Below are 72,089 nucleotides of genomic sequence, written 5' to 3'. Positions count from 1 at the left end.
TGAAGGGTTCCGTATTTAGGCGATTTATGACGTATAAAAAAAAACTACTTACTAGATCTCGTTCACACCAATTTTCGGTGGAAGTTTACATGGTAATGTACATCATATATATTTTTTAGTATTATCATTCTCTTATTTTAGAAGTTACAGGGGGGGGACACACATTTTACCACTTTGGAAGTGTCTCTCGCGCAAACTATTCAGTTTAGAAATCCATAGATACCCCACACGTATGGGTTTTATGAAAAAAAAAATTTTTGAGTTTCAGTTCGAAGTATGGGGAACCCCAAAAATTTATTGTTTTTTTCTATTTTTGTGTGAAAATCTTAATGAGGTTCACAGAATACATCTACTTACCAAGTTTCAACAGTATAGTTCTTATAGTTTCGGAGAAAAGTGGCTGTGACATACGGACGGACAGACAGACAGACATGACGAATCTATAAGGGTTCCGTTTTTTGCCATTTGGCTACGGAACCCTAAAAATCGGCTCCCAGTAAGGATGCAGCATAAAAATTTGCTTTAGATAGTTTAGATTCCCTTAACTTTGCGATTTCTACAGGAATGACGAGAACGAGTTCATAATAGGTACTAAAGATAAGTAGGTATGACGCTAAAATACCCTGTCTACTGCCGGTAAAATGTTCAGTAATTTAGAGCTCTAATTTAAATATATTAGCTGCGTTAGGTACTGAGTTTAAACCTGTGATTCCATTGAACCTGTGTTGACTTTCCAATCAATTCTTTCATATTTTTGTTGTCACCATGTGAGGATCTGATGATGTGATTCCGGAGAAATTCAGGCAGTTCTTAAAATATTATAGGCACAACTGTGGCGATGTTGGTTTTTTTTATAGCTTACTAAAAGATACCGCTACAAAAAAAAATACTGTCGTATACGTAATTAGCAAATTAACGGTATTCAATTGTGTCTCTGGTAACAATTGCATCCATGTCCGCCCGGCTTCCGCATCCCCATGCGCTAAGCTACTATTAACACAATTTTGCCGTATCATTGTCACAAGAAATTTTATTAGGTTTTCGCATCCCATATATCTATGATTATATGTCTATAATTTTCATCGTTAGCTTATATGAGTTAATTACTACCTATTAAAAAAAAATGGTATATAATATATAGGTACCATTTTCGCATACCTGCGGAATGGTATCATCATCATCATCATCATCTCATCTACTAGTCGTTTTCGGCCACAGCGACTGCTTTCTACCGCTGAGAGCGTCGCTGTTGCGCTCTCAGGTGACTGACATAGCCAATCTATTCAGCAAATGTGCGACCACACTCGCTGGATTGGGATGGCGTATGAGCGCCAAACTATCTCGACGGAAATGGGCGCCGTTCATCCCTTGTACTATTTACAATTTTTTTCATTGATAAAATTTATTAACGATCTATTAACTAGGTTGCACCATGCATTGGGATAGCTTCGAAAGCGTCGTAATTTTGAAAATTGACAATATCTACTTAACTTAGAAGCACTACCTACCGTAGTAACAATAGGTAAGTAAAATGTCTTGGTAAGCGTTGCAGTTGCATATGTTGCCAAGGTATGATTAAGTAGTTTACTGGTTTTCAAAATTACCCCGCCTTCTAAGTTAACCCAAAGCACCTTATGTTGAAGATGGTACTTAACAGCGACACTCTTGGCTGACCATTCGTGGACCCTGTATCTCCGCAATAAAGTGTATGAATTGTCAATGAACAGTCTGGACGATGGTAGGTACATTGTTGAAGAAAGACCTATAGCTCACACAAGCGAGTCGAGTTCCAGAAAAACCAGACCAGTGTAACCAGACCTCGAGATCCGTAAGAAGAACACCAACTCCAAGAGCGCATTTATACTGGGTCCCTTGAACTTTCGACTCGCCCTTAGAATTCTCGTCTTGGACTCGCTGAATGCCACCTTTAGTTGTGGTACTTGTGATGCTTACAGCTGAGTCACTCATCTCTGGATATATAAGACCTCGTGTACGGATCACTGCACAGTACCTCAACTGTTGACACAATGAATACGGTGAGTACTTAGGTCTTCGATTCTTGTATTGATTTGTTTAAATAAATGTTGGTGGAAAAAAGCCATTGGCCTAATCGCGACGTTAGTTGCGGGCGGTGGGTAAAATATTGGGGTGATAATGATAAAATATGATGCGAATGTTTATTTTTGTATCTTTGTCTAATGTCAAATATTCCATAGTTGTTAGTGTTTGTCATTAAACTGTTAAACGCATAATAAATACTTAATGTCAACTTATTTTTGGGCCATCCTGTATGTTAAATTTCATGTTATAATTTTATTGTTATCAGTGTTATCACGCAAATATAATTGCTTTCCTAATGTACACACTTAATAATATAAAATAATAACTTTTGCCATCTTCTCATAACGCTAGAGCAAGATTGTGCACCACTAAAAAGTTTTTTTGTCTTTCTAAAAATGTAAAAAAAATAAGTTAAAGTGATTTTTAATTGACCACAGTAGTGTAAATATTATTATGAATTGGTTAATACAATGTTACTTTCGTTTTTTTTACTCACAAGTTGTAATTCTTTTAAGAACTTTAAAATTCTCATAATTTAACAGGCAAGGAAAATTTGTGAATTTGTAATAAAAAGAACTGGGGGCCGATTTTTGAACTTCTATCGCTCGATTTCGTCACTCGAAAATCGGTGGAAAACGGCGAAATGCTGATTTTTGAAATACGAGCGATAGAAATTTGGAATCTAGTGGTACTGACCACTCGATTTCAATTCTATTAGTATAATTTAAATGCCTAGTAATGGAGATATTATTTATTGAATAAAATACACGAAATCGAGTGGTCGAAATTCAAAAATCGGCCCCCTGGCACGAAATTAAACATTCACGCTATAACAGGGACGTAGGTGATTTAATTCTCTTTGTAGCAGGGTACAACATACTGAGCGGCACGTCGCATTTTACCGTCAGAGCGTGCGAGTGTTAAAAATTAAACACAAATAATGTTTAAATATTCTCATTGCAGATCCTTTGCTTCGGACTCGTGCTTTGCGCTACATTAGCGCTAACATCGGCCTATCCTGCCGAAAAGGCCCCCGAGGCCCCTAAAACTCCCGCGCTAGGGCAGGAGGCCGCTCCCGCGGTCGAAGCGGCAGAAGAGCTACAGCCCGAAGAGACCCGCTGGGGGCACGGTGGCGGCGGCGGGGGCCACGGCGGCGGCGGCTGGGGACGAGGAGGTGGATGGGGCCACGGAGGAGGATGGGGCGGCGGCGGGGGCTTCGGAGGGGGCCACGGAGGATGGGGGCGCGGCGGGGGCCACGGGCATGGAGGGTGGGGCCGTTAATACCTATAAACTAGACCTATAATCGATACCCGTTAAGAATTTGCATTTTTGGATGATTTTTTAAGATAAGATTAAACCAAGTGATTTTTACGACTGTTATGTGAAAAATAATACAAGTACTAATTTTGTAAACATAATTTTATTTAATACCTAACAGTAACTTACTATAGCAATTACAGTTTGCTGTCGGAAAGCAACGTTTGATGTACCCTACTTAGTGGAACCGCTGAAAAAAAAACTATGATTACCTAAATATATTTTTTTCAGCAGCTGAAAAAAGCTTTTTTTTGGCCAACTAAACATAGGCGGCGCGCGAACTCGTATACGATTTGAGTTACATTGCGGACTATTGAGGTTACGTCAATTCAGCCGACCGATCAAATGACGCAATGTAATGAAACTTGCATGCGAGTTCTCGCACCGTCTAAATGAGCCCTAACGCGATTATACAACTGCCCCAATATTAATGGGTAGTTCCGGATTGCGATAGGTATAGTACATCAAGATTAGAATCTGCAAGCCTGAGGGGCTACCGGGAAAACCGAAATTCACAAATTGCGGGGATCTTTCTCTTTTACTCCAATGAAGGCGTAATAAGAGTGACAGAGAAAAATGCCCGCAATTTGCGAACTTCGATTTTCGCGGTTATAGCCCTGGCCGCCGTGGTGTTTGGGAAGTCGCGGGTGACGTAATTGGGACGCTGGTATTTATGTAAATTTTGTTTATTAGGACGCGTTGCCGACTTAGATATAGCGAAATTATAAGTAATCAGTATTTTGACTGAACTAAGTCTGCTATGGACGGACAACGTTGTACCGGATGAAGTTTATATCAGGTAAATTTGGCTTACATATTCGCTACGTGCACGACTGGTGCTGCCCTCATTTTGTCGGACTTTTTATGTTAAATCTTATGGAGTAAAATTAGTTCAAGCGGCTGCCGCTAGTACTAATATCGGACATTCCATAAAATTACCTGTGTTTGTGACGATCAGCGCCACTTCCCCCTCCACCGACTTTTACCTGACAAGCCAAATTTACCTGAATAGTAGAATAATGAAGAATAGTCTTATCTTTATTCTTCTTATTCTTATCTCTCTCTTATTGTACCACTAAAATACTTTCATATTTCGGGAGAAGACTCATTTGCATTCATAACTTCTCTTACATGAATTATTCGATAAATATTGATAAATATAAATTTTTTCGTGATTTTCTTTAACAGCGGAATGCTATTTTGGTGTCACATAGACGCAGAACAGATGACAAATTTATAGACTAAAAAGGAGAAAATACAATAATCTAGGCCTTTATAATTTAAACATGAGAATTCCGACTAAATAACATATAGTAATAACGTTATCAGGAGCTCAAAACATTAGTAAAGAGTGTGTTGAACACCACATGGTGTTAATTGATATATTAATGTACAATAGGTATTTCAAAAACAAAATATACTAAACAAAGTAATTTTTTGTATAAGTAGCTTGCCAACAAACTGTCGTGCAGTTTGGCGAAAAAATATGTGTACCTAATGAATATTGCTGTGTGCATTTTAATAACAAAACTTCCGTGAGACAAAGACATGTTACATATATTAGAAAAAAAATACGTGAGTGACCCGTTTTCGTGTGCATTATATTGATTAAATAAAAAAAAAACAATGGCACATTAATAAACTGTATGAAGATGGGATACTGGTTGGTATTTTGATTGCGAAGAGGTCAAATCCACAATCCACATAAGACGCTCTATATAAGACCTCCTCCACTGACCACGGTGCACTTGTCATCTGTTGAGGACATCATGAACTCGGTGAGTGCTAAGGAATTCATTATAATTTTTAATATTGTCACAATGGGGTTGGCAACTGTCCAAGGTATAGACTCGATAAAGTGATTTTTGTGGCAAAATCGTGAATTTTAGTAGGTACAATATTCAAAATTGAACGATTTTGCGATGGAAATATTTACCTCACAATACCCCTATTGTAATTGGAATTAGATGGCCTGGATGCCAGCCCTGTAAGCCAAATCTCATAGCACAAAACTAGAGAAAGGGGCAAGTTATGATGACACCATCTATGCAAACCTTTGACAGTTGCCAACCCAACCCCATTTGAAAAGTATCGTAGTTCCGATTCTTTCTTGTGAGTTGGCAACATCGATGATTTTTAATGTGGGTAGGGTCACTTGTCGAACATTGAAACAATCGTACACAGTGAAACTTTGCGATATCTCGGAAACTAGGTGTTATCAGCTAGTGCCGTCTGTCAAGCAAGGGCAGGCTCAGGGACCCCCAGCACCTCCCCAATATGCGAGCGCGCCTCGGAGAAGGAGCACGTTGCTACGAGCGTTATTGTGAATTCGTGCGACAAAAGTAATATTTTTCATTTATGTTTCGCAATTTTTTACCAAGATATAGAGTCTAGTTTGGCGTTATTTAATTTTTTGTTGTGTTCTATGTGTATTAAAGTTACTTTGGAGCTAAATATTTTTAAATTTCTTTCACTCTTTGGTGCAGTTTTTTTTAATTGATTCAAAAAACACCCCTAGTCTCACAATGAAACATTTTTATGTAGTAAACAATGAAACTTGATATTCACTGAACACCAGTATTAGTACACAATGAAACAAACTCATTATTTTTTTAATTAATTAAAGACTATGTCCGAAATTTGTGAAACTAAAATACTATGAAAATTGATAATAATTTGTCTATCATATGACAAAATATAAGATACTTAACTTTAGAAATGGCTGAGATAGGATAGTTTATATGTTGAATGTTTCATTGATGGCAAGGTTAAGGTCACATGTCTAACATTGAAACAGTCGTTTATAAACACTATGTCGCAAGAAAGTGTATGATATCGAGCATGGAGATGCTTAAAACCCTCCCGCGTCCACCTAGTTGGCAATCATGCTCCGTGGACATAAAAGGCGCCTTTCTCGCAGCATGCCGTAAGTGCCGACCAGATTTTCGATTCACAATGAAACTTAGGTGTGCGTACAATGAAACAAGTCTTTCGCTTTTAGATATTTCAGCAATCTTATAACGATTCCATATTTCGGAAATCTTTTAAATAACAAATTTCATCCTACCACTATATTCTCCTTTCCTTTCTCATTAATTGATTGAAAGGATGTATGTATTAATGTAACTTATTTATTACAACGTTTCAATGTTTATTAAGGATGTTTCATGGTAGACTGTATATATTACATCTGTTTCACTGTAAAAATTAGAGTGTTTCATTGAAAACATGCACAAGTACACAATGAAACAAAACTAATTTTTCAAAAAAAGGTTTACAATACATAAACTGTTAAAGATAAGTAGAAAGGGCTCGCGGTCGAGTCCGTGTTTCGTTTACACGTTTCGAATACCCGTTTCCGAATAACACGTACACGGTTTTCTGGCCCGTTCCGCACGTTTAATTAAGAAACGTGTAATTAAGATCCGTTCCCACGGATAAACGGGTATTCGAAGGAACGGATCTTATTTACCCGTGGCTCCGGAGACGTCCTTGACGAGTAGCGAAGGAACGAACCGGCGTAGGTACTTAAGAGCTACAAATGAATAGACAAAAGATTCATGAGGAGTTTCTGTCATATTTAACCTTATTTCGTGGTTCATAGAGTCGAAATTCAATAAACGGTTTACAAAACCTTTTTCTGAGCAGGTACCTAGTTTTTGTTTGCAATGTTGCAATACGAGTAGAAAATTAGAAATACAGTAGGTATACCTACATGCTACATAATAGTATTTTATATAAGACTTCAAATACTAATACTTTATGGTTTATTATATAACTTGATAGCAATAAATATAAAGTGTTAGTAATAAAAAATAAAAGCAATAAAGAGTATAAAGAGAAGACTGTACGATAAAAACTGGCCATGCATGATCTGGTAATACATACAATATTCTTACCAATTGCACATTATTAAACAGTTCTAATAATCTGTAGATATAAGTCCTATAAGTATAATTATAATTAAAATTCAATCAATTGTCAATCATATTACTGATATTACCTACAATGTATGTGTGAGTTTTCTCGAATAGGTATATTTTATCGAATAAATATTCTGTCAATAAGAAATGTATATTTTTAATCGTATTATTTTTTAACTTACGTAAGCCAGGCATCTAGGTATTAAGTATTATAGTAAACCATGTAAAAATTGATAAATAAACATGACTGTGTATCTGCCGCTGCATTTGTTACAATTTCTTGTGTAGACGTGTTCACCTTATTACACCGACATAAAGCTTATAATTGGTTGTGGCAGTTCTGATAATGGTTTGGGAACCTACTTGTTTTCGGCGATATCAGACAAAAGGGTATTGGAAAACAACACGTTCTAATGAATGGAACACCAGCGGCCGGCATTTATTACCTGAACACTCGTGTGAAAGTGACCCAAGTGAACATGAATGATTACCAATTTTGAGATCTATCTTAATGTTCTTAACAATATAATCGCTAGGTAACCAAGGTAGCATGGGTTTCTTATTAAGGTTCTCGCGTGAAATCCTGCGTTTCGAATGCCGCTTGTGTGTACTTTTTTTTGCGTCGTTGGCAGATTTGCTCTTTTCGCTCAGCAGTAAATTGATAATAATAAGATTTGGTGCCCTCGGGAGGGTGCCCAGTACGCAGGCAGCGTTCCCGCGCTGGATTGTGATTGCAATTCTCTGCACGAGAAAGCTGCCCGCGCGGGGGTCGCCCGTTGCAAGAAGAAATAACCACGAAGTAATTCATACTTATTTTCTTAACTGTTATTTTTAACTAATATAGGTAGTATTTGTCTGCACATCTATTCTTCACGAAACTATATTACTTACACAAGTATACATGTATAAAATGTATTTCTTTGATTGAAATATAATAGGCTACATGACTAATTTTTTTTATGGTATCAATCTATCGGGTTTGTTTTTAGGATCAAATGTATATATGGGACCCATTGCATTAAAGTAACACAAAAGTCAGAAATTGTAGTCAAAGTCCGACAGTCGCAGTTCACTCGCGAAATGCCCTAAACAAAACGGCCAGAGGCCGTGACGTCATCGCCCATCTTGTAGTATGGACAAAACAAGAAAATTGCGTTTTTGTCGGTGAAATATTGCGTTTATGTATATAGTTGCTATACAATATTTTTTTGGATGAAATGTAAGGAATCTAATGGTACCCTTACTTTTATCGTTTTTGGAAGTTAAAAAAACTTAAATTTTGAAATTTTCAGGTCCTGTAATTTTGTAATTTTTCAATATTTTATTTTAATATCCACATTATTGTGATAAATTGCTCGTTTGCTATCTATTTTACTAGATTTTGTTATAAAATTCAACATGTGTCATCATCCCTATTATATTAATTATGTAATTAATAATGAATATGTTAGCTTAAAAGCAATAATAGTAAAAAAATTAAGGTTTTAATTTAAACTAGGGACGAGTAGGTTTAAAATTAAAAATAGTAGACAATATAGGATAGGGACACCTACTTCGGTTAATATATTGTATAGTTAGCTAAATATGTTATATCAACACAGTTATAAATAAATTTAAAAAAATCGTACGCCAAACGAGTTCATCTGAAGTCAACATTCAATATTAGACCTTACATACCCAGACCTAGAGCATTGATTGGGTCAACCTGTTTCGGATCCGTTCGGGCCGGTGTTAAGTACCCGTGTAAACGGAGATACGTATCTGAGAAACGTGTCTTGGGAACGTTTATTGGATACGTATCCGGATCCCGGCGGTTCTGTGTAAACCGTGTTCTTAGCACCGCCGGGCTTAAGAACACGGGTATTCGTTTCGGCGTGTAACACGGATACCGGGAGCCCTTAGAAACCTTGAATGCCATACGATAGCCAACTAAATTGTTTATCTTCATGCGAAGTGTCATACTCGTAAGTTTAAAAACACCAGAGATAGAAAGGCTTGAACTTTTAGTGTTTCATTGATCAACAACTAACCCTATACAATTTCATTCTAGTGCATTTTGAAAATCATAATTTTATTTTTAAAAGTTTAAGAAACAAAGGTTAACCCGAAGAGATCCCTCAATGGGATAAGTTCGCCTTTGTACTTCTTCCTAATTGTATATTATTTTTGTTATTGTACAGTCAGCAGCAGAAGTTGCTAAGCGGGCGAGGTGTCCAAAATTACCTTGACGCGCTCTTATTCTCTTAACAATAAAGTCGCGTCAAGATCATTTTGAACACCTCGGCCGCTTAGCAACTATTGCTGCTGACTGTATGTGTGTCCAATACTAGTACTACTGAACTAAAGAAATCCTAATACGGTTAAGTGTGAGTGTTTGATCATAATATAAGGTGACTTGTCAAACCGGTCAGTGGGAATAACAAAACCAAGACAAAACTAATAGCTATATAGGTTTAATATTATTAAAATAATTTTCACCACACCAGCTCGGAAAGGCTTACTTTGCACTTCAAAAACTGATAGCAAAGTTGCATTTTATTCACATGTGAGGCAAAGTAATCAAATGCAAATTTTGAGTTGTTTTCTTATGTTTTCTGGTAGAATTGACTTTTAAATGATGATTTTGGATGATAAATATCCAATAACATGCATTTGGATTTAATTTGGTTTGATTTTGTTTGATATTTTACATTTAATATTTGCTTCGGGTTGGTGTGGTGAAAAATTTTGTGTTTCATTCGGGGGCAAATTTTGTTTAACCCTCGTGCTTTGAAACCCTCGCAACGCTCAAGATTCCATTCATCGAACCACTCGCTACGCTCGTGGTTCAATTTTGGAATCTTTCCCTTGCTCAGGTATCAATATTAGCACGAGCGGTTAAACAACAACTTTGCCCCCTTGTAAAACAAATAACTAACGTGTGGCTTTGAGGAATGTCTAGTCAGGTTTTAATTTAATAGAATGTCAAAATATTGATTAGAAACCACATCAATAATGTTGATGCTTTAATACCAGCATTGAGCAAAATTAAAATCCTTACAAGTTGCGGGCACCACTACAATTATTATTTATTATTATTGGGGTGTTGTGGACCTTTGAGTGCCCCGTTGACCAAGCAGTGATCTAATATTGTTACGGCCTTTTAAAGTTCACCACTAATGGTCGTTGAATCCATGAAATTCCATATTCTTTGGGCCGTAATGCTCTACAATAACTACCTCGTGTACTTAGAAGGATTTTCAAATTGTATTAACATTTCGGACATGACTTAACCCTTTAATGCTCAAAAAATTTTTTTATTTTTTTTCTAGTTTCGAGCACTTAAATGAGTTCCAAGGGGTAATATAAACTACAGAAAAATACTAAAAAAAATATTTTGTATACGATGTTCTAGAAAACATATGCTAAGAATACTTGACATTGCCCAACTTTCAACATTTGACCATTGGCAACCAATGTCCAGTATTCTTGACATTGCGCATGGCTTAGAGAAATAAATTAATAACAAATTTTTAGTTTTTATATAAAAAGTTATTATTGAGCAACGTCAAAAGATTTTATTATTGCTACTAGGCAAGGCATTCATCTCAATTTGCATTGATGAGCACTCCATGTTCATGTTTCCTTTTTTTGTAATACCTACATCGTCCGTATGAGGTGTACACTGGCAAGTGTCCTGTTATTTATACTGAACTACAGGTGGAGGTCTTGGAACTACTGTTGCTTTTCTGACCACCAACATATCAGCTAAATTAATACCTTCTAATATGAGCGTTGTATAATGTTTTACGGTCTGAGGGTAGTCGACGTTGATCCGGGCTCTTTCAACTTGTGAAGTCCCACGCGAAGCCTTATAGCTTGTTCTACGAAAATCTGGATATCCAAAGAAGTTCGTAAACCTCATTCGTCAATTTCACGATTGTATGAAAGCGTAGGTTCAGCATGAAAACGAACCCTCTGAGGTGATCCAGGTTACAAGCGGAGTGAAGCAGGAATGTATCACGGCAACCACACTCTTTGCCATATACTTCTCAGTGGTGATGAGAGAAGCTTTAAAGTGTTGTGGAAATCAAAAAACCACTAAATGTGAGTACTGAGAAAGGTGTCTTTGACATATCAAGGTTCAAGGCGAAGTCTAAAGTGTGACGAGTCTCCATATTAGAGATACTCTACCTGCGCTGACGACGTATGCCTATGTCTGATAGTATGCCAACAATATAAGTGCTTCCAATACGCAAATCCTCAAACAACCACCCCGGGGAGTTGAATCTGATTCAACACCACTTCAACCGCTGAATTTAGATGGGAAACCAATAGATGAAGTCTGTCATTTTAAATATCTTGGGAGCACTATACGACATGACAATACTCTAGCTTCAGAAATACCATCTCGCATTGCCAACACTACTGACAGTTTCGGGCGACTCACTGACCGTGTGTGGAGGTCCCATGATATCAATCTTAAGACTAAAGGGGCACAGATTACCAGTTCGTCGGACGATATCAGCCTGTCAGTTAAACGCAAAAGGTGATAGTTCCGAACAACTGACAGGCTGATATCGTCCGACGAACTGGTAATCTGTGGGACCCTTTGGATAAACGTCCATAAGGCCCTAATAATCCCAGTCCATCTGTATGGCGCAGAGAGATGGTGCCTGATGTGCAAGCCAGATAACAAAAGACTAGACACCTGCCACCTAAGATGTATACTTAGGATTAAATAGCAGGATCGTATTCCAAACTCCGCGTTCCGCGGTTCTGCGTCGTTCCGGGATGTACGGCATGGAGGCACTATTGATGCAGCGTCTGCTCAGGTGGTGTGGGCATGTTCTCCGAATGGACAATCGCCGCTTGCCTAAAGCTATATTCTACTCAGAATTAGCAGAGGGTAAGCACGGCGGCCAATACCTCCGATATAAGGACGTGCTCAAGCGTCACCTAAACGCGTGTGCTATCGATCCTGCACGTTTGGGAAGAGCTCGCTGCGAAACGGTCATCTTGGTGGTCTACCACCTTTGAATTCATCAAGTCGTGTATGTTGCATCTTTTCTCATATTATACTTTATCTTCGCAATGTTAAAAATACTTAACAGCCCAACAAGAATGTACTTTATTCAGAGTCGCGCAATGCTAAGAATGCTTAACATGCGTTACACTAAGTATATTTCTAAGAATCTCGCGAAGCTAAGCATTCTTAACACGCATAATGGTAGCCCAGTCCTGTGTTAGTTAGGCTTCCATATTATTAGAAATACATGAAAACACAAAACACACACCCTCAAGAATACATTGTAATAGTATTTCAATAAATATTATAGGTATAAATATTTTTAAATATTTTATAATTACCTTACGTCCTACGGTCGATTGCTGTCGCGGCACCATCTTGCCCCTAATTGTCTAAATACGTGCCCCTGAGCAATGCCCTCACTCGTCGAAGATAAGTTAGGTTTCAAACTATCATTATATTTAAAAAAGAATTGAGTTTAAGTGAAAATTAAGTTACAATATTTTTTTGAACCTGGTGTAAAGTATTCTTGACATTGCGAATTAAAGCAATGTGTTTCCTTTACAGATACTCTGCTTCGCTCTCGCGATCTGCGCCAGCATGGCGCTTGCTTCGGCTTACCCTGCCGCCGAACCAGCCCAGGCCATCCCCTACATAGGCCTGCAACAAACAGCTCCCGTTCAACCAGCGGCTGATGAGGAAACCCTGCAGCCCGAAGAATCACGCTATAAGCGCCACCACGGGCACCACGGTTGGGGGCATGGGGGCTATGGGAATCAGGGCTATGGACAAGGCGGATGGGGCAACGGGGGCTATGGGGGCGGCTACGGGGGCGGTTATGGGGGCAGTTATGGGGGCGGCTATGGGGGCGGTTACGGCAATGGTGGAGGATGGGGAGGTGGTTGGTAAGGCCGCTAATATAACTGGACTAACATCTCTCAAAAGTTTGTGAAATACTCTATAAGCTTTAGTCACGTCGATATAAAGTTGTGTAAAATGTGAATACATGTACTGATAAGATCTAAGAATACTGTGATGTAAAAATTAATAAAGAAGATGTGAGAGTGTGATTTAACCTTTTATTTTGTTTGTACTTTAATTATAGAGACCACTCAGGCAGATCCTACGATAAAGAGTATTTTTTTTTGACATTTTACTTTAAAAGTAAAACATAACGTTTTATTCATTTCAACATCATTTTTACCTTATACTTATGGCTTTAAGGTAAAAATTATGTTGAAGCGTAGATAGATAGGTAAAATCTTTACATTCTTTGTGACACAAACAATAACAAAAGACAAAAATAAATTTGACAAGAGACAGAAAAGAAAAGGTAACATACAATTTAACACTCTAGCAGCAGTGACTAGTGGGTAATATCGATGTACATAATTATTTTTGAAGTGAAAACTTCTTTAGCGGCGCTGTGCACTTTTATGTGATGGGGAAAAATGTTAAAACTCGCGAGAGCGTAAGACGTAAGATATCATTGAGTTTTCACTTCTGTCGGCACTCCGGGAGTGCAACTCGTTGTTTTTTAAATTAATAGAGGGTCATGTACCTATTGTGGTAAAGAATAGTCGCTGACTCAGCGTAAATGCTGCGGATACCGAAGCGCTGATCTTCCATCAGTACCTTAAATAAAACCTACACTAATGAACGACCGGCTATAGGAATAAGAGTGTTCCTGGATTGCGTACCAAATACCTACGTTGGAGTATACTTGAAGTTCAAACGTCACATCGCCAAAAAAACAGCAGATTAAATTACTCCTAGTAACCGCATCAATCTGGTAACCGCCTGAGAGTGATACTAATCAATGTGTGCTGGGCCGCGCTATATGGAGACCGATTCAGATTGAACAACTTGTTAAGGTTATGAACTGGTTTTGATACATACGGTCTTGGTGATTGGACCATTGGGGTGCATCTCACGCATTGCGAGCGATCTTCAAGATTGTATCAAAATAGGATTAAAACCGTAACAATTTGTTAAATCTGAATAGGGCTCCCGCGTGGTAAATCCCTGGGTGGAGTGCAATGTGCTCCACAGGGTCCGGCACACGTACGGGCAGACCATAATAACGGTAAGCTCTAGCATAGTCACTTACTGGGATGTAGAAATTCAAGTTGAAGGATTGCCAACAGGATATGGGGGATTTTTACCCACCGTCCTGATTTTTATTTAGTTGTTTTGTTTTGGTAAAGGATACAATTTGGCTGGTTTAAAGAGCTCCTCATTATGGGTGGAATAATTATTATACAAAATGTCAATATCGGAAAAAAATTGTACGTAACTTTTCGTTTAGTATTTGCTTCGAGTTGTTGTGTACCTATTTGCTCTCGGAAAGCAATTTTTTTTAGAAGAACAACAGAGTAAAATGTAGGTACAACTTACATAAGATTCGATTAAAAACTAACTTACATACTAAAACATGCATTTTCCTCCCCAGCAGTTCTCATCGAGATACACCATTTGATACTTATATTAGGTAGTGGAACCGCTAAAAAACATGATGACATTGTAAACTGTTTTGGGTAGTTAGTCATTTATTTTTTGTTAAAGTTATTAGCCAACTAAATAACTTGAGTAGGTAGGTATACAACTGCCCCAATATTTATGAAATTTGATAGTTCCGGATTGCGGTAGTATCAAGCATGTATCAAGATTAGAATCTGCAAGCCTGACACCGCCGTGGTCTTTGGGAAGTCGCTTGATGTTTAATGATACGCTGTTATTTATGCAAATTGTGTTTATTTGGACGTGTTGGCGGCACAGCGAAATTATAATCCGTATTTAGACTTTACTAAATCTATAAGGTTGGGACGGGCAACGTTGCACCGAATAAAGTTTGATTTCAGGTAGGTAAAGGGTATAGCCGGGTAAGCATGGCCAAACTGCCCTTAGCGAAAAAAACAATTTCATTTTACTGGATTATTAACATATATATAAGTAGTGCTTTCACCAAATATTAAGCCTCAAATGCTTCAGATTTAAAGAAAAAATGCAAAAAAAGAAAAATTTTTATTTTATTACAGCCAAAGTACTAATCCGGTTTCTTTGTAATTTGGGTATGTTGTATATACAATTAAGGTCGCCTTCTGAAAAAAGTAATATTGAATTATCTCTTAAAATAATAGTAAAAAATTGAGCTGAAAATTTTCAGAAAATTAAAAAAAATACATGCGAGATAGCGACAGTTATAAAATTTACATATTTCATGTAGAATTTAATAATGTTTAACATATATTTTTTTCAAAAATTAAAATGGGGATTAACAGTGTGAAAAACTCGAATTTGTAACATCCCATAATACTCTCTCTTCATACAAGCAAAGCTAAGTAGTCATAAACGAATGAAGTATATTGTGAACGCAGTCTTTACGAATTTGTATTTTATTCATCAAAGGAACAGACATTTTTCAATCGTTAACGCTCTGTATAAAATTCGTGCCTATTTTCCTGTTCCCGCGCTTTTTTTTAAATCTCTGAATGCCGTTCGCCCTAGCCGCATACAGCCACGGAGTTTAAGGTCCGCGCTCAGCAATATAAGTCGCGTTCTAAATTCAAATTGCGTTGGGAATATAACTTTCTAGTATAACGTACAAGTTATTTTGTATGAAGAGAAGGTATTATGGGATGTTACAAATTCGAGTTTTTAACACTGTTAATCCCGATTTTAATTTTTGAAAAAAATATATGTTAAACATTATTAAATTCTACATGAAATATGTAAATTTGATAACTGTCGCTATCTCGCATGTATTTTTTTATTTTTCTGAAAATTTTCATCTCAATTTTTTACTATTATTTTAAGAGATCATTCAATACTAATTTTTTCAGAAAACGACCTTAATTGTATTTACAACATACCCAAATTACAAAGAAATCGGATTAGTACTTTGGCTGTAATAAAATAAAAATGATTTTTCTTTTTTTTGCATTTTTTCTTTAAATCTGAAGCATTTGAGGCTTAATATTTGGTGAAAGCACTACTTATATATAGGTTAATAATCCAGTAAAAGGAAATTGTTTTTTTCGCTAAGGGCAGTTTGGCCATGCTTACCCGGCTATACCCTTTGGCTTACGCCTGTATCCTCTTATTCAATTCAATTCAATTTATTTATTTTGCTTGAACATACACAGTTGTCATGGTTACATGTCATTGGGGTGTTATAGGTACATATTGTAGGTAACTATTGTGTACATGCATGTATGATCTACCACAATATCGCATGCACACTAACTAAAATACACTTTCATATTTCAGGAGAAGATTCATGTAGTGTAGGGGTTTTCCTTCTGTTACATTACATGACACTGACTGACTGACCTTAAATGGGGAAAAAAATCTCGGCTTTCATAATTTAAATGTGAGAATTCTGTAATTTTAATACCATATCGCGCGTTTATGGATCAAGTTCTGCAGCTGCTAAAGTGCATATCCACTTTATCATCTCGTGGAGCTCGCTGTACAGTAGGTAGGTACATCAAATCTATCTTAAAAAGCAAAATTTGCTGATTAAGTAAATTTATTATAAGTAGTTTGCTAAGAGGGTGTGGCATCCTTGTATATAGTCGAGATACTGCTCGTTATTTTGATTGCAAAGAGGTCAAATCCACGGTGCGTTTGCGACGCACTGAGTCACTCATCTCTGGATAGGTATATAAGAGCTGCTCCACTGACCACGGCACACTTGTCATCTGTTGAGGACACCATGAACTCGGTGAGTGCTAAGGTCTTCAATAAACTCATTTTTAATATTGTTACAATTGCAGAAATGTGAATTTTGTGGAAAAAAAGTCGTGATTTTGTAAGGATTTTACGAAGGAATAAATTTCACAATTAGAAAAGTCTTATTAGGCAACATTGATGGTTTTGAAAGTGCGATTTATTTATTATTTAAACTTTATTGCACAAAATTACACAAAAAGAGTACAAATGGCGGACTTAACGCCTTGAGGCATTTTCTACCAGTCAACCATTGAGCTAAACAGAGACTTTTTTGGTGCAGGTTTCATTGTAGTGCACTTTTTAAATCATAATTGAATTTAGTTTCATTTAGGAAACTAAACGAGAGAAATCCTAATACAGTTATGTTATGGTATTAACAGAGTGTTTGATATATCATACAGAGTGACTTGTAAAATCGGTCAGTGGAAATGACAAAGCCAAACTTTGTACCTAGGTAATAATAAATTAATAAGAGTGGCTCTTGGGAATGTCTAGTCAGGTTTTAATTTTGTAGTTAGAATGTTGAATGGAAACCATATCAAATATGTTGACGCTTTAATACCAATTTTGGGTAAAATTAAAATCCCTTTAACTTTCGGATCTACAATATATACCGCATTTAGGTACTTAGAAGGATTTTTAAATTGTATTTACATTTCGGACATGACCTAATAATGTGTTTCCTTTACAGATACTCTGCTTCGCTCTCGCGATCTGCGCCAGCATGGCGCTTACATCGGCTTACCCCGCCGCCGAATCAGCCCAGGACATCCCCTACATAGGCCTGCAAGAAACAGCTCCCGTCCTAGCAGCGGCTGATGAGGAAACCCTGCAGCCCGAAGAATCACGCTATAAGCGCCACGGCTGGGGTGGCGGTTGGGGGCGTAGGGGCTGGGGGCACGGGGGATATGGGCACGGCGGCTATGGACACGGCGGCTGGGGCCGCGGATGGGGGTACGGAGGCGGGTACGGCTACGGGGGCTATAGGGGCGGCTACGGCTACGGCGGAGGGTGGGGAGGCGGTTGGTACGGCCGCTAATATATGGTTGGACTAAACCCTCTTAGCAGTTAGTGAAATACTCGATAAGCTTTAGTCACGTAGATATAAAGTTGTCTGTGCAAAATGTGAATGTAGTGAATAAAAGATAAAGTCATGTTTAAGAAAACTGTGATGTACCTAAAAACTAATAAAAAATATTTAAGATGACTAATTGACTATGTTAATTTATGATCCAACCCTTTATTATCTTGGTAACAAGAACATGTAGTGTTATTATACATACATTTGATTTACCAACCTATACGATATTATATAAGCACATTATTTACACCTTACACCACTGGTATCATAATACATGGACTCTAAGATACGAGTATATAAAAAGCCTTATACATGTTTTAGACGTTTTACTTTTAAATTAAAACGGAATATATTATCATCAAACGTCCCGTCGTTTTCGCCAGAAGGCTGACGACGTTGACGAGTATCTAGTCACATTTTTATGAAACATAAAACGTCTTTAACAATACAATATATATTGTGCGATCATACAGTATTAAAAAAGCATGAAACGTCAACAGTCTGAAGTTTTTGTGCTTAAACACCCATATGCACAGAGCGCCTGCAGTAACTCATTTTTCTAAAAAGTCATCGTAATCTTCTTGTGGGCTGTCATAACACACGATCCGACCATCTTTCTCGACGCAATATTCCCCATCGTCGATATATGGAACAGGAGTTGTAGTCGTAGTAGTAGTAGATGTAGTAGTAGTAGTAGTAGTAGTAGGAGGCGTAAATGAAGTTGTCGTAGAAACGATACTATTAACAGTAAAATTAGTAAGAGTAACAGTACTGGCTAAAGAGATAGAGTTATCGTTAGATTTTCTGATTGTTAAATTAAGAATTTCAGCAGGTTCTTTTTTTAGCGTAGAAAGGGTAGAAGGTTGATTACCGGCAACGATAGGATAAGAAATATTAAAAGTCTTAATGGTATCAGCTGATGCAAGTAGTTTTTCGACACGGCCAATCAATTCCATAATTTTTAAACTGGCAAATTCTGGTTTTATAATGGAACTAGAAGTAGACACATTTGATATAGTCATGGATTCATTTTCATTAGTAGACACTGAAGATGTAGCAATAGTGGTAGTGCTAGTATTTGCACTGGTTATAACAGAAGCAATACTTTTTTCAACATCTTCTAATAACTCCTGTGTTTCAAATTTGGATGACTCGGGCTGATCTTCGATGTTACCAGTAGAAGTATGATTAGTCGTTATAGTATTGTTGGTTAGAGGAAGTGGGTGAATAGTTTTAATGGTGGTATTTGTATAGGAAGTAACAGTAATATTTGTGGTTAGATAGTCAGTCACGTTTGTGATTTTAGATCCAGTTTTTACGTCTTTATTTTCTTTATTATTGCGTCTGTTATCAGTCCTGCGGTTGACATAGCCACATTCAATCCTGTCTCCGCGGGGAATGCAATCTTTGTCTGCCGATTGGGGCTCAGTAGTTTCCAATTCCTTATTGTTATAGCCACATAGAACTCGATCGCCCCTCATTTGACAATTATTTCCATTAAAAGCATAGCCATTTGATTGTAGCATTGCGCCATCTCGACGACTTTTCATCATATCAGATTTTCTCTGGCTTTCATTATCTTTCACTGTTGTTTTGTTTACATCCCATTTTATCTTTTCTTTTTCCACATGCTTTAGAGTTTTACCATCATTAGGCTTTTCTGGTTTAGATGAATGATAAGTTGTGTTTATTTTGACAGTAGTTGATGGTGCCGTAGACGTAAATGTTGACGGAAAACTGGTGGTAAGTTTATTTGTTGTGATTCTTGTAAAATTATTAAAATCAGAATTATTGGAAATTGTATTAACATTATTTTCGAGATGTTTTAATTCTTTATTTTTGTGCCTTGATCTTGAAATATCTGAGTTAATTATTGAATTACCAGTTAATTTGGCATACAGCGATGTACTATTTTTAATGTTTGTTTGGTAAACTGGTACTCGTACTGTGAATTCCCGTTTGAAGTTAGCATTAGTATTATTTTCGTCGTGCATAAAAGTTTCAAGAAATAACTGTTCAAAAAGTATACCTCCAAGTTTAGGTGCACATTGTCTTCCACTTATGTATAAAAGTATTTGAATTAACGGCAGTAATCTCTGCAATAGAAATATGTATTTAGTTCACTAAATAAATATAAGTATTGTTTACAAGCAGTACGACAAGCTGATTTATCTTATCATATTTCAAAACTTAAGAGTAACGTTGCGTAGGCACTATATTTAGCTTCGATATTTGCTTTTTCATTTTTTTTAATATGTGTCATATAAATTTCAATTCATTTACATACATAAACTTCTTGGAGGAGCGATGAGCACATTTTTAAATGAAACGCTGCAAACAATCAATCTACGGCTTAGCATCTACTATAGACATTGTCCAATAGCCGTTACATAGTGTACTCGTACTCGTACCTACGTGACAAGAAACGGCGATAACATGTTTATGTGTTTTGTTTTACTGTTATATTCAACCTTTACCCTTAGATTTTAAATATAATTATAATGTTGCATTCTTTAACAAGCATTTTTTTTTCATTTTTTTCTTCAGACGCGGTACACACAAACTATAAATAGTTTCTAAAGCGAAATAATTTTACCTATCTAAATTAATTATATTTACTCACAGTAAACATTTTATTCTATTTGAATATTTTTAATATTTAGGAGCCTCGTTATCTCTAATCTCCATAAATTTAACGTTCTTTATGTTCAAACTTAAGGTTAGAAATCGTAACAAACGATCCTATCTCCAATTTCCACACAATTTTCCAATTTTAATGTAGCCCTCTGGCTTCTTGTTTTACAACTTTTTTTCGACGTAACATCGGTAATCACTTCTACTGTAGAAGCAGTGTTAGTTGATATTGTACTTATTGTAGTAGTCGTAGTAGTAGTAGTGGTAGTAGTAGTAGGGGCAGTTTCTACGTCGGGAGTAGAGGTACCATTAGCAGTTACCGGCACTCCAGTAATTACCTTCACTGTGTCATAGTAAGATAGTAATAGCAAACTTATCTGTAATAGAAATAATGTTTCGTAATTATTCTTGGTCTATAACTGAACATACTTAAAAACAATTCGTTTTCCTATTTCCGATTTATGTCGGACGATAGAGGTTAGAATAAGCGAAGCAAATAGGATTAATTTAATTATAATTTGAGGGATCAATTCCTAGGCTTTTAATAATTTTGATTTGGTTTAAAATTATTTTTTAATTAAGTACGGACTTACGGAGTCAACGTACCGTTAAAGTATTAAAATTGTGAAACATTATGGTTATGATTTCTAAAATTATTTGGCGTGTATAAATTGTGTATGGTAAGCAAATTGTGCCTTTTTATTTTTATTGAACACATGGGTAGCGTTATTAAATATAGGTAGTAGGAAAAAGATAATTGTTTAAGTGCTTATGTGTCAAGGTAACTATACTTATAGGTATCTAAACATATCTATAAGTACGAATTATTGTAAATATTTATTTAGGCAGATACATAAAACTTCCGAACTTATCCTTATATTAATATTGTACGACAGTATATTCGCCCGTCTTTCTCTACGCACTTCTTCTCGCTCTTTTTTTCAAAATGCATAGGGGTTGTAACCTTTGTAGGACAATAAATTCGCCCGTCTTTCTCTACACATTTTTTCTCGCTCTTTTTTTCAAAATGCTTAGGAGTTGTGACCTCAGTGTCAGTCATAAGATGTGAAAGCTTTAGTTTAGAAGTAGTCCCGCTACTTAATTTTAATATTTCAGATAAACTTAAATATGGTTCTGGCCTTAAATTGGCCAGTTCTGTGGTAGAAGCAGCAGTACTTGTAGAAGTAGGAATAGGATAAGGAGTGGTACTAGGAGCACTATCAGTTACAGAATGAATGTTAGTATTTCCGGGAAGTGCAGCAACTAGTTTAGAAATTTCAACTCTCAATTTTACTATTTCGTCTTGTAATGAATTTGGACCATTTCCCATTCGAAGTGCCTCGCTGTAATCATAATTTGTATCATTGATATGAAGATTACCACCAGATCGTGCTATATTATTATAATAATTAGCCAAATTTATTTTAGCAATCTTGTCCTTTTCCGGGTCCGGATTATAAGGATCTGGGTAAGGACCAGTCACATAGCCACATTCAATTCTGTCTCCATGTTTTCTGCAAATATCATCTAAATCAATTATTTCTTTTTTCCTCGGTTCTTCTGGATTTTTATCATAGCCACATAGAACCCGATCATCTACATATTGGCAATGATTAAGGTCATAAACGTATCCCTCCGGTTGAAGCTCTGACTGACTTGGTGGATTTTTATCTTTGGCACGACGATAACTTATTTTTTTTCCAGGTGGTTTGGTTTTGTATAATAATTTAAGATTTCTACGTTGCGTTAAATCGAAACGCTCCGTAGTGTTATCGTTGCTTCTTGAGGTTGAAACATTTATAGCATACTGAAATACTTGCATATTTTTAATAGTTAGTTCAGGGCTTGATTGCGATGTAGAATTAGATAGAGCAGGAGTTCCACTCTTGGCGTGCTGAATTACAGTATTTATAGTATTAAGTTTGTTGGTGGGTGCTGGGTTTGGTCCTGCGATTTCATAACTTCGAAGTGAGTTTGCGTCAGAAGTATTTTTAGTAATTGAAGCTTCTTCAAGTGTCTTGCAGGGTACTTCTTGTGTAATTAATAGTATGTAGGTTAAGAATAATGATGGCTGCAATTAAAAAAATATATTCTGATCTAAGGCATCGTCGGGCAAACCAAAACCGTAATGTAACAACATGAAATAGGTTTAACAATTCATAGAATTAACATGATACTACTTATAAGAGAGATAGATTTTGCAAATTTAACGCACCCGCAATCGCCTTGTCATTGTTGTACCTACTTCACATCGATAAAACTGATTGAAATTTCTAGTTGTAGGATCGACTGTCCTTGTTAGGCGTAGAAGTACCCATCAGCTGAATGCATGATCTTAGCATTAACTAGGTACTCACCTGTTAGCTCCATTCCTTATTAGATTATCATCAAAAGTACATGTTTCCTTAATGCGAAACAAATCAGCGTTGAAGCAGTATTTAAGATAGTGTGTATTATTGCGACTCGCAGAAATATGACAGACTGTCATACAGGTTATACAGTAGTATCATTTTATTTAGAATCTGTTCGGAAAGAGAAGAGTCGTGGAATGTACTGGTCTTAAATATTAAAACAAAAAGTTTATCTGCGAATCATGTCTGCGATCCTTAGCTGTATGGAGAAATACTACCATCTATGATCTATGGTATGGAAGGTTGAGCTGACATTACGTGACACTGACAATGCATGCCGAGATGTGTCTTGTTTAGTGCATCAAAACAGAACGTTGAAAAAATGTAGCCTTTTTAACAAATAAGTTTATCAAGCGAGAAAGTGGTTTTACAAAATGCATTCCAGCAGGATTCCTATTGACAAAATAAAAACATTGAAAAACGATGCCCACTGAAAGGAACTAATGGATTAAATTACATAGAACTATCTAACCAAGATTACAATATTAATTCATAAAACATAATCAGCGATATCATGTATGGAACTAATGGAACAGATTACAATGCATAAGTTGCGGAAGAAGGTAGTATGTATCTTATCTTAGAAAAATAGTATTCAGAAAAACATGTCATAATTACCATAAGAATCAGACAGCGGTAACAAAATAATCCCGAATAAAATACTTAAACTTTACCTATTTGTTCTGCAATTCTTCCAAAACCTTCTTGAAAATGAAGTTTGTTCGAGAATCGCGTCTCAAAAAGAATAAAGGGTAAGTATTTACAAGTACTTACATACCTCAAGCAAAAAGCCTAGCAAGTAAAAGTGAGAGTAATTTATTCTCTATATTCAATGTTTTTGGCTGCAAAAGGCTGACTGTAGAAAAAGCAAAATCTGATTTAGATATAGTCAAAATGGAAAGTTCAGAAAAGGATCGAACAGTATACTTTTTGGACACCCCACGAGCGGAAAGACCTCGTACACCTATAGTCTATGATAACAGAATTACACAATTAGCAACACTTAGGGTAAAAATTTTCGCACCCCTGGAAAGATTATTAGAAAAATTTAAGTTATTTTTATTTAGACGCAGAAAAAACGCTCGTATGAATACTGATAAATATTGGTTCAAGAACACAGGGGAGTTTAAAGAATCGTACAAGAAGGCCACAGCGAGTAAAACATTTGTTTTAAAGGGTCTACCCAGGAAGGTTACCTTCCCGAACCCCGTTCCAAAGGTGGTGTTATTCAGCTTACGATATCCTTCTCCATATCCGTATATTTATCACAGGGTATTTTATAAATATGTTAAAGCTAAAAAAGAAAAAGAGAAGGTAAAAAAGAAGGTGAAGGTGAAAGATAAAAATGAAAAAAGGTAAAAAAGACGGTGAAGGATAAAGAATAATCAGAGGAATAAGACGTCCAGTGATAAGGCAAGTTTTGTTATTCAGTTATTTCCATAAGTCATGCTATGGTTGGTATGCGGGCTTTACAAGAAAAAAATAGAAGTTGTCCTAAAAGTAAACCACTTTCTTTTGAACAGGAAATATGTTCTTAATATAGGCATTTGTCAGATCATTTAATAAAGTCCTTTCATAATATAAACATTTTTTTATTTAGCAATAATGAGCTAATGTTCGGTACATTGTCAAACAGGTAAGACAGTACGTGCAATATCATCGGCCGGCTTAGTAACAGCGAGTTGTTTCACTTAACAAAGTTTCTATTAAAAGTATTATGTATAAGTAACACATTTGTCATACTGGGTCTTTCAAGACACGCACTCAAGAAAAAATAATGCCTGTAGTTTTTTATGAGCAATTCCGTCAAGCTGGAGATTTATACTGATTGCAATAACAGGTTATGGTGGACGTATCTTCAACCAGAAACGGTACTTTGGACACTCTCAGATCATATCCATAATAAATTCAGATCAAATTCGTAACCTGTTATGACAACCAGAATACGCATCTTTGGCATTTGCCGATCAATCAGATATTAAAATGAAACTATATACCTAGTTTATAGAAAACTATTTCTTTGATGTTTTCTGTTGATCTTACTAGTTAGTCTCCAGTAACTTGATAACTTTAATTGGAATTGTCGTAAAAATGCAATCATAATAATGAAAAACCGAAATATGAACGTACGGTTAAGTAATATAGGAAATATTAATTACTTTCCCTATTGAAAAAGAGAAAGAAATACATTTATAATAAATTTACGTCACACCAAATCATTTTGTTAATTCTCAATGCAAAATAAATCTTGAGATATGAATGGCAGTCATATCAGCGTATTTATGGTGAGTGTATCTATTATTTATTACCTACCTACTTGTTTGGTTATCCATAATATAGATTTTTTCCAAGTAAATAGTCAATAAAAGTATTTGTTTTAGATGAGCGTAGCACTAACTTACAGCGCCCCTCAAAGAAAATGCATCTCTCGAAGACCGGGCTCATACACCGATGACTCCGGTAGAATAGTTCTAAAAAATAATAAAAATACAAATAACATTGGAAATAACCGGAATATCAATAATCAAGGGTACTCGTATAACAAAAATCGTGGCAATAACAATGGGCATAACAATTACCTGACTCTTAATAGGATATCACAGTTACAAAGTTCAACCATTCGTCCAAGAAAAAGGTGTTGCCCTTATGATTTTGACAGCGAAAAGTGTATTTTCGTAAATGACAGGAAGGTGTGTGGGTACGATTTGAACAGCGGAGGTCCAGAGGCGAACCCTGCCGAACTGACCCTGGATGTGGGCAACGGTTGTTTGTTTCGCCGCGGGCGACTCGAGTGTGGGTACATGGAGGCACCCTTTGAAGGTAAATTGTTTTTGTTTAGTTGCACTTTGTATTTTTTTTTAAACCCTTAATAGCCACACGAACCCGTCGCCAAAAAGCCTCTCCCATACACTGCTCTCATTTTAAAACGACATGCCTTGGCATGAACATTTACGTATCTTACCTATAGGTTAGTTTTCATTGCAAAACAATGTTATACAAAGAAAATAAAGCGAGTAGAAATGTTGTATGTAACACTACTGGCCCTAATATGTTCGTGTGACTCAACCCGACATCATCTAGTACTCATTACAATCAGGTATTGAGTTCCAGGAGATTGGAACATACGATCTCAATACTTTGTGTTGATATTTAGCCCGTTTCTACACTTGTAAGTTTTACTTACGTAAGTAGGGACACAGCTATACTAGAGAGTGAGAGATGAATATCGTTATCTCATTCTAACAAATGGCTTTGTCCCTACTTACGTAAGTAAAACTTACAAGTGTAGAAACGGGCTAAGGGTTAAGGTATATATATGTATTTTTGGTGACCATACGTTGACTTTACTTGCTCCTCCTTGTATACTGTAGGTGAGGTAATCGCGCGATGTCACTATAAAGAAATCTGGCAAATTTAAAAATTGGAGACGGGGCAGGTTGAAATTTTTGATTTCGTACCTCTTTTTAGTGACAGTAAACGATTTGACAGACTATGGAGGATTGGTTGACTATGGAGGGTTGGAGGGATGGGTTGGATTTAGAATATAATCGTTTTTTTTTATTCGTAAACACACAGACAATCAATATATTATGAGAAAAACATAGAAATAATAAAGTGCCACAAAATGGCCTCATCCACTCAGCATGTTGCTGACGACTTCCAGCGCTGATCTTCTGATTTGACTACTTTCTTCTTCCGTTGTCTACACCGTGGGCTTAGCTTATATATTCTTTGTTAACCTTTTGCACGCCAATGACCGATATATACACACCGCAGGTCCAACGCCAAAGACGTATTAATCGGTCATAGACCACAGAGCAACATAAACCTAGGTGCATATGCATAAAGTTCAATTTCAGTTTTGACACTTCGGTGACGTGGCGTCTGAGAGACAGCTTTTGTGTTTGACACGGCGTCGAAAAGGTTAATAACTTTTGTACCTTTTATAGGTATCCGCCGACCGCCCGTATACGATAGAACGGAAGCTCCTGACAATGGAAGTGACAATGAGACAGACAATCCTGACCAAACAAACGACGATCAAGATGATGATGTTAAGGAGAAACTTATATATTCGCGTCCTGCGAAAACTAAAACAACTCTGCCAAGCTGCGTAAAGATACGGAAAAAGATAGTGTGTAATGTGATTAGTACGAATAAATTGTAGATGTGTCAATGTACTTCCTTTCTAAGCTAAATGCCAAATGTAAGATTCTACTCGATTAACCTCTCAGTTCCCAGTGGCTCCAATATGAGTCGGAATTGTATGGATTTGAGAGGTCCTGGGAAATGAGGGGTTAACTTACTTTGCTCCCTTGAAAATGTTAGGCGTTAAACGTTAAAACTAAGCACGAATTTGGTATTGACATTTCAGACATATCAGTAGCCTTACCACGAGTTTGACATCATCATCATTAATATGCTGTCTTAAAATAAAAACCTCAAGTTCTGGGGGCCGATTTTTAAATTTCGACCGCTCGATTTCATGTATTTCGTTAAATAATATCTCCACTGCTAGGCATCTAAATTCTAAATCGAAATTCAAAAATCGGCCCCCAGAGCGAAAAATTAGGTCATACCTACTCGTATATGTATATATAATAATATCTCATACCATTTTGTATCATTAAGACACTGTCCGGGCAAGAAAATGATAGAATACTAGGTATACTCGTATGTATAATGATCCAGCTTAAGAAACCAAACCATATTAGCAAGGAAGCAGTTTATCTATGTCCCCCAAAATTTTTCGTAAAAGCCCTGCGCATCCCAGATGCGTGGTGATCGATTTAGTAGTTTTTATTGTCTTTGGCCTTATCATTTTATTGTGATTGGTCTCATCGTCATTCATTAAGAGTTTCTCCTCTTGTTGGCTACCACTGGAAAGCTTGTCTATGTCAGGTTCCATTTCCACATGGCTGACATTATGGCTCCCCTTGTACTGTGTGTCGTAGACTGGCGGTCGACGGATACCTAGGAAAAGTACAACAGCTTGTTACCATATTCAATTTTTACCATATCGGATGTAGGTATAGGTACACTGCTAAGAGTAGGTACGTTAGTTATTTGTAGGTATGTGTAAATTTAAATAAAAAATCTGGTACATAAATGGATGAGGAATGCTCCGATTCCCAGTAAGAAGATCTCAAACGTATTATTATTATTTCCTTTATTCATTTAATTTCTCAGATTAGGTTATTTATAATATGGATATAAAAATAAAATACAAAAACACTTACAAAAACAATACAAAATACTTATAAACATATTATAAAAAACCTAACCTAGGGTGCCGCCAGCAGCGGGGCAAGAGGCCCAAGCTGCCGGTGGTCAGGGCCGCATTATTATTATTATTTATTTATTTTATTTAGAACACAAACAGTCACATAATGCAAATGGATTTTTAGTACAATGTAGTGTACTTAACATACTTAAGAAACAGACCTGGAGGTTCATTAATGAGTAAATAATGTTAACATACATAATAACCGCAGAAAGAAAAAGAAATTTGAAATTATGAGCCATACCTACTTAAATTATATTTACCAGTCTTCAAAACAAACAGTATTGTGTGAAGTTATATAGAGGGTAGGTACGTAGAAGATTGGAAAATAGGTTTAACATCAATATCTAATTTAGTGTTATCGGATAAGACAAGTAGTCATCAATTTGTTTCACTATTTGGAAGGTAGGACAATCAGAAAGTTACGTTTATACATTTTGTTACCTATTTAAAACAATTTTTAATATCTAAACTAATATTTAAACTAAAACAATTTACGTTTAAGTTCAATTTTGAGACTAGACAAGGAAGAGTGAAAAGGATCAATATCATGTAAGTGCTTATTAACATAACAAGGGACTCGTCTGAAAAAAGTGTGCCGAGAATAATTCTTACGAGCAAAGCTGATATGAAATAGAGATCTGGAACGTAGGGGGGGGGGAGGGGGGAGGAGGTAGGGGGGGGGGAATATTTTTTTAAAACCCATTATTACTGAGTTTTTGTATAAAGTATGTAGGTATATTAAACGTCCAATTTCTTTGCATTAAAACACTGTTTCTTACTAAGTAGGTTTGCTTACGCTGGCTTAAGTAATTTTTGTTGTCTATAAGTACCTACCTATGTTGTTTAATTGTTATATTATGTATGTTGTCATAAAACCGCTCACCTGCATACATTGATCTTCGATACCCACACTCAATTCTATTACCACGGCGCTGACACATGTTTGGTAAAGCACTCTCAGACAGTTGACCATTTATGTTTTTCCCCTCAGAAATATATATACAAATCATTAAAAATGCGGTTATAAACGCAGCGGCGTCAAGTGTCATTGGAACTATTGAAGTTGGAAATAGTACCTATTTGCTTGCCTGGATCACTTTTTAATGAAACATGAAATTGTAAGGCACCATTAGACATCACATCCACGCATTACTGCTAGCTCGTCGTGTTGTCGTATGCAGTTGACGTTTGTGAAATTCACATGTCGTCCTGTAAATAAATTCGTTCTCTTGTGCGCTTATGAAATATTCACTCAACAGCCATTTTGGCTGAATCGAAATGGCGGGCCGAAATGGACGCATTCTACTTGGAACCAAGGGACCCTAAATTAGGCAAATAAAAACCAACCAAATCTTACGATATGAAAAAGCCATACAAGCAAAAGGGCATACCTTTTTAATAAAAGGAGGTTTTTGGGAAAAAACTTATCAATGGCTTAACTGATCAAGTCCAAAATAATTTTCATACAAAGTACTTTTGAATTTTTTGACCCATAGTTCAAAGTTTTGGGGCACATTTTGTTGGAATTTTGATGCATTGCTTTTCAAAAGTTTTTACTTAATCTCAACACTTTTTAGGAACCTCAAAATTGTTATAAAGATCTACAAAATGTTGTGACAAATGTACCTAAAGAAGAAAATTCAATCATAAACCTACTGGTCTGAGAATCAAGTACATATGTACATTCATTTGTTTTTTGTTCTATTCTCTATACGAGTATCACGGCTAAAATTGTTTAATACTCGTATTGTTACATTTTAACTATTAAACATATTTGTGTGTAGGTAATCAGGTATTTTTTTATTTATTAACATCGGTTTATGCTGATTGCTGAATTAATTAAATATCCATCAAGCGTGACCAGAAGGGACATGAAAAGCTACCATGTCAGTATAGTTATGGTAAGTTACACGTATTGTATTGTTTCAAATATGCACTTTTGAATAAAATTACAAATAAATATGTAAATATTATAGGACTTTCTTACACAGATTTACTACTTTTAATATCATAATATGCGTCAAATACACGATGTCAATGTTATTGTTCCTATTGAAATAAAAAAATATATACCTAATGGTAAATATTTGCAAGCAAAACCCCTTATTGAATCATTTTTTTAACCACCAAAAATTTTATTTACTTAATACACATTTTTTGTCACCCCTCATTAAGACAAATACAATTATCTAATATCCAGATTAATCAGTCATATTTTCAAAATTCGTAGATGACTGTAACTCTAGCATACAGCGCCCCTATTGAATACGAGTATGTCTCCATCGAAGTCACTCCAAGTAAACCGATCGAGAGACAAAATGGCGACGCCAATTCGGGAATCTGCTGTCAATCTGGCTCTCAGAGTTGTTGCCCATACGACTACGATGACACGTGTGAGACTGCAAGCAACAGAAACTTGTGTGGTTACAATAAAAACCAGAAAAAATTAGATGAAATGGTATGCTTTTTGGTAGTAAGTTTTTTTTGACGTAGGTACGCAAGTGATACTCAACAAACGTTAAAACTTATTAATCACGCCAGAAAAATAACGAACTCTATTTCCCTATGTTCCTTTTGTCTGACTATTTCTGCTGTTAGTTACTGAAAGTATTATTTCTAAAATAGGCCTGATTCAAGTGAAAGTCACATCTAAAAACAAAGCTTACGCTATAGTTGATTGTAACATTTTACTGGGCGTGCATCCAAAAACTTTGTAATAACAGTTTTCGTTTTGTGTTCACTGCACAATTTTGGATTTAGCGCCCTCTAAGGGATAAGTATTAATATGTAATTAAATATTAGTAACTATAGATGTTCTAATATTAAAAAGCGACCTGTTTCAGGTAAGCGTAACTATATACGGTCTTCCTTGTCGAGTTAACGATGATCGTCTCGAGTGCGGATATAACGGGCCTTATATAACTGATCAGAGACCAAGTTTTGTCAATAATAATCCTCCAAATAACCCAGACTGCTGCAGTTGTTGCAACCAAGAAACTACTAAACAAGTAGCTAGCGAAACAACAACAACAATACCAACAACAACAGAAGCAACTATTATAACTTCTACCAAAGCCAGAGTTGAAACTACAACGCTCACCAGTACCACCACTAGCACCACTACCACTACTACCACCACTGCCACTACTACCACCACTGCCACTACTACCACCACTACCCCAAAACCTGCCACTACCACCACCAAATATGGTATTTATTTTTTATATTTAGTTACAACAAAACAGATAGTACATTTTCACGAAATATGTGTAGGACCAGGACGGCTACCGCGAAAACCGAATTTCGCAAATTGCGGAGATCTTTCTCTTTTACTCCAATGAGGGCGTAGTTAGAGTGACGGAGCAAAATGCCCGCAATTTCTCGAAATTCGGTTTTCGCGGTAACCCCTCAGGAACAACGAGTCGCGATAAAGAGAATTACCAGTGTCAGAAAAAATATAGTTTTACTGATTACCACTAGTTTAAATGAGAGTTCTTTTTTACGAACAAGAAGAAACATAACTTTCCATATAATTGAAAAAGAGTTATGGAATAAATTCAACTTGTATTCTCGTCTAATTAGCATAGTCTCCCCAATTAACAAAATTACGTGCAGTTTTTAGTAATAGTAAGTGTTATATATCGAGATTGTGCTTAGTTACATTTCTCTGAGGTGCGGAAACATCTTGTTCGAGATGTCGTCTCTTGTTATATACCTCAATGGTATTTTCAGAAAAAACTACAAAGTTCAAGAAGCTGGCTTCTAAATCGCCTAAGTTGGATGTTACATCGACCATCCAGCCAGCTACATCATGCGTGACCGTGGAGGAGAGATGTGTTATCACTTACGACATCCCTTGCATACCGGAATCACCTTGTCGGCAAGACTCGGGCGATGATAGCGGCGAATAAGAAGCATGCATTGTCATTTATAAACTAGATATAACTATCAAATTAATAAATTTAAAAAACCCGTTATATGCCGAAAAAATCCAAAAATGCAGGTACTTTTCAAACTGCTGGACCGATTTCTATCAAACGTAATAAAGACCGCATCGAAATCGGTCCAACTGTTGGAGAGCTACGATGCCACGGACAGACAGACAGACATTGACGTCAAATATTATATATAACAATCCTCTGTTTGCGTCGGGTGTTAAAACTATACTAATGTAGGCCCCTTCTGATTGTAACACTTTAAACTCTCGCGTTTCGTTCACATATTTACTCTGATTGGTTCGATCTATTCTAACAAAGCATCACCAGTGGTAATTTTCCCAACAAAATGGGACTTAACTATTTACCCTATCCTCATAATTTATTATTTAGCGTTTGCGTAAAATCCGGTAGTTCTGATATTTTGCAGACTTATTTATTATGTTGGCCCAACTAATAATCCAAGTTTGTGACCTCGAGCGCCGAACGCAACTTTGTCAAAAATCGAAATAACCCCGAAAATTGATGTATAATAGATTTGGAAATAGATAGACGAATTCTGTAGTGTAGGAAATAGAGTTGATTTTTCTGTTTAAAAATTTAACGAAACAGAAGAAATTCAACTCTATTCCGATTGAAAACTTCTTCTTCTTCCTCGCGTTTGTCCCGGCATTTTTTGCCATGGCTCATGAGAGCCTGGGGTCCGCTTGGCAACTAATCCCAGGAATTGGCGTAGGCACTAGTTTTTACGAAAGCGACTGCCATCTGACCTTCCAACCCAGAGGGTAAACTAGGCCTTATTGGGATTAGTCCGGTTTCCTCACGATGTTTTCCTTCACCGAAAAGCGACTGGTAAATATCAAAAGATATTTCGTACATAAGTTCCGAAAAACTCATTGGTACGAGCCGGGGTTTGAACCCGCGACCTCCGGATTGCAAGTCGCACGGTCTTACCGCTAGGCCACCAGCGCTTCTTAAAAAATACCTAATTAATTTTGATTACAATCTGATTTCCTACTAAAATTAATATTTATTATATATGTATGTATATGAAAAACACCTAAGTACCTACCCATTCCTTGATTGACATTAAAAACCGGCCAAGTGTAAAACGCTTTACCGATTTTATCACCTATTTGTTGTTATGCAGTATATTTTTCATTACTATATAATACTGACTTTGAGGTTTGTAACAAAATTACTAAGTTTATTAAATGGAAAATCTCGCTTTAATTTTTATTTATTATATAATTGTTATTTGTTGGTATAATGTAATTTCAGTCCAGAAAAAGTGCCAACTGATCGATATATCTTTAAAAAAACATCATATTCATTTATTCAGTAGTGGATATTGTCAGCTTAATTAAAATATACCGATATCGAAATTATAAAAAAATTATAATAACATTAATAAGTTAATAAGCTAAGAAACATATCCCATATAATATACGTTCTTAGTCTGTTACTGTTTTTTTTTTTACTTATTATTTGTAGTTAAATATATTGTGAAGAAATTCTCGTGTGTACCCATATAATGGAATATTATCATTGTACTCGTAGGTACATATATGTCGATTGTAAAATTGCATGCCTCACTAATACATACTGAAATACCTACCGCTTGCTGGATTTATAGCTTTCAGAATTTAATTGAAATACAACTTAAATGGAACTGAAATAAAAACCACATCACCATGTCATCCGTCAGTATCTTTATGGTAAGTCTCTAAGACTATCTAGTAACAAAACTTGCACTTGTTGATTTACCATAAATGATCAGTCTGTCAGACAGATACTTCAAACAAAGGCTTCTTTTACTCTAAGGGTAACATTCCATTTCTGACCGCAGCTGCACTACTGGTACTGAACGCGTCGCTGTTACTGTCAATTTCCATAGTAAAATTAACAGTAGTGCAGCTGCGGTTGGAATTGGACTGTCACCTTAAGGGTAACATTTCTGACCGCAGCTGTACTACTGGTACTGAACGCGTCGCTGTTACTGTCAATTTCCATAGTAAAACGAACAGTAGTGCAGCTGCGGTTGGAAATGGATTGTCACCTTAATGCTTCTGAGTGCACACTCCTACCATCTTTGGGAGATGTGGATCACTTTGTTTTATTTTCAGATGAGCGTGGCTTTAACCTACAGTGCTCCCTTTGATAATAACACGGTTTCCTTGAATTCTACAAATAGTTCCACTTTGAGTCACTCTGAAACTCCAGACAAACCTATCCTTCGAAATCTGGAAGACAATACTCCAGGAAAGTGCTGTACTGATCCATCAAAAAAGTGTTGCCCGTACGATTATGATGTCAATAAATGTGAAAGCATAGACAGCAGGAAGCTATGTGGCTATAACAAGAATCAGAAGAAACCTGATATTGTCCCAGTTCACGTTACCAAGATGGGTCTGGATTGTCGAGTTGTAGAAGAACGCGTTGAGTGTGGATATGAGAAAGGACTTGACACTGCGAATCCGGAATCTAGAACTGAACCTCAAAAAACTTCGTAACTGTATAAGGCACTATAGTCCACGCTGTAACAAAAAATTGCAATAATCGCCATGATATTGTACAATATTATAACATTTATACCTAACCATTAAGTACACTTAGTTATGTTGGATAGGGATAAGCATACCATTATAGAATTACCACTTATTTATACAAATAACTATGTAAAATACTGATTATTTTATTCATATACTAAGAGCTATAAAGACGACAATGTTTTGTAGACATGCACAATTAAACAAGTTATAATAGTAAGCTTCTAAAATAAGAGTTAGATAACCATTTTTTATAGGAAATTATGTTGAGTTCTTATCAATAGTGAGTTGGCGAGACATGAAAGGCCGCCATATCACTATTTTTATGGTATAGTGCATTTTTATTTAATCACTTTACAATCGGAACATTCTTTCTATTACTTACGCCTTACGCTTTATCCTCGTTAGTCTCGATTCAACATTGCCAATGCTTTTCTCCAGGTGTCTCAGTTTCAGCTGCCCGTTGAACCATGCTTATTTGCCGGTACATATGGCTATCCCATCATAGAAAGTTATATTTTAATACCGAAAACTACTTTGTGATATTGTTTTGTATTTTATTTTTAGATCAGCATCACTCTTGCATATAGTGCTCCAACCAGGAATTTTATGGCTACCGATACCGTAAACGTCTCTACGACTTATTCTTCTACTACTACTTTGGACTTGCCTCGAGGACTCACACCAGGCAAACGTATTCTTCGCAGTGAAACAGACAACACGCCTGGAAGATGCTGTTCCAATGACTTATCAAAGAGGTGCTGTCCTTATGATTACGATAACAACAAATGTGAGATCTCTGACAACAGGACATTGTGTGGTTACAATAAAAATCAGGATAAACCTACAGTCATTGAAACGACTACAGTTAAGTATGGTCTTATTTGTTGGCTTGTAAATGATCGCCTCGAGTGTGGATATGACAAAGGATCTCCTGTTACTGACCTGTCTACACAAGAACTCATGACAAGAAATTTAAAAATGTCTACGACTGTAACTACAGAAAAGATTACCTCTAAAGCTACGATAGAAACGAGTACTGAAACAACGGCGAAAAATAGCATTACCACGACTAAACTTATAACTGAAACTCCAGAGAAAACCACCAGCACCACGACTAAATCCAAAACCGAGACTACATCACAAACCACTGCTACAGGACAAACCACTGTTGAAGAACCCACTTCTCAAACTACCATCAATATCCCAGGGAACTGTTGTTCCTGGAACTCTTCAAAAAGTTGCTGCCCCTACGACTATGATGATAGCAAATGTGACATTTCTAACAACAGGACCGTGTGTGGTTACAATAAGAACCAGAAAAAGCCGAACGATAATGAAGCGACAAAACAATTTACTAAGCAAGGGTTACATTGCCAAAACAGAGACGAGCGAGTGGAGTGTGAATATAATAAACGATCTGACATTACCGATAGTTTTACTCCTTCAACTAAACCACACAAAAATCAGCGTCTAGACCTAAAGAGACGAAAAACGAAGCGAATACAAGAAACTACTCCAAAAGTTACAAAAGCAAGTACCACGACAGTTACGACAGAAATTACAACAACAACAACACAAACCGTAAAGCCGAAAATGACAACAGGACGCCGCACTACCATTGAATGTGTGGAGATTCACTCGAAGAAGGCTTGTCGCGTTATTCCTCTCGATGAAGAATTAAATTATGACTAACCCTATTGTGCAAATGAAAGAAATGTTTGTGAATTCGTACACACTTTACACACACTAGTACTCACCTATATACCTACCTACTTATTTTATGTGGTATAACGTTATGTAGGAGTTCCATATTATAGTTCTAAGAAAATCGTGTTTGTGTATATACGTAATCATAAAAATGTATTTATATAATGAATAATAATGAGTTAGTCGGGTCATGCTCATTGTAGGGTTCCGTAGTTGCCCGTCCGTCACAATCACAACAGACCTTGAACGGGGGGTCTCATGTACTGTACACATACATACAGTAAGTACCTATTATAATAGAAAAATGTTAGTTGATATTGATATTACTACCTATAAATAAAATACCTATATCAATCAATTTCAATCATAATATTTTCTTCTTACTTTACGACTCTCTAGTAAATTTAATTGATAAACTTAGGTTAAGCCATCAATATTGCCATGCACGTGACTTTACTCTTGGTAAGTTACTATAACTTTCGATCACACTATGATCCTACCCATTTTATAGGCTTACCCATTTTCGATAAATGTTATATTTTTAGATCTGTGCCGCACTGGTAAACTGCCTGCCCTGTAAGAAACGTATATCAGACGAATTCCAATCTGCAAGGCGTAATGAGGGATATCGTTACTATTTCCACACTACTACCACTGCAAGTCCTAGGTCTACAAGAAGTCCATTTACTATTAAGACAATAACACCTAGAGGAAAGATTTGCGCCCCTTATGAATTCAACGAGACCATTTGCGAGTTTGTTGGGGAAAGAGAATTATGTGGATTCAATAAGAACCGAGAGGTGGTGCAAAGTAAGTCAAACTCAAAAGCGCGGTTCCTATCTAATGGCTGTTGGCTTAGAAAAGGTCGTGTCGAGTGCGGGTATAAGGAACCATTTGACACTATACGCCGACCGCCTATAGTATACCCAAATTTGTTTCGCCAGGAAGACGATCAAAGCACCGTCCATGCGATTTTAAGTGGAAAAAAATTAGTTATCGTGACAAGTACTACAACTACCACAACTACAACAGAGGCACCGACTACGGTATTCCAGGAATGTGTAGAGATTCATTCACGGATTGTGTGTCGTACTACGCGAGAAAGAGTTGTGGTGTAATATATTTGTATAAAGTTAAGTAATTTAGACAAATCATTTTAAATTTAGTTACTTTACATCTTACTCGAAAGAGCCGGGAAATGTTGTTATGAGTCGTACCTGCCTGATTATTTATTTTTCACCTCAGCAGCTCGAACAAGGGTACTTTGCTACTTAAAAACAGTGAGCAAAATCGCATGTTGCTCACTGAGTGAGACAAAATGAGCAAAATGCGATTTTGCTCACTCAGTGAGCAAAATGTGATTTTGCTCACTGTTTTTAAGTAGCAAAGTACCCTTGTTCGAGCTGCTGAGGTGAAAATTTAATTGTTGGTATATCTTAAGAAAACATGAGTGAATAGAGGTAAGTGATGAAGAAGGAATACATTTTTCGGGTTCTCTAATATGTTCTCACTGCTGAGGTGAAAAATGTTGTGTACTACACGAGATCAAAGTTATTTACATCTCGTGCGCTTTTGAGTCCCTTACTACTAGGGTTGCCAACCGTACTATATTATATAGTATTGTACTATATTTTGGCTCTCTGTACTATATACTTTTGGAAAAATATATAGTACGCTAAAATACTATATTTCCGATTAAACGTATATTACACTTGGGCGTTTTCTAAAATAAATATTGAAAACCCGATTCTCCCAGATCCTGGTGTTTTTGGGTTCTTTCAACTCGGAATCACTAGCATATTCAATCCATGATAAAAAAATTTGTCCCAAAATTTTGTATGAAAATTGTACATTCCATTCCACTACGTCACGTTACATACAAGTGAAAAATTTTCTCATACTAAAAACGTGACGTAATGGAATGGACATTTTGGGACATCTTTTTTTAATGGTATGATGGAGAGTGCTGTCGATTCTGAGTAGAATGAGCCCAAGAATGTCCAGATTTGAAAGAATCGGGTTTTCGATATTTATTTTAGAAAAGCGGCCAAGTGCGAGTCGGACTCGCCCATGAAGGGTTCCGTATTTAGGCGATTTATGACGTATAAAAAAAAACTACTTACTAGATCTCGTTCAAACCAATTTTCGGTGGAAGTTTACATGGTAATGTACATCATATATTTTTTTTAGTTTTATCATTCTCTTATTTTAGAAGTTACAGGGGGGGGGACACACATTTTACCACTTTGGAAGTGTCTCTCGCGCAAACTATTCAGTTTAGAAAAAAATGATATTAGAAACCTCAATATCATTTTTGAAGACCTATCCATAGATACCCCACACGTATGGGTTTGATGAAAAAAAATTTTTTGAGTTTCAGTTCGAAGTATGGGGAACCCCAAAAATTTATTGTTTTTTTTTATTTTTGTGTGAAAATCTTAATGCGGTTCACAGAATACATCTACTTACCAAGTTTCAACAGTATAGTTCTTATAGTTTCGGAGAAAAGTGGCTGTGACATACGGACGGACAGACAGACGGACAGACAGACAGACAGACAGACAGACAGACAGACATGACGAATCTATAAGGGTTCCGTTTTTTGCCATTTGGCTACGGAACCCTAAAAAGCCCACTTATGTTTAGTATTTTATCTAAAAAGTACTATATTTTTTTGAAATTTACTATATTTTTGATGCCTTATTCTAGAAAATACTATATTCCACCAAAAAATAGTTGGCAACCCTACTTACTACGCTCAAGATTCTAAATTAGATTCACTCGCTACGCTCGTGAATCTATTATAGAATCTTTCGCTTGCTCGGGACTCAAAATAAGCACTCGAAGAAATATCAAACTTTGATCTCTTGTTGTACAAATAACTATTTAGGTACGCAAATAAGACTTGACAGGTTTTAATTATGTTGAGTATATATTGGGATTCTAACTTTGAAATGATGGTTTAAAGTTTTACCTGGCTTACTGCAAATGAGAAATGAAATTAGTATAATTTCCACCGTAGATCAGGAGCTCACGCTAAGGCCACATGATTCATAGTTTTCATTCACTCGTTAATTGTAGTTAGATGAGCCAGACGACCTTAAGTCTCACTATTTTTAATATAAACAGATGAAGTACAATAGTAACTTGTCTTCATTGTTTTACTCATTGGGTCAAAAATCAAAGACACAACTCTTTTAAAATTTTAATATCTATTCAATAAATACTACCTAACTTATTAAAGCCGCTATTGTTATGACTAAGTTAATACTTGAACCCTTTATTTATAGTTTTTTAACCGCCGTTGCCTGTAATGGTCTCATAGTTCAAATATAGGCATTATTTACTATTGGGAGCATTACTGAGAACGGCACATTACTAGTGCTACCAGTTTTCTTGTAATCCTGAAAATTCACTGCTAAATTCGATAATATTGTCGGCAGTAAATAGCATAAATATTCGCTTTAGTATTGTAGAAGTCCAGTCATCCTTCGGGAAGATGTAATCCAGGTAGTTTACTAGGGCGTCTGACATGGAGCCGCGGCCTTCAGCTGGTGACTCTGACACTACGACATTGTGGAACCGGTCTTTAATCGCGCCGCCGCTGCACGTGACGATTAACATGGTAATAAGTGTAATAACCAATAATTCCTCCACCATTAACGTTCGCATCGTTCGATTTCTGGAAACAAAAGAGAAAGCTGTCAATATACCTGGTTAAAACAATACAGTAGCGTAGATACAGTCGGAATACTCAGAATTTATTGTAAGTAGGTAAAGGATGAGTCTACGCATCAACCATCCATAGCTATTATATGATCTGTGGTTTGCCTAGGGTGCCATACCCTAATAACCTTTAAAATATTTATGTATGGATATTAAGATATTAATAATAATAACAATTAGATATGGTAGATATTGTAGATACTTTTGAACATGAACTATAGGGATTATGAGTATTTGGAAAAACTTGTCGCGGGTGTAGGTATAGGGTGAAAGTGGGCTTAACGTGATAATTATATCATAGATAGAAAATCCCCTAAGGTTTGCTGAGGAATTGGATGCAATCAATTTGCATCTGAGCTGTGGTTGATCATGTGAAATGTGAAAGCTGTAGGCCTAAATAATATAACTGAATGTCGAAACCATGCATTTAATTGTCAGACATTGCAAAACCTGTATCGCAAAATGGCGAAACTGGTTGTGGTTAAGATACTGACTACTGAATCGTGAACAACCCGCGAGACAATGTGCATTTATTTGACACAACTATAAAAATAGTAAGAAATCGGCATAACTATTGAAATTTCACTTTGTCATAGGTAATTTAAATTGGGATTGAATAGGTACTTTAAATTTTTCCATTGGATACAAGGCCAGGCGTGTCTCACTCCGCGATTTCGTCGCTTTGCTACAGGTAGCTAAAAGTACATCCGTTCGGCCCCAATTTTGGGGAAAGCCATAAGCCGCGTGTGGCACTGTCGCCACCTAGCGGCCATATCTGTGTTGATCGTAACAGACGCGTTTTGTTAGAGAGTGAGTCTTCTGTACTTAGTACTATTATTTATTCTGTGACAAGGCTCTCTGTAGAAAAGCGACATATCACACACAGCTAAATTTTCTCTTGCAACAAATATGGAACATTAGATCACAGAGGTTTCTTAATTCATACCAAATTATTTACTAAAGGCCTAAGTTGGGTATGATATTAAAATTATTAAATGACTCCACACTAACAGTGTTGACTACTGATACGAGTATAAGTATTCATTCATTGAATAGGGCGCTAATGGAAGCAAGAAACTGTAACCCTGCTATCTTACAAACTATAAAAACTTCGGAAAACATAGAATAGGTAGGTTCTATACCTACACGGCTACTACGGCCAGATTAACGATTCTACGCAAACAAAGTCGATGGCAGAGTCTAGTATTAATTTTAATAAGCCGCTCTTGGCCGTGGCTATTGACCGTAGTTAGAAACTATAGATGGTCAAGCAGATCTTGTCAGTAGAAAAAGGCGGTCAATTTGAAAAATGTAGGCGCGAAGGGATACCGTCCCATAGAAAATTTGAATTTCGCGCCTTTTTTTACTGACAAGATTTGGTTGACCAGCTATATAAACTAAATAATTATAGGTTTGAATTTAAATATGGTTACGCGTTTATGTTTTGAAGAAACTCAACTGTTACATACGACTATTTAGGTCTACATAAGAATTTCAAATATGTGTAGTACCTAGCACAGCGCATAAGTGGTTTTAAACTAAAGAAACTCCGAAATTTGGGTGCACAGCGCGTCATGCAACGTTATTTATTCTAGCTGTGTGTTATCCTCAATACAGGATATCCTGTGCTAAGTAGAAAGTGCGTGTGAAAAAACTAGAACGTCCAAATAAATTTAAGAGCTCTACAGACTGCAACAAATCGTGCATTTTTAGGGTTCCGTAGCCAAATGGCAAAAAACGGAACCCTTATAGATTCGTCATGTCTGTCTGTCTGTCTGTCCGTCTGTCCGTCTGTCTGTCCGTCCGTATGTCACAGCCACTTTTCTCCGAAACTATAAGAACTATACTGTTGAAACTTGGTAAGTAGATGTATTCTGTGAACCGCATTAAGATTTTCACACAAAAATAGAAAAAAAAACAATAAATTTTGGGGTTCCCCATACTTCGAACTGAAACTCAAAAAAATTTTTTTCATCAAACCCATACGTGTGGGGTATCTATGGATAGGTCTTCAAAAATGATATTGAGGTTTCTAATATCATTTTTTTCTAAACTGAATAGTTTGCGCGAGAGACACTTCCAAAGTGGTAAAATGTGTGTCCCCCCCCCTGTAACTTCTAAAATAAGAGAATGATAAAACTAAAAAAAAATATATGATGCACATTACCATGTAAACTTCCACCGAAAATTGGTTTGAACGAGATCTAGTAAGTCGTTTTTTTTTTATACGTCATAAATCGCCTAAATACGGAACCCTTCATGGGCGAGTCCGACTCGCACTTGGCCGCTTTTAAATGATTGCGGCGAATTCATTCGATCGATCAAATGCCGTAATGTAACATGTAACGCAATTCGCATGTATTATCAGTGACGACTGTGGAGTTTATTAATTTGAATTTTTTAAAGCATGTTTGAATGAGGGGAATTGCTCTTAATTTGCTATTCAAATAAGCTAAGAACCGGTCTAGTTTGTTGTATAACTAATTCATAACAACAGTAATAAACTTGTTGTGTAACAAATTCATAATATAAGTTGTGTTCTTGCTGTGAAGTCGATCTAGAAAGTTAGCATAATAACAGGTGCTTGAACTTGAGGCTTTAGATGTCTAGGTCATTAGTGTCTCTAGCTGTGGAATGTCCTAGAAATAAAGAATAAGTACGTTTGAATAGTATTATGAAGAATTCCGGGCGTAACTGGGAAAATTTGCAATCTGGAAGAGTATTGTGGTTTTTAAGATTTATAAGTGCTATTACTATGTTTACAATTATTTTCTCAAATTGTAATAAAATCAGTACCGATATTTGGCGGGAAAAAAAAACTTAATTATAAGGTTTTTATGGTTTAAACTTTTATTTACCAATTTAAAAAGTATGATCAGCTGCAGAAGAAATATAGTTACTTACACGAATCGTTAAACAGGCTAATGTAAGTGTAAGATCATAAAATTCTAAGTAGCGAGTTGTTTATCACTCGTTCTTTAACAACTTAAGTATAATAGAGATAATAATAACCTAGATTGAAAGTAATAAGTGTACATAGCTCTATTTTCTGCCATTAAGGCAACGCATAAGCCACGCCGCGAATGACAATGGTGTCTTGGTGACCGAGAAATTATGGCATGTGTGAACTGATTCTAATGAAAGCCATTTCTTGGAACGAACCCTACGATCTATGTAATAAATTTTACATATGTACATATCTCTAGACTCTAGAGTAATATTAGACTTAGATTTCTTTATTTCACGATAAAAATTACACTAAATTTGCATGTAATGTAGTATGTAATGTTTGACGATCATGATAATAAAGAAAGAAGAAAGAAAATAAATTTATCAGGACGCTTACAGTTGACGATTGATTGATGCAAATTTATACTTAGTGTAATATTTATAGTGAAATAAAGAAATCTAAATCTTAATCGAATCGCATTTTTTGCACATTCATTGCAGCAAAGTTTAATTACCCTAGTTTTTATTGTTTAGTTTGTATTTTTATGTCCCAATAAATATTCATTGATAGTTTATTACCCTATAAAACGGTATAAGTAGCTAACTTTAGTTTCAATGCTAATACAATTGGCTACTCTCCTACTAGTCAAATCAGATTCTTTTTTAGAACTGTCAAAACGATTTGCCAGTATGGAATTTATATGAAAACGTGTGTAGTGACGTTACGTGCCCGTGACACTCGCCTACTTTTTATATTTCTATCCGATTTATTAAATAGAAATTGTGTTTAAAAATAACTGCTATCTATGTTTCTGTAATAATTATCTGGTGCTTTATTTCGTGCACGGTGTGAAATAATTTATTAGGGCGAGCGAAGCGAGCCCTATCACTATTCGACAAACTATGCATTCTTGTGGTACACTTTACGGAAAAACTATCGCACTTATAGGTTTGAAATTTAACATAGTAATTTAAATTCATGTCTAGATGTGTTATCAAACTTAAAAATATCATTTTATCAACTTAATAAAATAAAATAAAGGAATAACACTTTGTATGACTACTAGCGCCATCTGTTAGAAAAATTATGAATTAAAATTCGTGTCAATGTACTACACTTCGTTTTTTTTAGCATTAGAAATAAGGTAAACAATCTTGATGTGTCTTTTAATTGAAAAACACACTTTCAAAATAACTTACGGTAAATATATAACAATTATGAATCTAATACGATCTTTCATAGTCTTCTGCTTTCATAAGTAATAGTTATTGATTTTTAAAAAGTGTTTTTCAATTAAAAGACATGTCAAAATCGCTTACCTACTTTCAAGTTCTTTCTAATGCTAAAAAAACGAACTATATGTGTTAACAACGATGAATACAAAAAACCGGCCAAGTGCGAGTCGGACTCGCGCACGGAGGGTTCCGCACCATCAACAAAAAATAAAGCAAAAAATCGTGTTTGTAGTATGGGAGCCCCCCTTAAATATTTATTTTATTTTATTTTTAGTATTTGTTGTTATAGCGGCAACAGAGATACATCATTTGTGAAAATTTCAACTGTCTAGCTATCGCGGTTCATGAGATACAGCATGGTGACAGACGGACGGACGGACGGATGGGCGGATGGACGGACGGACAGCGAAGTCTTAGTAATAGGGTCCCGTTTTTTACCCTTTGGGTACGGAACCCTAAAAAGGGTTAAAATTTTGGATTCAGACCCATTTCGCTTCGCTCGGTTTGATTCCCAATCTTCCAAATCTGAATACTGGAACAATAATCTTGCTGTATACAGGGTGGCCAACTTAGAGGTATACAACTTTTTTTTGCCGCCTGTTTATTTTGGCGGTAAATATGACAGTTATTGCATGAAAATTAGTTTGTGTAGATACGGCAAATTTATTATGGAGCGTTTTACGACGGAACAACGTGTTTTAATCATTAAAAACAATAGAAACATTAAAAATAACGTTTCCCGGTCGATTAATTTCGAGAAACGGTGACATTGACTGGCCCCCAAGATCGCCTGATTTAACAGCTCCCGACTTTTTTCTGTGGGGCTATCTAAAGGGACGTGTCTATGCTAATAGGCCAACGAATCTTCAGCAATTAAAACAAAATATTCGAAACACTGTCGCTGAGATAACGCCAGAAATGTGTGAAAAAGTGATGAAAAACGCGATGAAAAGGGTTCGCATCTGCCATGCTGCTAGAGGTGGACATTTGTCTGACATTATTTTCCATGTGTAATTGCTGACCCTACATATTATATTTAACAAGGAATACTTAATATTTTTTATGTTTTATAGAATAAAATTTCAAAAATAAAGTGTATACCTCTTATTTGGCCACCCTGTATTTGTCGCAGTCGGATCGTATAATCCGCCGTATTACATTACGGCTAGCCGTTTTCAAAAACAGGGGCGTTTTGAAATGCGGCGGTTTAACTATTAGCCGGATTGAATGCGGCTGAATGAGAATCCGCCGGAATGTATTCGGCGCCATACGTTCTTCAACACGGCTAGCCGTAATGTAATACAGCGAGTCATTAGCCGCCGCTTTGACAGTTTTTAGTTCCCATTTTTAACACTCGTGGCGCTGCCTGACATAACAACAACAAACTATGAAAAACGCTGGGGTGTCCATCAAATCTGGAGTTCGTCGAACTGTTTCTTTTCAAAAAACATTTCCTTCGCAACTTAACTAGATGGAGCCCGGCCTCGCGGGGCTCCCATTTCTGAGCGGTTTGCCCTTCGGACATCTGAAGCTATCTAACGAACCTAACCTACCTACCTATTGATTTAGTGAGACGTCCGTGAAAACATTACACTTTAGGGAAAAAAGCGTAGGTAGGTAAATAGGTTAGGTTCGTTAGGTAGCTTCAGATGCCCGAAGGGCAAACCGCCCAGAAATAGGAGCCCCGCATTTGCGGGGCTCCGTCTATTTAAGTTGTGAAGGAAATGTTTTGGAAAAGAAACATGTAGTGCGGTGGGACCATAGTAAAAATAAATTAAATTGCAAACATTGTCAAACTCCGGTTACGTAGGCGACCGAAAGAACTGGTCACTCTACAATCTAAATAGTAGATACGATGCGGCTACACGTAGGCCGCCTTATTGAAGAACGTATCGCAATGACAATCCGGCTAATCGTCGAACCGCCGCATTTCAAAACGCTCCTGTTTTTGAAAACGGCTAGCCGTAATGTAATACGGCGGATTATACGATCGGACTACAACATATTCACTGCGGAGGTCAATTTACTCGTATGTTCTGTTCTGTGACGCCGATGAACTGATCAGTCATGTTGTAATTCGAAACGTCTTGATGAGCACTTGGGAGAGCAGTACGATAGAGCTGATGCTGATCCCTGGCTGTACCTAGCGGAACTCAGGTTTGGTGCAACATAGACACACACTGGGTTGGACATCCGACTCGTCATGATGATAACTTGGTAGAGCAGTACCCAAGATAGCTGATGCTGAACCCTGGCAGTACCTAGTGGAGCTCGGGTTTAATACAACATATGCACACGCTGTTTTGGTCATCGGACTCGTCTTGATGAGCACTTAGGAGAGTAGTACCCAAGATAGAGCTGATGCTGAACCCTGGCTGTACCTATTGGAACTCAGGTTTGGTGCAACATAGGCAAACACTGTTTTAGTCATCCGACACGTCTTGATGGGCATTTGGGAGAGCAGTACCCAAGATAGAGCTGATGAGCTGATGCTAAACCCTGGCTGTACCTACTGGAACTCAGGTTTGGTGCAACATAGATACACGCTGTTTTGGACATCCGACTCGTCAGAATGAGCACTTGGGAGAGCAATACCCAAGATAGAGCTGATGCTGAACCCTGGCAGTACCTATTGGAAGTCAGGTTTGGTGCAACATAGGCAAACGCTGTTTTGGTCATCCGACTCGTTTTTTTTGAGCACTTGGGAGATACCCAAAATAGAGCTGTAGCTGAACCATGGCAATATTTAGTGGAACTCAGGTTTGCAATATAGGCACACGATGTTTTGGACATCCGACTCGTCTTGATGAGCACTTAGGAGAGTAGTACCCAAGATAGAGCTGATGCTGAACCCTGGCAGTACCTAGTGGAACTCAGGTTTGGTGCAACATAGACACACGCTGTTTTGGACATCCGACTCGTCATGATAATCACTTGGTAGACTAGTACCCAAGGTAGCTGATGCTGAACTCTGGCAGTAGGTACCTAGTAGAGCTCGGGTTTTATACAATATAGGCTCACTCTGTTTTGGTCATCCGACTCGTCTTTTTGAGCACTTAGGAGATACTCACGATATAGCTGTAGCTGAACCCTGGCAGTATTTAATGGAACTCACGTTTGTTGCAACATAGGCACACGCTGTTTTGGTCATCTCACTCGTCTTGATGTGCACTTAAGAGAGCAAATTATACATAAGTTTATGTGCGGAGCAGCATGATTACCGCCAGTAGGTGTCCAGACGGGATAGTTTTACGCTCAATTGTGTGGTGTGGACGCATAAATAAATTCAAGGACATTGGCTCGCTGACCCAACATTGCCAGAAAAGAAAAGCCAGTTGGCTTCCTTACAAGAAGTACTGGGCGACCGTGTAGGATGTAATAAGGTATAATAATTGTATATTACGTGTGGATGATATTGGCAATTTGATTTTGTCGTCTGGACACGTTTTTAATGGACAAAGTAAAAGTTGTATCAGACAGGCGTACCGGACAGCGACCGAGGGCCAATTAGTAGGTATATTTCTTTCTTGCTCTCACTTATAGCTGCGTCCTTAATGGACTTATTACTTACCCATGCGACTGAACATGGAACAAGCCTCGGACTGGATCAAAGTCGCGGTCCGGTACGTTTAGGTAGCAAAACTCCGCGAGCCCTTACAAAGCTCTGCTTTTTGCTAGTTTTAAGTAGAGGAAAGTACCCAATTGTTTGTTCATCTACACGAGACATGTGATAATGACTGATGTCAACACACAATCAATACAATATTCCCCTTTTTTACTGTCTGCAACTCTGTTGCACCATAGTCCATAACAACCGTAAGTGACACTCGACAACTCATTCAATTATTAACCGTATTCTCCCGCATTAAAGTCCAAGTTCACACTGATTTCCCAATGTCACTCGACACCGGGTACGATCTGTAGTTTTCTCTCGGTGTCAATGATACATAGTGTTTCAGAATGATGTATAAGACGTTAACCCCAAAAACTGTTAGATAATAACGTATTACAGATTACAGACAATAGTGATCACATATACCTATACACGTTATAATAGAGCATTGTCTCAGCAGTCAATACTGCTAGTACTACAATTACAATGAAAAGCATGATATTGGTACTATATACAATTAGTAACAATATCATGCTTTTATTTTTAAAGTCACTTAATAATTAGGTACTAGTCTCTTAAGACGATATGTGTTCAAGTCGATTTGATGATTTTTTTTATGAATCTACTCTATGCAATAGTTTATTTAGGTAGGTATATTTTCTCTACTTTCCAAGTACCTGTTTTACCATGTAAACACTAAAGATAAACACTATAAAGTGATCGCCTCATATTTATCTAGACAAAGCAGATTCGTGTCTAAGTGTCGGTAAAGAATACTAAACAAAAGGAAAACCCGATAATGTATTCACTGACTCATTATAAGTATTATAATTATAACTCAGTAAAAGCTACACACTAGGCTAAACAAATTATGTTTCACTTTCAGTTTTTTGTATGAATATGTAATTTGCATAAATAGGTAACATCTATGAACCTTTTATGAGGTACGTAAGTACTCTACACAACGTTAGGTTCAGGAGGTTAGCTGGAAGAAATCTCTCAAATGTTATTTGGCAGAGATGAATTTAAGCATATGGTAATATAAGTACATCTGTGAATATCTCAAGTTGTCTTTCTGTATCTTATCTATTCCTATTTTCCACTTTGTTACAGTATTTACGTTTTCAATAAAATTTACAAAAAGCCGTAGCCTTATACCGTAGATATGTAGTTGGCTCAAAAAGCGTTAAAATTATAAAACAACCCATATTTTCACTTACGTAAAATCAATATAAAAAAACTCTTATTTTCTATAAAGAAAGTTGCTAACCTGAATAACTGACACTCGATAACTTGTTTCACTTCAATCCCCCAGGTGTAAAACATTCGTCACTTCACAGTTCCATGGACACCTTTTCTAAATTTTCGCGATAGAGGCAAGGAGCGCACGTGGTGAAAGGAGACAACACTGTCGAGTGTCGCCTGTGGTGTGATGCATCCGCGACCACCACAATACGTGACCAGCACACCACCAAATTGGGTGGTTTAGGCTGCTTGCACGCTCGATATTTCTACTACCGTGTTTTAAACATGTTTCTCACAATTATCTATTTGATTTGATTAAACTAGAATTAAGGCATTAAGAATCACAGGAAAATAGACACAATTATGTGGCCTAACGTTGTAAAAATTCAAGAGATGCTCGGTCAAATTAGACATATTTCCTTCTTCATAATAAACATGTAGGTATTTATCTAATTACTTCGTCCAATTTACACAAAATGGCTAAGTTGCGTGCGCTCACGCATAAATTTATTGGGTCTGACAATGATAACAAGTAGGTAACGAAATAATTAACGTTCCGCACATACATCGGAACACGAACAGATTTTAATTAGGTTTTTCCGTAAAGCTTATTAGTTACTTGTAATGTACCATGTACCTACAATTGATTTAAAAGTAATGTGCATTCCAAAAACGTGTCAGAAGGCCTACCGCGAACCACGTTCGACGTATTGCCTTGCCTCCCTGTCACACTTACGTACGAATTTACAAGTGCGACAAAGGCAACACGTCGAACGTGGTTCGCAGTAGGCCCTCAGGTACGTGACGCTAATTTGTTACACTTTTCATAAAGCTAAGAATCTGATAATGATGATATTTGATAAATCAATGATATAAGTCGTTAATACTTTGATAACAATTTTATGTACAACATTATTTTCTACGGCTAATAAAATATTTTATTGAATGTTTGTTATTTTATTTTTTATTTGTTTGATAAAGGTTACTAAGGTGTTCTGCAGGTTACTAAGGTCGCTGCCACATGCGTCACGTCCCCGATAAAGTACCTAGACCTTTTTGTGGAATGCTCCGTTTATCCGTATGCAGTCAACCTTATCAATAGACGGCACCTGTGAATTTACGATGAAAGGTTTTTCATCTTTATCGATCGAAGTTTTGCGATGAAAGGAAAATCGTCATTCCGATCATGTTTCCTTGATCAAACATCATCGCTTTCCAATATGCTGTTCATATTACTCGAATAAAGATTGATGTTAGAACAAATACGTACTAATATTTCGATAACATCTGATACGTGACACAGCCAACATTTCAATAATTTAGAAATTTTACATCAGTGAAACGTCAAAAATCGTCCTTAATCGTCAAGTATTTGTTAAATATCACCCAATGTCACTAAACTGGTCACGGTACGACATCGTATTTATTGAATCTGACAATGATATCAAGTAGGTAACGAAATAATTAACGTTCCGTCGTACATCGGAACACGAACAGATTTTAATTAGGTTTTTCCGTAAAGCTTATTAGTTACTTGTAATGTACCATGTACCTACAATTGATTTAAAAGTAATGTGCATTCCAAAAACGTGTCAGAAGGCCTACCGCGAACCACGTTCGACGTGTTGCCTCCCTGTCACACTTACGTACGAATTTACAAGTGCGACAAAGAGGCAACACGTCGAACGTGGTTCGCAGTAGGCCCTCAGGTACGTGACGCTAATTTGTTACACTTTTCATAAAGCTAAGAATCTGATAATGATGATATTTGATAAATCAATAATATAAGTCGTTAATACTTTGATAACAATTTTATGTACAACATTATTTTCTACGGCTAATAAAATATTTTATTGAATGTTTGTTATTTTATTTTTTATTTGTTTGATAAAGGTTACTAAGGTGTTCTGCAGGTTACTAAGGTCGCTGCCACATGCGTCACGTCCCCGATAAAGTACCTAGACCTTTTTGTGGAATGCTCCGTTTATCCGTATACAGTCAACCTTATCAATAGACGGCACCTGTGAATTTACGATGACAGGTTTTTCATCTTTATCGATCGAAGTTTTGCGATGAAAGGAAAATCGTCATTCCGATCATGTTTCCTTGATCAAACATCATCGCTTTCCAATATGCTGTTCATATTACTCGAATAAAGATTGATGTTAGAACAAATACGTACTAATATTTCGATAACATCTGATACGTGACACAGCCAACATTTCAATAATTTAGAAATTTTACATAAGTGAAACGTCAAAAATCGTCCTTAATCGGTATTTGTTAAATATCAATGTCACTAAACTGGTCACGGTACGACATCGTAATTAACTTGGTCAAGCAATAAAAACTTATTTAATTTCTTTAGATAAACTGTACCTAAATGTCAATTTTCTAGGGATCCTTTGTGTTTTATCCGAGACAATATTCTCTCCTTGGAATTCATTATTGACATAATTTCATAGTAGATTAGCTTAAGCAAACACGTATTACAGGAGAATTATAAAATATAAAATATACCTTACTTACCGGTAATACAGTTCAATTTTCAATAAAAATAAATGCATGATACCTCCTAGGGGCTCCTTGAAAAGCATGGCGTGTTTGAGATTTTTCTTTCGATTGTTCTTTTGCCTCAATTCGAGTTTATTTAAAGGGATCATTGTATTTTTTTTCTCATTATTTCTCAATATCTTGTGCAATATGGCTGGCTTTAAGGTAATATCCTAATATTTATTATTATTGTCTGTTATGATTACCTACTACATAGGAACATCCTGTGTTTTGCAGTCATGCTATGACAGCCTACTAGTCACAACATTCATTTTTATTTTGTAGGTTTTTAATGATTTTTTCATAATATCGGTGGCCTAAAAATACGCTAACAATAAAATATTTAGGAATATTTTTTTTACTTACACGTCATTCACAAATTGTCATCAAATAAAATCTATTAGTTAGCTTAAATTTTATCTTCAAAATAATTTGCCTTTAGCTCTGATACACAAACGCAACAATATGCCGCAATAAAAAAATGTTAGCTTACTTTTGGACCATGTATATGAAGAGAATTTTGACCCACTTTGTAGACCTTGCATTTAAACAGTTAATAACAATATGTAGATAAAAATGTTATTCACATTGTGCACATTCACATTAATAGTGGCATATAATATAAATAAAATAAATATAAAATATATATAAAATAAAATAAATAAATAAATAAATATTATAGGACATTCTTACACAGATTGACTAAGTCCAGGACCGCGGCTTCACAGGCAGAGGCAGGGTCACTACCCACGAGGCCAGACTAGTCGTCAGTCTTTACTAGTAAAAGTAAGAACATAAATTATTCAAATGTTATTTCTTTTGCAGATCCTGATTTTATTCGTCGTTTTTCAAATCGTTAACTCCAAGCCATTCAAAGAAATTCATATGAAAAAGGATTTTGAGTTCTCCATCAAACCTCCAGTGTTGCCGATCAAGCCTTTCACATTTATTAAACACAAGTGGTTGCATTTAGGACACGGTATAGTAAAAAGGAGTCCTTTCGAGGTGATACCGAAACCAGAAGAAAATATCGACAACCCAGACTCACTATTAAAGGTATCGTTAGAAAAGGAATTTGGGATTGGAACTCCTTTGCCACCCCCTGAAGGGATACCGCCAGCACCACTGCTTGCTCGTATACCAGAAGTACCGGGAATTTCAAGTCCTCCGCCAAGCGTACCACCTCCGGTCACAGGGTCAACTATACTTGTAAGTCAGGATTATCTTTCAAGATTGCCAGAAGAGGGCGCGGAAATAATAGTAATAACTCCTGTTCCTCCTCCCCTACCACCGCCTGTGGTGAGCGTACCTCCGCCGTCTCCGATCCCTGAGCCAATACCAGGACCTCCCCCGCCAGTGCCACCAGAAGTCCCCAAAGGCCTAACTCAAGGCAATTTACTTACGGATATAGGCAGAGTAGAAGAAATAAATGCATACCTTAAAGCGGTAGAAGGTCTTGGTATATCTCCACCTCCAGGTCTCATACTGCCCCCTCCTGCAGGGCCCCCGCCACCACCTCCTTTAGAGGCCGTATTGCCTGTGCTTAATAGCAATAGTATAGAGGTTGAGGTCCCAAAAACTCCACCTCCTCCGCCTGTTGAAAAAACGAGCCCTCTAGTGAAAGGATCTCGACTTGCGCTATATTTCGGAAATATTTTCTTACAAGTGATGTCGGAAGTGATATCAAGCGCTAGATCAGCTCTTATCCAATATTCTCCGCCGGCACCCATTTAATATTATCATGTAATAAAACACTTTTAATTTAATTTATAATTTAATTTTAATAAAATACTTATTTAATATAATATGTTACTATCACAATGTTTTATTTCAAGTCCTTAGTTTTTAGACGTTGCCGTCTAAATTAAAAACCGAATCCTCCTTGGCCACCGAATCCTTGTCCCCCAAAGCCTCCTTGACCAAAACCTCCCTGCCCTCCTCCGAACCCGCCTTGTCCAAAGCCTCCTTGATCGAAACCTCCCTGTCCTCCGCCGAATCCACCTTGTCCAAATCCTCCTTGGTTTCCATATCCTCCCTGGCCGCCAAATCCGCCGCCTTGGCGTCCATATCCCCCGCCGAAGTTGCCTCCTCCGGGCCCCCCAAAGCCTCCTTGGCCGCCGAAGCCTCCTCCCCGGCCTCCGAAGCCTCCACCACGGCCCCCGAAACCACCACCGCCAAAGCCTTGTCTGCCGCCCCCACCACCGAACTGGGCAGTGACCGTCGTCATCACGACTACTGCTAGCACGAATGTAATCTGTAAGTCATGGAAAATAAATTAGTGTAAATTATGGGCCAGGATGATAATATTTAGACAGTCCAGCCGTATAAAGTAAAACAATACATGCATACGTAAAGGAGTCAGCTAGACTGATTAATGGTTTCAAATCAAAATACATTTTTGCCGCAATTCCGGCCCTTCTATGAAATATCTTAAACTTTCTGGCCCCCATAAAGACAGTTTCCCCACCACTGGACTATAGGTAGTAGGTACGAGTATCTATCGGTATTTCGGTATTAAGAAAAACAAAAATAACAGTTGGGGTACTGTCACAGAATAAATAATAGTACTAAGTACAGAAGACTCACTCTCTAACAAAACGCGTCTGTTACGATCAGTACAGATATGGCCGCTAGGTGGCGACAGCGCCACGCGCGGCTTATGGCTTTCCCCAAAATTGGGGCCGAACGGATGTACTTTTAGCTACCTGTAGCAAAGTGACGAAATCGCGGAGTGAGACACGCCTGGTACTGTACCAATCTATCTATTGTTTTCTAACGCATAGTATGACTAGTTATGTCAAATGTTTTAACAGAACTAAAGCAGGTACTAACTGTCACGTGAGTCAAATAGGACCTTACATTGGGTGTTACGCTGGTATTAGGAAAAGTTAAGTCTAGGTTTAGTTAAAGTTATATTTATGATATACTTTGTTTGTACAAATTTAAATGAAACATTGGATGAAAACGAAAAATAGGTATTTAAACTTATTTAAAACCGGGTCTATCAAACACAGTAACAAAATAAATGCGTGATAGACCCGGTTTCAAATATGTTTTAATATGTGTTCAAAACGCCAAAGTTTTAAATGGAAAATAACTATATCAAGTATTGATTTACTAAGCCTCCTTCCGGGCCCCGAAACCACCACCGCCAAAGCCTTGTCTACATGTCTACCGCCCTGACCACCGAACTGGGCACAGTGACCGTCGTCTTCACAATAGCTATATCAAATATCACTTATTTTGTATTAGGTACATATATATTCTAGGCATGTAGTTAACAATGCGATTTGAGCGCTGGTAGTCGTATTTGAGTATTGTTTATTTATATTATGTTAGAATGACACAGAACGTACCTTGAACATCTTGCGAATAGTCACACTTGCTTCAATATTATACACTGATCACAAATACAGAAGAATCCTTGTTTAAATATGATATTTCTGTGTTACTGGGCATTCCAAACAACTCCATGTTAGCAAATATATTTATGCGTTTCTATAAAACACATTATGCCAATTCTATACCGTGAATCCCGTTTTAATGGCTTCTATGATGGAATGCGTAAATTTGCCGATTTTATGGTTCCAGTTTTATCAATGAATTTTAACATATATTATATTATTTCCTTATATAGTAATATACCATGGGTATTCAAACTTTACCCTAAAATGTACACATTTGACTGACTTTAATATGGATTGGGTTGAGCTTGCAATTATAACATAACATTTCTTTATTTCGGAGTGTTGCTTGCCTACCTCATACTCTATGTTTACTAGCATAATTAAAGTCCGTCAACCAAATCTTGTCAGTAGTAAAAGGCGGCAAATTTGAAAAATCGCGGGTTAACAACACTGTGTTCAAATAATTCCAAAACGCGTGTCATCAGTGTTTTATCTGTGGAATGTGGATCGTGAATGACAGCCGTCACCTTATTTGTTTTCATTTGGTTTTCATTCTGAATCGTTTCTGTTTCAAGAGATATTTCTGCTGTCACCATTAAATACCAATACATTAAATAAGAATAAGCAAAGCTAAGGGGCCTACAATGTACAATCATGCTCGTTGATGGTAAACATTACTAAAAATGGAGGTTATGACAAGTACTGGAAGAACTCTTTCGAACGTTTAAGATTATGTTCAGTTTTTTTGTTTTAGGGTTAAAAGGCATAAATAAAATGAAAACGTATGCCTAAATCTATCCAACAAGACCATAAATTGTGTCCTGGAAACCGTCCATAGGCCCACATGTCTAATATTTTCAGCAATCAGTTGTGACTATTTACAAAGGTAAACCTTTTAAACAGTATTAAGAGCCTTGATTATATCGCCGTTCTTTCGCAATATCTACCTAATCCATACATGTTTGTTGCAGGATTAAATCTTGCCCAATATAAGGCGTTCGTAGTAGAAAGTATCTCTTCAGACAATACTTACCTAAGTATGGCGGTTTATATACGTGTACAACGAAACCAAGTCGAAAAGTGCCCCTTATCTTATTTACCTTTAAATTAAATAAACACCCAAATATCAGTTGTTTTATTTTTAATATGTATATTGTACAATATATACCAATCAAAAAAATTACACAGGTATGTCATATTCATTCAGAACAGTACACTAATTTACATTAACAAGTGGCATATTATATTGTAAATAACAAATATATGCACTATCTAATTATCTGCATTTTGATATGATTTTATTTTAGTAAACTTAGAAGACATAGGGAACAAAGAGAATATAAGCACTACGATAGGGAGTTATTTTTGATATCTTCAAATTTGTTCATCATTTTGATTAACATTGTTTTAACATCGCTTTTAAATTGTCCCTCCATGTTTCAATTTTTTTCAATAAACCGCGAGTGACAATTTGAATTGACGTACGCAGGGCGCGCTCAGCGGAAAAAAAAATCTTATGGTTCGATGTACATTGCTGCTTTTCTTAGCGCAATACTGCTCTTTGAGTGTTGCCCTACTTTAGTTTGCTTTACATTGCTACTGACAAGATTTGGTTGACGGACTATACTAAGGTTATTACTTTATTAAAATTACTTTTAGTTTGAACATATTACGATGCCGATTAGTCTGATCACTGATGTTATTGTGTGACTTTAGTTTGTTAGCGTAGCATAGCCAACGTGCCCATCGCTTACGCTCCGTAGCGATCGAAACGCAACTTTCATTGTCGCACTAACATGGAAGAGTGATAGAGAGGCACAAAGCGATTCGTTGTCGAAGCGATAGCGATTATCAGCTTGGCTAGGCCGGCTGGTGAATGCTCTTATATGCATCGCGTGATGATCGTATGTCTTCGTTCAGCTATATTAGTGCAGTTTTTCTCGTATCCAAAAGGCAATTGAATCTATAAATCACCTTTTGCTACTATCACAGCCTGGATGAAAGTTTTTTTTATAGTAAAGGGGTTTCCCACTGTCGTCACTCGTTACGTCAGCGAAGCACACTTTGAGCATCTATATCTTGTCTAACATCCTGACTCTTGACGATAAACAAAGTCTATCGGATTTGATATATATCCGTGTGAAATGTATGCGTAACTTTTGAACACGTCACTGTTTCAAGTACGATAGGCAGGTAATAATTTTATTAATTAATTTTGTCACTTGACGAGTCTGACCATTAATCATGAAGGGCAGAGTGGGAAATAAAATAAACCCAAGGTAAATAGTTGTATGTTGTGTCACATCTTATTTATTGTTATTATGTTTGTCCCTGTATTTAACAAAAAGCATGCAATATTAATCGTCTCACACCAATGAATGTTGTAGGTTTCTGTACCATCAGCCGCCCAATGGTGATGTAAACATTGTAAACACAAATACTTAATCAGTCTCACTAAAACTAGTAGTTCGCCCCGAACTGAGAACTCGCGGTTAACCAAAAATTATATAGCTATTGACTTTGTTGAACCTACTTAGGTACTCGTATAGTGCGACATAAAATAATAGAAAATAAATGAGGGCGCCACTTTCTACGTAACTGTCACATTTGTGACGTAAAATGCTTACACAAATACACATGGCAACAATTTAGTATGGACATTTTTGAGTTCCATTTTATTAAAGATAAGATAAGATAAAAGATAGTTTATTCAAGTAGGCATAATTACAATGCGCTTATGAACGTCAAATAAAGCTAGGTAGACCGGCTCCAACCCTACACCTCTGCCCCGAGAAGATTTAAATTCCCCCTCAATTGGAGGAGGGTATCCCAATATGGGACCGGCAACAAACTCGGCGGGACACATCTTTTCAAAAATAATTACATCTTATAATTAACATGCATTACGAGAAAATAAGGGAAAAAATACAATTTAAATTACTATAGAATTCATGCAATTATACACATAAGGTGTAATAGAAATTTGATTTAGAAAATATACATATGTACATGGAATCATACAAAATCGTAGCTCTTTCAGAAAACATATCAAATTCTTACAAAAGGAAAAGAAAATAAAGTTATTAAAAGAAATGGGAAAACATATTATATAAATCTGATTGATTATTATTAATTACCAACATATAATATTTGATGTGCTTTCCTGCTTACCTGAGCTGTGTCACCTATAACTCTATACATAATACAATGTTTTTAATTGCTACTACTTTTTATTAGTTAGTTTCTGGTTTGGACCATGCATGTTTGTCTGTCAAGTAGTCCTCGACTCTGTAATAAGCTTTTAACATCAATGACTTTTTTAAGTAATTCTTGAGAGCTGGAAAGGGTAATCTTAAAGCATTCTCAGGTAACTTGTTATAAAAATGAATGCATTGCCCAACGAATGACTTTTGTACTTTACGGACACGAAACTTTCTGATAGCAAGCTTATTTCTATTTCTAGTGTTAAAGTTATGGACATCAGAATTCTTAGTGAAGGAGTCTAGATTCTTAATAACATAAATAATACTATCATATATGTATTGGGAAGCTACAGTTAAAATATTAATTTCTTTGAAAAGTTCTCTTAATGATTCACGCGCTCTTAAGTTATATATAGAACGAATGGCTCTCTTTTGTAAGACAAATATAGTCTGTATGTCAGCTGCTTTGCCCCAAACCAGAATACCATATGACATTACACTATGAAAATAACTATAATAAACAAGGCGAGCTGTTTCAACATTAGTCAGTTGTCTAATTCTCCTCACGGCGTAAGCGGCCGAACTTAATTTGTTAGCTAGTGTTCCGATATGAGGACTCCATTGTAGATTTTTGTCCAATGTTAAACCAAGAAACAGAGCTTTATCTACCATCTCTAAGCATTCATTATTCAAAAGTATTTTAGTATCGACTGGTTTAACATTCGGCAAAGAAAATCTAATACATTTGGTTTTCTTAGCATTAAGAAGCAAATTGTTCATAGTAAACCAGTTAAGTACATTAACGAGTGTGCTGTTAATTACACTATAATCGGTAGATTTCCGATCAACCTTAAAAAGTAATGATGTGTCATCAGCAAAAAGAACTATTTCACAAAGATTTTCTACTATACATGGCAAATCATTTATATAAACCAAAAACAGGAATGGACCCAAAATAGAACCTTGCGGCACTCCTAATTGGACTACAGCTCCGCTAGACTGGGTTTTGTTTACAACAACTGTTTGTGTTCTATTGCTAAGGTAAGAAGACATAAAGTTTAGGGCATTTTCTGACAGACCATAGTGTTCTAATTTCAAAATGAGCGTTCCATGATCCACACAATCAAATGCTTTAGAAAGATCACAAAATATGCCAATTGCATCACAAGAATTTTCCCAAATATTATAAATATGTTTAATGAGTACCGAAGCAGCATCGGTCGTGGAACGGCCCTTTGTGAAACCAAACTGATTGCTTGTAAGTAAAGTATGTCTGTTGAAGTGACCCAGTAGATCATTTAACATTAATTTTTCAAAAACTTTACTTAGTACAGGAAGTATTGATATTGGTCGGAAATTAGCCATATTACTCGAATCACCAGATTTAAAAAGAGGAATGACTTTACTATATTTCATAAGATCTGGAAAGACGCCTTGTGAAATTGAAATATTATAAATTACGGCTAAGTAAGGCGCTATTACGTCTATGACATGACTAATGACTCGAACTGATGTTCCCCATAAATCTTCCGTTTTCTTTAAATTGAGTGACTTGAATGTTTTAACAATATTTGCTGAATCTACTTGACTAAACTCAAAGTTAATATTACATTTCTTAACATTAGCGCAAAGTAAGGAATGAGCTCGAGACGAAGATGAATGTAGACATTTCGTGGTATTAATAGCTATTTTAGAAAAATAATCTTCGAATGCCGAGGCAACATCGTTGTTTGACATGGTAAGTTGTTTATCCGAGACAATGTTGACTTGACAATCGCGTGATTTACATTTACCAGCTTCCCTATTTATAATATTCCATGTTGTCTTCACTTTGTTGTCCGACACTTTCAGTTTAGAACTTGTATAGTTTGTCTTGGCTGTTACACACACTCTCTTGAAGATTTTTGAGTAGTTCCTTACATAGTCCAGGAAATCAGAATTTTTGTTCAGCTCTCTCTCACCATAAAGTTCATAAAGCCTTTTTCTACTTTTATAAATGCCTGCAGTAGCCCATTCACTAAACTTTGTTCTAGTTTTTGTTTTTGACCCACTAATAGTTTTCTCCTTGAAATTTTGATTAAAATGATAAAGAATTACACTAAAAACATCTTCATACAGACTATTACAGTTATAATGTGAAAATGGTAACATACAGAGATTTTTTTGAATTTCATTTTTGAATGATTCCAAGCGACTACTAGTAATGGGTCTGTATGTTATTGTTTGTGGAGTATCATGAATATCGCTTAAGAAAACAGCCCTTTGACCGCTATGATCAGAATGAAAACAGTTAAATATTTGCTTATCTATACATTCACAATTACAAAATATATTATCCAGACATGTTGCACTAGTTACCCCTACCCGGGTAGGTTCAAGAAACAAGTTAAATAAATTGAATGATTTAAACAAACACAGCATTTTAAGAGTATTACTAGAGGACTCGAGCAAGTTAACATTAAAATCTCCACAGACTATAACATGTTTTTGGCCCTTACATACTAACTTCAGCACACTTTCCATTGTAGTTTCAAATGTGCTGAAGTCAGCTGATGGTGGTCTATAAACACAAACAATAATATATTTTTCCAATTCTACACAGGAAATTTCTATAACTCTTTCTATGGAATAATTTACAATATCTTTACGCTCTTTAGATTTCATGCAATTTTTAACAATTATCAGGGAACCACCATGAACAGCAGACTTTCTAGCAAAAAAACTGACTAATTTAAAGTTAACAAAATCAAATAAAAACTGTCCATGTTTCAGCCAATGTTCAGTAATACACATAACTTCAACATTATTATTATCTAAAAATAAACCTATTTCTAATTCTTTGCTGGAAAAACCCTGAATATTCTGGTGAATAATGTTCATACTCAGGCGTTTTTCCGCTGTCTTACAACCTAGTTTAAATGTGGCACGGGGTCCTTGACTTTGTCAGCTGACTGAGAATTAGCTATAACACTACTAAATTTATTTGGCTCAATATTAAAGGCCAATAAATCCACTAGGTATACAAAATTTTATTTAATTTCTACTATTTTATGTCGCTCTATAGGCGGCAATGGATCAAAGATGGATTTATTGCAAGGTCTGTGGAGCCTTTAACTGATTGATTTAAGCAAAGAGTATGTACCTATAATATAGTTGGCCAAGCAGATCTTGTCAGTAGAAAAAATGTAGGCGCGAAGGGATATGCTCTCATAGAAAATTTGAGTTTCGCGCCTTTTTCTACTGACAAGATTTGCTTTTTTGCATCAATTTTGAAGCGCCATTTACAAGTTTAGCGTTAAGTAATATAGATGGCGCTATTTTTTCGAATAAAGGGCTTCGTATACGGCTGCCCCTCCCCTGGATTTAAGTCACCACCATAGAGATTAAAATAAACTGTATCTGTGCTAAGCCGAAATATTTCCTGTCAAATGTCAAATACATATATTATGTTTATTCTATTTTATTTTTATGTTGCTAATTATTTCAAAATGGTAAATTTAAAAACGATATTATAAAAGTGTAAGTCGAGCACTTTCATTTGATACTAAACTCGACCATGTTTCTTGCAAAAAAATGACCAGAATAGCAAGACCTCTCACAAACAGCTTTTTGGCCTTCTAAGCTCTTCTAGCTCAATAACGTCTTGATCGGGCCTGCTCATAATTTAATGACTAAAATATAATGCCCTCGACTACACGTTTACCCAATTTCATTTAAATTAGAACAAATTTACTTAAGTTATTGAGTATCAAACTATCTTCTGACAGTTCAGCTTAAAAACATCGAAATGCCGAGACGTGCCGCTAGTCAGCCGCGTGTTCAAAGTCGAATGTAAGAACTTCGCTTCGCTTCGCTCGCTCGTTCGATAATTAGAAAGATACGTAATACATTTTTATTACCAGTGTTTATTTAAACAAAATCAAAAATCAATAACATGCTATATTTATTTATTGTCGCGATTGACCGATTACCGTCCGAAGCCACCTTATCGTCCGTATCCACCTTGTCCGAATCCACCTTGTCCACCAAAACCTCCCTGGTTGCCACCAAAACCTCCTTGGTTGCTACCAAAGCCTCCTTGGCTACCTCCGAAACCGCGGCTTCCCTGGCCACCGCTGTATCCACCCTGACTGCCCCCAAATCCGCTCCGTCTGCCCCCGTATCCACCCTGACTGCCCCCGTATCCGCCTTGACTGCCCCCGTATCCGCCTTGACTGCCCCCGTAACCGCCCTGACTGCCCCCGTAACCGCCCTGACTGCCGTAACCTCCAGCTCCGAATTGGGCGGATACTGCCGATATTAAGACGGCTAAGGTAACAGCCAATAACAGTGTGATCTGCAACAACCATCGAATAATACATGTTACAAATAAATATTATCTCCAGTAATTACAAAGATAATCTGAAATAGTATTCTTCTAATGACATATCATTGTATTGAAATATATGTTTATAAAACATATTTCATAGCAATAAAATGGTGCATCTAGATTGCCTTCCTACTTGCCTAGATTTATTATGTAGGTACCTAATGTATTATTAGTGTTTTTATTTATTTTTTATATGTAGTGTCTTTGAAATTATGTACTTGTAATTGTATGCCACTAACCTAAATTTTAAGATTTGTTGTACCATTATTTATCTACTACTACATACTACTATTTGTTGTATTTCCTGATTAAACAAATAATTGAATCGAATTGAATTTTTTTTTTCGAATGTAGAACTTAAACTGAACTGTTAAAATTATGCTGTGAATATTATGACAGATCCATTTTCATTTCATATTGTTAGGTGATTTTAAACAAATTACACAAATATAATTAATATTATAAACAGGATTAAGTACTATATTTGTCTGCTACATTTTTCGAAGTTACGACGTTGGACCACGTTACAGATCTATTCGTTTGTTTACATAAGTGCTCGCAGCATATGAATTATATTTCGGAAAAATTGTTATTAAGTTACAACAATGAGAGCAAGAGCTCTTCTTACTGTTGTGCACCCTTATCATTGTTGATTGAAAAATAATGTTGTCAAATGAAAAAAAAAAAAGGCTTATAATCACTTACTTTGAACATTTTGTACTTCGGTTCACTAGCTACTAATAGATACACTACTGACAATACTAGAGGAACTTGGCTTAAATATGATGTTTCTATTTGATTGCGGATTCCTATGAATCGTACTGCAACAAAGTTATCTTTGCAGTTCCCAAAGTAATCAATTCCTGATGTCACTAAGTCGTTGTCATTTCAATGACTGTATTTAGAACTTTGTTGGATATTATCTCACTCTAGTTTCTGTGAATATTAGCACGTTGACCAAAACACACCGCAGATGCTCAAACTTTACACTCAAAAGTGACATGAGATAGGTACTCTAATATCATTTTACATAGTAGATTAAGTACTACAGACTATTAGGTACATACCTACCTATATATAATTGAACGAGCGGAGCGAAGGTCTCCGTTTCAGGTTGGAAAGAAATGTTTTCATATGTCCGGATGTTCTCCTCTACAGGTCGAGTTTGCAACCGATTCTTGTAAAATTTCGTGAGCAGTTTCGATAAGGTAGGTAGATTTTTGGTCGAGTCATTTTAGGAAATTTTACAAAATTGTGGAATCATGGGGTTTTGCGATCTCTACAGATCAGAGAGCTACATACTACTAGTAATATATTTATTGATTTTGTAAGATTTTGGGTTTATCGGTTTGAAATTAATTGTCGATAAAGTGTGCAAACAAATAGTGATTAACTTGACGTAATATTGTCAATTAAATAAGAGTCAAGTCAGTTTTCGAAATTTCATGTGTTTATAAAATTCAAAATAATATATGTATGACATAACTTTCAAGAACATTGTACTTAATATACCTAATTTCTCACAATAACGTTGTTTACCCTAGGTATTGAAAGATTACACAATCTAAGTTCATACAACTACCTACAATGTTTGAGATCCATTGACTTCAAAGCACCCATAAAATCTCAGAGATTTGACACTGTCCTGCTAATTTATGTCAATGTCAATATAATGTTGTGTACTGATATGTCCCTGCTCATGAATTAAGATAACAGGATGCTTAATAATAACGTCGGTTAATTACAAACGAAGAACAAGAAGTAGGTAGGTATTTCTTTTGCTGCTTGCCGATATATTAGATTTGGCTTTCGAGGAGTATTAACAGCTGTCGTACTGCCTCAAAAATTAATAGGTACTATGTTTATTTAACTATTTATATAGTGCTTGTAGTACAAGCTTTGCTTAGTTTAGGGCTAGTTCCGTCTCTGTAAAATGGTCCCCAAAATATTTATTTTTAATAAAATATTGACTCCATTGTCATCTCCATATAATGTATAATCTTAAAACGCCAAATATCGCAAAATATTACTGAGATGTGTTAGGGTTCGTTTATAGAAGCCTTAATTTGATTGTTATTTTCGATAAAAAACATGGCAACACCGTTTCAACATAGACAATATCGGTCTATATTGAAATGGCGGGTAAATACTTATCGCCTATTGGTCGATAAAGTGCGCGGTACGTCATTTTACCATAGACGGCCGTCTATGGTAAATGGCGCGAAAATACTGATCGGTGATTGGTGGAAATCTGACAGGTGATTAGAATTGGAAGGGAGCGACGATGGGGGACCGGACCAGTTGCGACATTCTAGTGGGGGTCGTTGAAGTAGGAACACACTTGTAATAATACCTAGTTAGATTAATGGAAGAGACATAATAAAAGTATTGAGTCTCTAGTTTGAGTTTCCAATAACCTCCAAATCTACGATACCCGAGTTAGCAGTAGTTCGAGTGAGTGTTCTTTATACTTCAGAAGTTGGAGAACGCAACCAAAACGTAAGTACACACCCACAATTTATATTTTATATGTAGCACGGTTAATTTTGAACGTATTAGTTTTAGAAATACAGTTAAGTAATTAAATTTCGTTACGAATAAATAGGTCTAAAAATGGAATAAGGGTTCAAATTCCGTTAGTGTTTTTGATAGTGCTGTAGTTTTCGAGACATTAACTTAGACGTCTACGTACCTACTTAGGACATAATTACCTAACGCGTTATACAATAGGTACATTACAACCGTCAAAAAAAAAGTGTTCGACTATCCTGTGTATCGATCGTGCTAACGAAACGTTTTGTTCCGTCACCCATGCATATTTTTCATGAACATATATTACAAATGTGGTTTTGTTAGTTTACCATCCTAATTGTTTTTAGTTTTCGGGTAGACGTCACATGCGTTAAACTGGGAAACATGTTGCCGGAAGATTAGTTTTATTGCATAACATACTAATTTATAGTAGTCCGTACTATTGCTATTTACTACTGTACTGTTGGTGGTATACCTACGACGGTCCTGGTACCTACTGTTTCCTTGAGTTCGTTAAATAGTTTTCAATAGAAACGTGACGATGTTTATGAATAATTTATTGGAAACAGATTTATTCTAGTCCTTTCCCTACGCAATACGCATAGCATAGCAAACATTAGTTGGGCTGTTTTACTAATCCGTTTTTAAACAAATTTTGAAACTGAATCCGATACTGCGAGGAGCGTGGGCATTTAGTTCACCCGATGCTTTGTTATAAAATAGGTACTTGTCACTCCTTAGGATTCAATTATAAGGCAATACAATATAATACAATATTTATGCAAACTATTTATTTTAATTTTAATATAAGCTTGTGATATTGCTACGCCTACTATTAAACACGTTCTTCACAGTTCGAATTTATTTAAATATCAATTGGTAGTATTGGTACTTGTATTCTTTGCATCTTGTTGCACTCTCCTATGGTTGTCTGGTAGTGCAAGCCATAATGCATCACTTCGCCTATTAGTACATTCCTGTGGCTCATTATGCAGCTCCTAATAGCCATATTCTTACATTTATATGTAACAAAATTCATAAATAAATAAAAACAGTTGACATCAACGCTATTAGCAATGGTACTTACTACGAATTTTTCTAATGCCTTCGTTTTGAGTTTCAGGCACCATGTCTTCACCGAAACCTCCTGATCGGGGTTCTAGACCAAGGCTTAAGACCCCTAGTGACGAGGAACCGAATGAATCCAGAGAAGCCACGCGAAGTCGCAGTCACAGTCCTACGTGTCATCCTCGTCAAGAATCTGACAGTATGCGATGTCACATGCTGGAAATGGCGCTGAAGAGAGAAAGAGCAAGACGTCGGGAAGCTGAAGGTCGGCGTCGTTCTTCAAGACGCAACTGCGACAGAAGATCAACAAGTCGAAGCCACCGCAGCCGGTCTCCACCTGGTCGGCACCACACCTTGCCCCACGCTGAGCAACGTGTCACAAGCCAAGCTGAGCAGCAGGTGGAACAGCACGCTGAGCATCGGCCTGAGAGACGGGCCAAGCGACAAGCCGAGCATCGTGACGACGCTGGACGTTATGAAAGGTCACGTAGCCCTTCTTTTTCCAAAAAGGATTTAGTTGATATTATTTTGCAATTAAGGGGTGGTCTTACATCCCAACCACCTGCACAGCCCGCACAACAGCCTTTACAGAAAATAGACCACAAAAACATTTTACCTGGGTTTGACCCTTCCACCAAAAATCAACGTATGGATATTTGGTTGAAGAAGGTTAACGAATGCGCTGCTGTGTATGGTTGGGATGAGAGGACTACCACGCATTTCGCTATGCAGAAATTGCAAGGTCTGGCCAAGACGTGGTACGAAAGCCTAAATACGATTCTTTTTACTTGGCAAGAGTGGCAAGCAAAATTGTTAGACGCGTTTCCTTGTGACCAAAACTATGGCCAGATCTTGGAAGATATGCTCAAAAGAAAAAGCAAGTTTAATGAACCCATAGAAGTATATTATTACGAAAAACTGAGTCTAGTTAACCAGTGTGACATAGTAGGGAAACGCGCCGCGGATTGTATAATACATGGGATCACCGATCGAACGCTTAGGTCAGGTGCTTTAGCGCTGCGCTGTACTCACCCGGATCAATTGCTGCCTTTTCTGATGAGTTACAAAGAATCGAGTCAAATTAGTTCAGATCGTTACCATGTCAGAAATAGAACCACGGGTAATACTTTTGTTGGGGGAAATAGTACAGCTCAACCGAAACCTGGCCCTAAGCCGGGGCAGCAATCAGGTTGCTATAATTGCAAGGAACCTGGCCATAGTTACCTTTATTGTACTAAACCCATTATTAAATGCACAAAATGCAACAGGATAGGCCATACAGCTAATAAGTGTTTTACTAGGAATAGCGTCCCTGGCGATAAGTCGTCTAGTTCTAACACTACCGTACCAAAGGTCATGAAAATTAATCTTGTTGACTCTGATGTTACCTCTAGACCCAGTTCTAAGTATTTCAAGGATGTAGTGGTGCAAGGTAGGACTATTAAGGCATTCATTGATTTTGGTAGCCAACTCACCTTGATTAGGAAGTCTACGGTAAAAGAGTTAGGTATATCGCACGACAATATTCCAACACTCATGAAGGGTTTCGGTAATGGCCTAACTATGTCGTTGGGTAGCGTGACACTTGATCTCTTGGTTGACGGGGTAGGAGCAACTGTTAGTTTCAGGGCTGTTGACGACGAATTGTTGGATAGGCCCATTTTGGTTGGGCAATCTTTCACGGAGCAGGCTCATATAACAGTATACAACAAACTACAGTTTTTCAATATTACCGATGAATTCACCTGCGTTGATGTAGCTGAAGACGACGAATCATTATTGCGGTACCATACTTTCAGCGTTGTGCAGCTTCATGGTGCAGCTTCAGTTAGGGTCGGGACAAGAACAGCATTCGATGGCGATGTCCTAGTGAAGCAGTCTATAGTCGGTAGACCTAATGAGCAATACATTATAAGCGGTGGTCTTCATCGTTCTGTTAAGGGTAGCATATATGTATTGGTGATGCCGTGCACAAATTCTTGTCTAATTCTACCAAATGTTGTGTTTTGTCGTGCAGAACGTGTGCATATGGTCAAACGAGTTGCCCAGGTCCCCGCCGATACAGGTGTCGAGACAGAGTTTGATGTAAAGCAAGTCCGGGTAGGCGAAGGCGTGTCTGCCGATGATAGAGATAAATTGTTAGACCTACTGAAGAAATATAGGCATTGTTTTGCTTCGTCTCTTGCTAGTCTAGGTTGCACCAACGCTGCTGAGATGAGTATTGAGTTGAACAGTCAACGTCCGGTCGTGTATCGTCCCTACAGGCTATCTCATCACGAACGAGAAAAGGTGCGCTCAATGGTAGGAGAGATGCTAGAGGCTGGCATAGTCAGAGAGTCTGTGTCCGACTACGCGAGTCCCATTCTTCTTGTTCGAAAGAAAGATGGATCTCTTCGGTTATGTGTCGACTATCGCATGTTGAACTCGGTGACGGTGAAAGAAAGGTACCCTATGCCCATTATCGAGGACGAGATAGCTCGCCTTGCTGGGCAGTCTTGGTTTATCACTCTCGACCTCGCTTCTGGGTATTACCAGGTTCCCATTTCGGAGCATAGCAAGCATTTCACCTCGTTTGTTACCCCGGACGGCCAATATGAATTTAATCGCATGCCGTTCGGGCTAGCAAATGCTCCTGCTGTCTTTCAGCGCATGATCAATTCTATACTAGGGTCGGCCCGATTTGGTAAGGCGACAGCATACATCGACGACATTCTCATTTATGGTAGAAGCCCCGCGGAATGCTTAGAGCGCCTCGAAGACGTGTTGAAGGCTGTCGAAAGCGCGAACCTTACTCTCAATATGTCCAAATGTCACTTTTTGCGTCAGGAGATTGATTATTTGGGGTATGAGGTTAGTGCTAGAGGAGTTAGGCCAGGTGAAAAGAAAATCTTGAGCGTATCTAAGTTTCCCCGACCTGAAAACGTTCACAACGTACGTCAATTTCTAGGCTTGGCGGGCTATTTTCGGAAGTTCGTTAGGGATTTCGCTCAGATATCCTTGCCGCTCAGCAAGCTGCTGAAGAAGGATTCTAGTTGGGAGTGGGGAGATAGTCAGGAGGAGGCGTTTGAAAATCTGAAGGCAAGTTTAGTCGAAAGGCCCGTACTCTCTATTTACGACCCAGCAGCCGAGACGGAACTACACACGGACGCTAGTAGGCTGGGTGTCGGAGGCATACTCCTGCAACGATCCTCAGATAACGATCCTTTTCACCCCGTTGCTTACTTCAGCCGTCAAACTTCACCAGAAGAGAAGAATTTCCACTCATATGAGTTGGAAACTCTGGCAGTGGTATGCGCTCTTCGTAAATTCAGGGTCTACTTGTTAGGGCGAAAATTCAAGATTGTTACAGACTGTAGTGCCTTGCGTTCGACGTTCTCGAAACGGGATCTCATCCCTAGGATAGCGCGCTGGTGGTTGACACTACAGGAGTTCGACTGTTCCGTCGAATATAGAGCTGGCACGAAAATGGCGCACGTAGACGCTCTATCTCGTAATCCAATTGCGGAACCGTCAGATATTCTTGTTGATCAATTTCCAATCGTAATGTCCATCAGCGAAGCGGACTGGCTACATACTCTTCAGTTAGGTGATTCGGAGTTAAATAGGATAAGGGCAATTTTGAGTGACGGAGTGGACGAAAAGGGTTTGCGATATATAAAGGACAATTATGTCATAAAAGAAAACAAGCTGTACCGTTATTTGGGGGGTGATAAGGAAGAAGTTAGGTGGGTTGTACCGAAGGGTGCAAGATGGCAACTTTGTCGATTAAACCACGACGAGATTGGTCATTTTGGGGTAGAAAAGACCTTGGAGAGAATCAAAAAAAATTATTGGTTCCCCAAGATGACCAAGTTCGTTAGGAAGTACGTCAACTCTTGCATTGAGTGTGCGTACGGAAGGAACAATGTAAGTGCTTGCGAGGGTTTACTTCACCCTATCGAAAAGGTGGAAGTCCCCTTCCATACGCTACATGTTGACCATCTTGGGCCCTTCGTCAAATCCAATAAGGGCTATACCCATTTGCTTGTCGTTGTAGATGGCTTTACAAAATTCTGTTTTTTGAAGCCTGTTCGAAATACTAACACACAGAATACAATCAAAGCCTTAGAAGATATATTTTGCACGTTTAGGAACCCCGACCGTCTTATTAGCGATCGCGGCAGCTGTTACACCTCTCGCGCTTTTGAACGTTTTTGCCTTGACAAAGGTATTAAGCACGTCCTAAATTCAGTAGCTAGCCCCCGATCAAACGGTCAAGTCGAGCGGTATAACCGCACCGTGCTAGATTCTTTGAGATCGCTGAGTGTAAAGTTTGGCGAAAAGAACTGGGATAGCCACCTGGGGAAAAGTTCAATGGGGCCTCAATAACACTATTCAAAAGACTATAGGGCGAGCACCTTCAGAGGTAATGTTTGGACCGGGTATGAATAGTGAGGTGAATCCCGCGTTGAACGTAATCACTCGTGATACCAGAGATGATGGGGATGTATCCGATATTCGCAGCGAGGTAAAAGCTAGGATAGATGCAGAACAGGACAAACAAAAAAAATATTATGACAAAGGTAGGAGACCAGCTCGCTTGTACAAAGTAGGAGACCTTGTCAAAATAACTAAGACATGTTTTAACAACGACGGTCAGAGTAAAAAACTTATGCCATCATTCATAGGGCCTTACCGTATTATTAAGGATTTAGGTATGGATAGATACACGGTCGCGCCCGTGCCAGGGCTCTCATGTACAGAAAATCGACGACCTACGACGGTTGCTGCGGACCGTATAAAACCTTGGATCAGTATTGCTGCCCTGGAGGTAAATATCGATGATTCGGACTCTAATAGCAACAGTGATGATGATGACAATAGTATGCGAGACTAACGTCATAATAAGTCGATTATTATCGATTAGATGTATTATCATTTGTATTTCAACATAATAAAAAGTAGCATTTAACTACAGGATGTTTTATGTTGTTTCAGACCACGAGATCGACTCGTGTTTCGATGCTTCGAAAGTCCTCCCGCACCTTTACGAGTATTCGATCGGCTCCTAAGGTCAACGGCGAGGCAACTCGATCAAGTCCTTCCGCGCCCGTCACGAGTAATCGATCGGCTTGTGGGGCCAACGGTAAGGCAACCCGATAATCGATCGTTCGGGGTTTTAGCTGGTTTTTCGTTATTCGATCGGACGAGACCCAAGATTTTTAAAGTGGATACCCATAATCGATCGTTGGGAACTCCATTCGTTTTGTAAACTGTTGCTAATCGATCGGCAATGAGTTTAAAGAGATTTTTCGAAAGTTGCTTTTTCTCTTGATCATGAAATTGTATTTACTCGATTTTGCAACATATTTTGATTTGTAAGCTAGTCAATTTATGTTATTGAGACATGTTATTGGCATTTATGGCAATTGACAGATGTATTCGTTATTTAATCTTCAATCAGTTGACTATCAGGCCTCGAAATGTCAGAATGTAATTTAAATTAATTAAAGTAATTTGTCCAAATTGTTTTATTTCATATGAAAGCTATTTTGCTAT

At 37.0% G+C, this 72,089-nt stretch overlaps 8 protein-coding genes across 9 annotated transcripts; 5 read left to right on the top strand and 3 right to left on the bottom strand.

Annotated features, from left to right (window-relative positions):
• Positions 1 to 1,942: 1,942 nt before the first annotated feature.
• Positions 1,943 to 3,342, top strand: LOC134655363 (holotricin-3-like). The gene is made up of 2 exons (XM_063510812.1): positions 1,943 to 2,036; positions 3,025 to 3,342. The coding sequence occupies exons 1-2, from the start codon at positions 2,028 to 2,030 to the stop codon at positions 3,340 to 3,342; spliced, it is 327 nt and encodes a 108-aa protein (XP_063366882.1). The 5' UTR covers positions 1,943 to 2,027.
• Positions 3,343 to 18,675: 15,333 nt separating this feature from the next.
• LOC134655218 (putative uncharacterized protein DDB_G0292292) lies at positions 18,676 to 20,478 on the bottom strand. Its single transcript, XM_063510669.1, has 2 exons — positions 20,412 to 20,478; positions 18,676 to 20,220 (listed from the first exon to the last, which is right to left on the bottom strand). The coding sequence occupies exons 1-2, from the start codon at positions 20,439 to 20,441 to the stop codon at positions 18,676 to 18,678; spliced, it is 1,575 nt and encodes a 524-aa protein (XP_063366739.1). The 5' UTR covers positions 20,442 to 20,478.
• A 1,098-nt stretch (positions 20,479 to 21,576) lies between these two features.
• On the bottom strand, positions 21,577 to 22,830 carry LOC134655217 (uncharacterized). The gene has a single exon (XM_063510668.1). The coding sequence runs from the start codon at positions 22,578 to 22,580 to the stop codon at positions 21,633 to 21,635; it is 948 nt and encodes a 315-aa protein (XP_063366738.1). The 5' UTR covers positions 22,581 to 22,830; the 3' UTR covers positions 21,577 to 21,632.
• Positions 22,831 to 25,368: 2,538 nt separating this feature from the next.
• LOC134655362 (rRNA methyltransferase 1, mitochondrial-like) lies at positions 25,369 to 27,954 on the top strand. Its single transcript, XM_063510811.1, has 4 exons — positions 25,369 to 25,454; positions 25,551 to 25,989; positions 27,120 to 27,283; positions 27,862 to 27,954. Exons 1-4 carry the CDS (start codon positions 25,425 to 25,427, stop codon positions 27,952 to 27,954), a joined length of 726 nt encoding a protein of 241 aa, XP_063366881.1. The 5' UTR covers positions 25,369 to 25,424.
• A 2,320-nt stretch (positions 27,955 to 30,274) lies between these two features.
• On the top strand, positions 30,275 to 31,571 carry LOC134655361 (uncharacterized). Its single transcript, XM_063510810.1, has 4 exons — positions 30,275 to 30,357; positions 30,687 to 30,914; positions 31,300 to 31,506; positions 31,560 to 31,571. Exons 1-4 carry the CDS (start codon positions 30,277 to 30,279, stop codon positions 31,569 to 31,571), a joined length of 528 nt encoding a protein of 175 aa, XP_063366880.1. The 5' UTR covers positions 30,275 to 30,276.
• Positions 31,572 to 35,184: 3,613 nt separating this feature from the next.
• On the top strand, positions 35,185 to 36,690 carry LOC134655215 (uncharacterized). Its single transcript, XM_063510667.1, has 2 exons — positions 35,185 to 35,268; positions 35,508 to 36,690. Exons 1-2 carry the CDS (start codon positions 35,239 to 35,241, stop codon positions 36,633 to 36,635), a joined length of 1,158 nt encoding a protein of 385 aa, XP_063366737.1. The 5' UTR covers positions 35,185 to 35,238; the 3' UTR covers positions 36,636 to 36,690.
• A 16,074-nt stretch (positions 36,691 to 52,764) lies between these two features.
• Positions 52,765 to 53,718, top strand: LOC134655214 (uncharacterized). Its single transcript, XM_063510666.1, has one exon. The coding sequence runs from the start codon at positions 52,780 to 52,782 to the stop codon at positions 53,704 to 53,706; it is 927 nt and encodes a 308-aa protein (XP_063366736.1). The 5' UTR covers positions 52,765 to 52,779; the 3' UTR covers positions 53,707 to 53,718.
• A 52-nt stretch (positions 53,719 to 53,770) lies between these two features.
• LOC134655213 (keratin, type II cytoskeletal 1-like) lies at positions 53,771 to 55,442 on the bottom strand. Of its 2 annotated transcripts, XM_063510665.1 has the most exons (3): positions 55,329 to 55,425; positions 54,139 to 54,226; positions 53,771 to 54,096 (listed from the first exon to the last, which is right to left on the bottom strand). In XM_063510665.1, exons 1-3 carry the CDS (start codon positions 55,335 to 55,337, stop codon positions 53,837 to 53,839), a joined length of 357 nt encoding a protein of 118 aa, XP_063366735.1. In that variant the 5' UTR covers positions 55,338 to 55,425; the 3' UTR covers positions 53,771 to 53,836. The 2 variants fall into 2 exon arrangements, with proteins under 2 accessions (XP_063366735.1, XP_063366734.1); XM_063510664.1 differs by having other exon boundaries at positions 53,771 to 54,226; positions 55,329 to 55,442.
• Positions 55,443 to 72,089: the final 16,647 nt, after the last annotated feature.

This window comes from Cydia amplana, chromosome 16 (assembly GCF_948474715.1).
Source record: "Cydia amplana chromosome 16, ilCydAmpl1.1, whole genome shotgun sequence".
NCBI classification, from domain to species: Eukaryota; Metazoa; Arthropoda; class Insecta; order Lepidoptera; family Tortricidae; genus Cydia; species Cydia amplana.
This window is presented reverse-complemented; position numbering and strand designations above follow the sequence as displayed.

What these genes read in the sequence shown, in the direction of transcription:
- LOC134655218 (XM_063510669.1), bottom strand. Translation starts at nt 20,441, where the DNA reads ATGTGCTCATCGCTCCTCCAAGAAGTTTAT. An exon ending in CGCTCCTCCAAGAAGTTTAT is followed by an intron (nt 20,221 to 20,411) that starts GTATGTAAATGA and finishes TTTCTATTGCAG; the next exon opens with AGATTACTGCCGTTAATTCA.
- LOC134655362 (XM_063510811.1), top strand. Translation starts at nt 25,425, where the DNA reads ATGAATGGCAGTCATATCAGCGTATTTATG. An exon ending in CATGGAGGCACCCTTTGAAG is followed by an intron (nt 25,990 to 27,119) that starts GTAAATTGTTTT and finishes TACCTTTTATAG; the next exon opens with GTATCCGCCGACCGCCCGTA. An exon ending in AAACAACTCTGCCAAGCTGC is followed by an intron (nt 27,284 to 27,861) that starts GTAAAGATACGG and finishes ATAATGATCCAG; the next exon opens with CTTAAGAAACCAAACCATAT.
- LOC134655214 (XM_063510666.1), top strand. Translation starts at nt 52,780, where the DNA reads ATGTTATTTCTTTTGCAGATCCTGATTTTATTCGTCGTTTTTCAAATC.
- LOC134655217 (XM_063510668.1), bottom strand. Translation starts at nt 22,580, where the DNA reads ATGCAAGTATTTCAGTATGCTATAAATGTTTCAACCTCAAGAAGCAAC.
- LOC134655361 (XM_063510810.1), top strand. Translation starts at nt 30,277, where the DNA reads ATGCTGATTGCTGAATTAATTAAATATCCATCAAGCGTGACCAGAAGG. An exon ending in ACCATGTCAGTATAGTTATG is followed by an intron (nt 30,358 to 30,686) that starts GTAAGTTACACG and finishes CAAAATTCGTAG; the next exon opens with ATGACTGTAACTCTAGCATA. An exon ending in AGAAAAAATTAGATGAAATG is followed by an intron (nt 30,915 to 31,299) that starts GTATGCTTTTTG and finishes GACCTGTTTCAG; the next exon opens with GTAAGCGTAACTATATACGG.
- LOC134655215 (XM_063510667.1), top strand. Translation starts at nt 35,239, where the DNA reads ATGAAAGGCCGCCATATCACTATTTTTATG. An exon ending in GCCATATCACTATTTTTATG is followed by an intron (nt 35,269 to 35,507) that starts GTATAGTGCATT and finishes TTTTATTTTTAG; the next exon opens with ATCAGCATCACTCTTGCATA.